Below are 65584 nucleotides of genomic sequence, written 5' to 3' on the forward strand. Positions count from 1 at the left end.
TCAAAATTCCCCCACGTGTGACAGTCCCACCAGAACCATCATCAATTATCATCAAGACCCAGAAACAGAATGTTGGCAGCATTGAAAGGAAGGGGGTTGGCGCTTCATGGAAAAAGTAGGGTAACTTGAGAAAGAGAATTCTCGCGCAGAATCGGTCCAATTTATTTCCATCTGCCAGTTGAAATGAGTTCATTTTCTCCACTCAGAGAACCAGTCTGCAGTATATGCTTCAAATCTCCTTGCCTCCCAGAGTTCAATTGGGGAACCAAATTGTTTGATGTTTAACTGAATAAACAAAATGACACTCGTTTAGAGTATGTTGCAGAAAGTTCAGAATAAAACATCTTGGCACCCAAATAACCCATAGTTCCTTGCATGCTTGTCAAAAGAAGCACATGGGGCCAGCCCGGTGGCGCAGCAGTTAGGTTCGCACGTTCTGCTTCTCGGTAGCCCGGGGTTCACCGGTTCGGATCCTGGGTGTGGACATGGCACCGCTTGGCAAGCCACGCTGTGGTAGGTGTCCCACATATAAAGTAGAGGAAGATGGGCACGGATGTTTGCTCAGGGCCAGGCTTCCTCAGCAAAAAGAGGAGGACTAGCAGTAGTTAGCTCAGGGCTAATCTTCCTCAAAAAAAAGCAGCACATAATCTTCTGGGTAAGAAATCTGGTAGTGAAATTGGAGGCCAACTTGCTTTAACTATACTCGTTAGAGATCTGTTTGCAAAAGTAGTTAGAGAATGCATTACTAAAACCCACCCTGGGGGCCGGCCCGGTGGCGCAGTGGTTATGTTTGCACGTTCTGCTTCTCGGCGGCCCGGGGTTCACCAGTTGGATCCCGGGTGCGGACATGGCACCACTTGGCGAAAGCCATGTTGTGGTAGGCGTCCCACATATAAAGTACAGGAAGATGGGCATGGATGTTAGCTCAGGGCCAGTCTTCCTCAGCAAAAAAGAGGATTGGCTGTAGTTATCTCAGGGCTAATCTTCCTCAAAAAATAAAAAATAAAATAAAAAAATAAAACCCACCCTGTAGATAACATCTCTGACGCTTGAGTCACCATGGTAATGGGTGCTTCAGTTTTTCGGGAGTTGGGAGTCGACTCCTCGTCCATTTCAGGCTGGTTAAGGCCACTGATTCATCAGCTGGGCCTGCGTGGATGACAGAGGTGACCTTCTGACATCAGGGAGCTGAAAACTCCACCCTCAGATCATGCTAAGTCCCCCATTTTGAAATACTTGTCCTATAAAGAGCCGGGAAGCTTGACTACGCTCGTGCAGATCATCAGTTACCTCACTTTGCCTCACCTCCAATCATCTATTCCCACACTTCAGACCACCCTAACCATCTATCTCATAAATATCCCTAATCCCCATTTTTTGGGGAGACAGATTTGGGATTTGTTCTCCCTTCTCCTCACTTGGCAGCCTTGTGAATAAAGCCTTTCTCTGCTGCAAACTCATCTCAGTGATTGGCATAATTGTATGGTGGGCAAAACAAACATGGTTTGGTAACAGTAGGATTTCCATACAAGCGGCAGTATAAAGTGCCCTCTCTCCAACCCCGAGAGAACCCAGAGCTCATCTGATTTTCCATGCCATCCTAGGAAGGGAACACTCCGAGTAGAAAACAGGTGTGTTGAACTTTTCTGCTCTTACGTTCTTGACTGAAGGATGGATGTACCATGATCGTCAGAGGCTTGGGAGAAAGAGGACCGCGTATTTATGAAGCATCTTAGAATTTACCAGGAGCTTCACAGATGTTATCCCATCTGACCCTTGCAGCAAACCTGAGAAGAGGGTGTTATTGAAATAGTGTGCATGAGGTGAGCAACCGGGGTTCAGAGGGAGGGACCAACTGTCTAGCCTCATACAACGTTATGAAAAATCCTATTTGAACTCAGCCGGAAAACAAGGGCAAACCGATCACAATGGGAGGGAAATAGCACCATGATTTCCTAACCATTTGTGATGACCAGAGATGGAGACGGGAGCTTCGAGGAGGAATGGGTAAAACTAACGTCTGTCCGGCTTGGAAAGAAAGTAGGAAGTGTGGTCTGCACTGATCAGGCTGAGGAAGCCTGAGGAAGGGGGGCACGAGCAGTGGGGTGGTGGGTTCAAGGACTAGGAACGGAAGGGAGCCAGCCCCTTCACACCTCCACGGCCCGTGAGCTAAATTGTGTCTGTGCCTGCTCGACCTTTCCTTCTCCTCTCCTTCATCTTCTCGGGAGTGTTCTGTCTTTTCTGGGCTTTTGAGACACCGAATCGGGACAATGAGTAGAGAAAAGCAGGAAACAGGACAGAAAAGGTGAGCAGGGTGAGGCTTCAAAGAGCCCTGTGGGTTGGGGGGGAGCGGTGTTTCGAGGGGGGTGGGTTCTAGAACAGCTGTGCGGATTGGCGAGAATTAGAGAGAGGAGAATCGGAGATTTCTCGAGTTGCCCTGGCTCATGTAACTTGGATCCCCTTTAATGTTATTCGAGAAGTGCCAGCAAAGATTGAACGTGTGTTTTAATGGCTTTAGGTTCCAGGGTGGCGCTTCTTTGAACTGACAACATAGAGACTCTCTACGTGGATCATCCCTGGCTTGTAATTGGGGTGCCCTAGATAGCAAAACATCAAGCCTTTCCCGAACCCCTGAAATGTGCCAGGGGCTGACGATTAGGGTGAGTCAGGGTCTCTCTCCTTACAGGCTCGTGGTTTGGTGCGGTAGACAGGTAAGCAGATATCTGTAACTCAGCGAGGCAGGCCGAGGGGAAGACGGGAGGGGGCATCCATTCTACCCGAGCAGTGCAGGTGGGCGGGGCCCTGGGAAGGAGGCCATCCAGAGACACAGCAGGGTGAGGGCACAGAGGGAGAATGAGCAGCATGCTCCGGAGTGGGAGGGCGGGCAGCTGGAGATTAGGGTGGGAGGACCCAGGACCAGGTCACCTCTGGCCACTGGAAGCCTGGACGTGTCGCTCTAACAGCAAAGTCAGCCAGGGGAAGTTTTCATTTTGATTTCAATATCTTTTTCTGGGTTACAAAATTCCACCTAGAGATAAGCTTTGTTAATATTTTCTTCTTTTTTCTCTGTGTCTGTGCGTCTGTAAAACAAAATTGGGACTATACTGCATGTAATGTTTTTGTAAACAGCTCATTTTCACTAAATGTTTTCATATCACTAAACAGTCCACTAAGACAGGATTTCTAAGGGCTATGTAGCATTTTGTTAGGTGGACATTGTATAATTTATGTACAAACGGTCTTCTGTTGTTTGACATTTGCTGTGGTCTGAATGTGTGTGTCCCACCAAATTCATATGTTGAAATCCTAACCCCTAAGGTGATGGTGTTAGGAGGCGGGGCCTTTGGGAGGTGCTTAGGTCTTGAGGGTGGAGCCCTCATGAATGAGATTAGTGCCCTAATCAGAGAGACCCAGGATCACCCGCCCCCGCCCTTCCCACCACCTAAGGGTACAGCGAGAAGCTGGCCATCTGTGAACCAGGAAGCGAGTTCTCACCAGACACAGAAGCTGACCAAGAGGACGCCCTGATCTCGGACTTCCCGCCTCCAGAGATGTGGGAAATAAATTTTTATTGTTTATAAGTCACCCAGTCTTTGATATTTTGTGTCACCCCAAGCGTACAAAGACAATATTTCGGGTTGTCTCTAATTATTTTTCAGCATTATAAATAACGATGTGATGAACACCTTCGTGCACATCTCTGGTCATCAGAAGGCTTTAGGCAAAGAGCAGATCTCTTTTCGGAAGAGCACCATGGCAGGAATGTCAGGGTGATTCAGGTTGTGGCAAAGACTGCAGGCAGGAAGAAAGTTAGGAGAAGGAATGTCTTACAGTCACCAGGAATGTGAGGCCAACTGTCCAAGACCACGACTGTGGTCAGCTGAGGCAGAGGAGGGTACGAGAAAAAGATGAGGAGAAACCTCCAGGACTTGCCATCAATGGATGTGGGATGGAGGGCAAAGCAGCCGCAGCCGGGAATATAACAGTGATGATGGTGAAGACAGTGGTAATAGAACTCACACTCATCAAGTGCTGCTCTAAGCTTATACTATCTCTTTCAATCCTTACACAACCCTTGGAGGGAGGTACTACGATTCCCATTTTACAGATGGAGAGTGAGGCCCAGACCATTTAAATAACTTGAGCGGGATCATAGAGTTCTTAAGTGACAAAGCTGGGGTCCAAAGGCTGGCAGGGTGATTGCACAGTCTGCAGGCTTAGCTCGGTGCTCACGGTCTCCGCCTGGTCCTGTTGCCTGGACCACAGCATGGTGGTCCTGCTAGCATGAGAGGGCAGGCATGGGAAAGGGGTGGCCCCAAACGGCCATTTTATCCCCCAAATGGCACACAAAGTCTTTGTGGCCCCAAATGGCCCCACAGGATAGCTGTTTGAACTCCCAGGCCACTGCCTAGCCCCTGGCTGTTTGCATAGCAAGGACGAGGTGAAGATTTGTTCAACGAGTGCCTGGCCACCTGACCCAGGAGGGGCTCTGCTCAGCAGCTGGGTGTTGCTGGAGGAAGACAACTTGTGACTGGGGCCAGCTGGGCTGCCTGCTGGGTCTGCAGGGGTCCATGTGTATCTGCAAAGCCACATCCACTGAGCACCGCTGGACCAGAAACATGGGATGCGGCGGTGGGCAGCCGCCAGTCCAGCTGACCCAGGGCCATGGCTTGCGCGGTGATGGAGGCCCGGATGAGATGCTGCAGAGGAAAACGCCATGAGCCAGCACTGACAAGTAACTTCCAGCATCTCCCTGCGTGTTTGCCTTCCTTCCTCGTCCCCACACGCGGCCAGGGATGAGGTCAGCCACGTTTAGGTGAAGTAGGCAGTCAGCGGAAATGCAGTGACCTCAAGGGACACCCAGAAGCCCCCGGCCCCAAATCACCCCCTGCTGCCCTCGTCACTGCTCTGTCTTCATCTCCCATTGGCTTAAATTCTGCTGTTTCTAAATTCACTGCGTCAGCCAGAGGGCCGCTTCCCACAGGCCCTCACCACAGTCCATCCTGGCCATAGCCCCGTGTGTGCTTAACCGTGTTCTTTGCATAAACGCATCCTTTTAAGCCGGATAACTGACTTCTGCATTGTGGTAAGCAGTAGGATCTGTGAAACATCTAACTGGAACAGAGATGGTCCTCGGATCCACGGGAGGCTAGAGCTGGAGGTGCCAGGAGATGCCGGGTACACTGCTCCATCAGCGTCTCCAGAAGGACTTTATTTGATGCAAATGTATTTCCTGTTAAGGGAAGCTTATTAATCCAGTTTTATCCAGTAGCAGGATTCGTAAATGAGTGGATCCTCCCGAAAGAAGTCAGGGTCCAAGGGCCTGGGGTGCTGGAATATCTTTGGTCGGTTGGAATTGGGGGGTGGGGGAAAGTTGGAAGAAGGAGGGGACCTCGGGCACCCTCAGAGGTTCCGTGGTCACCAGCGATCCTAGGAAACCCAGCGGCTGCGAATCCTCCAGTGACCCATGAAGACAGACGATTGGGGGGCGTGCTGGCTGTTGCCTAGAGTAGGCAAACAGTGAGAAGTAGAAATCTAGCACCTTCTAAGGACCTCCCGTGTGCCAGGCCTCCGTCTAATCCTCACAAGAATCATACGAAGGAGAGATGCGGACCCATTTCACAGATGAGGAGACTGAGGCTCGGCAGGTCACCACGGCTAGTAAACAGCGCCAGGGTGCAAACTCACTTCTCTCCAACTCCAGCGCCCTGTGGTCTGCTGGGAAGAGGCGAGGATGGCGGGTGCGTCACGTCACAGCGTCTCAGCACCTTTGTCTTCATCCTCGAGCTGCCCGCCGGCCCAAAGCCCATTTGAGCGTAAGGCCAAGTCCCCAGAATCATACCTTCCTCCCCCAACAGCCCTCTTGACTTAATCATGTCCCCCAGCACTGACCCCTGCCCACTTCACCCAAGGCTGCCATCTGAAGATGAGGATGAGAAAGGGCAGGGCTGCGGGCCTCCCCAGGATCCAGAAGGCAGGTCAGTGGGGCCTGTGGTGGACAAGTCCTGGACTCTGTCCTCTCCCTCATGTCCGCCCCTAGGGGCTTCCCAGCCTCTCGTCCCCCCGAGCCTCTCGTCTCCTCAAGACCCTAGTTCAGACCCCATCATCACTCTTGTTTCAAATAACTTTATTGAAACATAATTTACACATCACAAAATTCACTCATTGTGAGCGTGCAATTCAATGATTTTTAATAAATATATGGAATTGTGCAACCTTCGCCACAATCCAGTTTTAGAACATTTCCGTTACCCCAAAAAGTCTCCTCCAGCTTGTGTGTGTTAATCCCCACTCTCACTGCTTTCTGTGAGCAGATCTGCTTTCTGTTTCTACAGATACGCCAATTTTGGACATCTCGTCTAAAGGAAATCACACAATATGTGGTCTTTTGTGTCCGGCTCCTTTCACTGAGTGTAATGTTTTTGAGCTCATTCGTGCTGTACCAGGGCTCAGTAGTTCATTATGTTTTATTGCTAAATAATATTCCACTGTATGGACATACCACCCTTTGTTTACCCATTCACCACTTGGTGGACATTTGAGCATTTCCAGTTTTGGACAACGATGAATAATGCTGCCCAGGAGCATTAGCCTAGACGTCTTTGGGGAGACCTACACTGTTCTTTCTCTGGGATGGATTCCCAGGGGTGCTGGTGACATCATCTCCCCCTTGAATTGCTGTGAAAGTCTTCTCGAACTGTCTCTCCTGGCTCCAGTCTTGTCTCCCTCCAATTCAGTCCGTACCCTGTGCCCATAGTCATCTCTCTGCAATCTACACCCAGGTATGACTCTTCCCCGAGTACGGCCTTTCAAGAGCTCAGAACAAAGTCCAGGCTCCTGGCCTTGAAATATCCAGTGGCCTTCCCGGTGCAGCCCAGCCCCCCCCTCTCACGCTGGGGATCGGGCCAGGCTGGCCTGTCATCGTATCCTCCATGTTCAAGTCCATGTAGGAGGCACTCAGTCAGTACTGTTGGATGAACGCATGGGAACGGCAGCTCTCTGATCAGGGCTTTTAAAATGCGTGTACCACACCCAGGGATCGACCCGCCAGACCCCGGGACAGCTGCAAAAGGAGGTCCAAAACTAGCGTGAGCCAGGAATCAGGCTGCCTGGGTTACTTTCCAGCATTGATTTTAGAGGTTCAGTGAGCTTTTCCCAAACGTTCATGGCCAAATTTGGAAGCACTTTGTAAGAACTCTGTCCCCTTATGTACACAGTTCCTCTCTCTGGAACATATTTTCCTTACCTCGAACAGATACCCCATCTGCTCAGAGAACTCCTATTCATCCTCCGAAACCTTAGTCAGCCATCACCTCTTCTGTGATATCTTGTCTGATCCCTCTCACCCAGGTAGAATTATGATTCCCTTCCTCTTCTGCACCGTTGAATTTTGCACACACCTTTATCATCATTTGTTTACAAATTATTTTCTTACATACCTGCATACTACATGAAGCCACCAGCCAAGGTATCTGAGAGAACCACATCCATCCCATTTGCCTTTTTATCCCAGTTCCTTGGCATGTGGGAGTTGAATACAGTTTATTTTCTAACTGGACTGAACATCCTTAAGCCCGAAGTTCCCCTATTGTCAAAGGGGGACTTGCCCTGGCTACCTTAGAGAATTTTTAAAACGAGAATAAAATGACAAATAAGTAAAAATGCCTTGATAAAAGGCACTGGAGGCTCCAGGAAGGTCAAGTCCAGAGCAGCTGGTTACTCAGCTGGACATGAAGTGACCTATTTGGTTCAGGAAGTGCTCGAGGCTCTCCTGGGCCTTGGCCCCAGCACTGGGAGCCTGGGTGTGGCTGCGGGTCAGTTCAGGACAGTGGTTAAGAACTCATGACTCTGTCTAAAGCGGCAACCCCCTCAGCCTCCAGCTCCTTCTTGGGCTTTGTTTCTCTTCATTGCGCGTCTCGCTCTGGGATGTCATCCAATATAGCTGTTTGCTTGCTGAAGGTCATTCCGCAGCAAAGGCTGCTGGTTGCCCACCCAGAGCCAATCTCCCTTCCTCCTCCGCCCCAGCCAGATCCCTTCCCCAGCACCTCCTGAAGCTGGATGTGGCCACGGGACTAGATTTTCACTCCCAGAAAGGAAACAGAAATGACAGTTGCCTCTGCCCCCAGGCCTGGGTTTCAGCACACCCTCCACGCTCCTCCCACCTTCCTGACAGCTCGCAGACGTGGCAGCCCAGCTCCACCCGGCAGGTGAGGGCAGTGTCCTAGGTGCTCAGCAGAGCAATGACTTGGAAGGAGCCTGGGTTCTCCCCACAGACCATGAGGAGCAGGGCTGCTCACCAGCCCGGGACACACACCTTGAATTACCACTTGAGAGAGAAACTCAGTTCTTTGTTCTTTCATTTAATTACTGTTGGGGTCTCTTTGTTCTAGCAACCCAATCTTGGTGACATGCTCATGCTTGGTGACAGCTGTGATTTTGTCTTTTTTATTCCCTGCAGTGTTCCCAGTGCCTGGAATACTACCTGGCTCATAGTAGGCATTCAAGCTAATATTTGCTGTGTAAATGAATGGAACCAGACTGCTCGTGTTTGAATCACTGACAAGCCATGCGACCTTGACTCGTGGACCTCAGTTTCTTCACCTGTAAAACGGAGATAGTAATTGGCCCTACTTTTTGGATTATTGAGGTTAAGATAATATATTTACAGCTCATAGAGCAGTGCTTAACACATAGTAAGCAGCCACTAAGTGTTAGATATTGATATTATTATTGCATAAATGTCATGTTTTCTGCAGCCTTCGAGGTCTTCCGTAACATTGAAAACGATTTCCTGTTAAATTAGAAGCTTCAGGGAAAAGGAAGCCATGGCGGCTTGAACAGCAGATGTGTCCTCTTCTGCCATTGGCTGGCATAGACGAAGTGGATTCATCGTTAATTATTTCATGAACTCAGTGTGATGGCTTTGGGAAATGCATGCAAATTTATGCAAATCATATACAAATTCACATAAATATAGCCTCATTGTGCCTTTGCATTTACTACAAAGAATTCTGATGGCTTTATACCAGTCATTTGGCTTGTGTCAGTTTTCCCATCTGTTCTCAGAAAGTCACACCTGCAAGGAGGGAGGTATGCACACGTGGCGGTGTGCATGTGGCAGTGTGCACGTGCGGGTGTGTGCACGTCTGTAGTGTGGTATGGGGGCAGAGCAGAGGAGGCTCGTGAGCACAGCTTAAATACTGCTCTGCAATCAGATGCGTGTGGTTGGTCCAAACTTTAAAATCCCAGGCTCTGAGGCCCTGTGTCCATCAATTAGTCCATCTCATCAGCGGCCATCTCCCCACGCCCCGTTTTTCTGTAACAGCACACTGTAGGCCATAAACCTGCAAAAAGAGTGCAGAGAACTTGTTCCTGGGTTTGAAATGTCAAATATCCTTGGAGCACATCAGCTGTGGAAAGCTGAGTAGTCAGTGAGCCAACTGGGTCTCGGTTTCTGTAAAATGGCCACAGTGACCATGGCCTGCCCACCTGACCAAGGCTTTGCGGATCAGCCGAGGTTATAGGGGTACAGGGACTCTGCAGATGTAGATGGTAAATGAGAGTGCTGGGGATCACCATCGTTGTTATTGTGGGGGAGGTTGTGAGCAAGGAGCAGAAGCCACGGGGCCACCGGGCAGCGTGTAGGATTTGTGGGGTTGAGTAAATAGTTCAGTAGCATAATTACAGAGACCCACACCTCTTGAGCTTTCCAAAGTGACTCGGGCTTCAAATACTTTCTTCAGATATCATCCCATATGGCAGAATCATTTGTTCACATGTGCATACACTGATTCATTCATTCACTCATTCATTCAGCAAAGAGTTTGAGCACCCGCCCTGAGCCCAGCAGGGCTCTATGCTGGGTTCCAACATTTAAAGATAAGGAAGACACAATCTTTGCTCATAAGGACTTTTTCCTGCTGTCCTTGCTCACCAGACCTCTTTCTTCTCAGACTAGAGCTCAGTAATGATCCAGCAGGGGAGACAACATGTCATCAATAAATGCCACACCACATGCAAGGGACAGTAAGCTTGGAGAGCAAGAGATGCAAAAGAGGACATATTTGGCCGCACCTGGGAAGGTCAAGGCCACCTGGAGGAATGCATGATGTCTTGAAGGGTGAGCAGGAGCCTGCCAGGTGGATCGGCAGAGGGAACACAGTGTGCCAGGGTACAGAAGCATGAAGCCACATGGCCATGTGTTCCGAGATCTGATTTGGAAAATATGGTCAATGATGTCAAGATGTGCCTTTCCCAGTCACGCCAGCCCAAGCATCCCTGACTCCTCCAAATGCCTGGGATATTCATGAACCCAGGAGATTTGTTTGGCGATTATCACTCCAGCGAGTCCTTGAATAGTTTGCCATCTCCTGCTGCCGTGTGTCCCTTCTCTTCAAGGAGATGGTGAGTCACCTGAGAACGGAGGCTGTCTTCTCTATCTTTGTCTCCCCAGGACCCAGTTCAATGCCTTTCTCGGGAACATCAAGCAGGCAACAGACGTTTGTTGCAGGAGGTGTCCACACAGAGGACAGTCAGGATGCTATTTACTGAGCACCCCCTCGGACGTTGTTCACATGCTAATTTGCACATTATCTCATTTAGTCCTCATGATAACCCTACCAGGTGGATACCACGAGTCCCCATTTTACAGATGAAGCACCTGAGGCTTAGAGAGATTGCTTCACTTGCAGAAGAGACGCAGCCTAGAAGTGATGGACTAGGATTTGAGAGCAGGCTGACTGGTCCAAGGGCCAATGCTTTCAGCTCTGGCTCCACCCAAATGACTGCTGCTATTTCAGTGCTCTGAATAAAACAGCATGGAGTTTCACAGACCGGCAGGTAAGTTGAGAGCACTAACCAAATTGTGGTTCTTTCTTCTTCCGGCTGTCTCCTAAGCCCTGGGCTCCTTGAGCCTGTGGCTGTGCCTGCTCCACCTTTGGACTCCCACACCTCATATGGCACCATTCTCCTGGGATGGAGAACAAGGGGACTAGGGAATTGTCCAGGGCAATTCTGGAAGGCTTCCTGGAGGAAGCCAAGTTTCCTTGAGCCAAACTTGGAATGTGATGAAAGGCAGGATGGAAAGAGGGCATGTTTGAAGGCTTGAAGGTGGAAAGGATAAAGCCATTTGTCGGGTGCTGCATGCTTTTGATGGAGTGAAGAGGAACTAGAAATGTGTTTGGAAGAGCCCCAAACTCCTGGCCTACTTCAGGGGTATGGCTGCAACATTTTATGCTCCACACAGGAACATCCCTTGGGAGGGATGAAGGTCCTTGCTCCCTGAGTAGAGATGGAGGGGCATCTCCAGGTGAGACGCCACTGGAAGCTGCTGAAAAACTGGCAGCCTAGTTGAGAAGCTGTAGGTAGCAATTAGGTAGGTAGTTAAACATTTCTTGAATGCCTATTATGTTCTGGGGCTGATTCTAGGAACTGGGACAACAAAACGGCTCTCATAGGAGTTCCATTTTAGTGGTGGGAGGTAGAGAAAAGAAGTAAACCAGCCAGCAAGCTAGGTAATGTCAAGTAGTGATAAATACTTGGAAGAAAATAAAACCAGGTGGTGGCATAGAGGGTGAGTGGGGAGAGAGGGAGTCAGTGAAGGCCAGTCTGAGAAGGTGACATTTGGGTTGAGAACACCTGAATGACCAATTGGCACCAACCATGTTAAGAGCTTGGGGAAAAGTATTCCATGCATAGCATGGGCAAACGTCCTGGGGTGGGAAAAAATGTGGTGAATTCGATGTACAAAAGGACCAGAATGGCTGAAGGGTGGTGAACCCAGGGGAGTGGTCCAAAATGGTGTGGGAGAGGCATGAGGGCCAGACTACCCAGGGTCCGGTAGGATTTTATTCCAAGTGCTGTTGTGTTATTAGCTAGCTATTGCTGTGTAACAAATTACCCCAAAATTTAGCAATTTAAAACAAAACACATTTTTTTTCTTTGAGGAAGATTAGCCCTGAGCTAACTACTACCAATCCTCCTCTTTTTGCTGAGGAAGACTGGCCCTGAGCTAACATCCATGCCCACCTTCCTCTACTCTATATGTGGGACGCCTGCCACAGCATGGCTTTTCGCCAAGCAGTGCCACATCCACACCTGGGATCTGAACCGGCGAACTGTGGGCCTCCAAGAAGCGGAATGACAAAACACATTTTTAATCTCATCGTTCCTACGGGTCAGAAATCCTGGCATGCCTTTGCTGGTCTGCTGCTTCAGGGTGTCTCCCAGGCTGCCATCAGCATGTTGGCTGGACTGCAGCCATCTCAAGGTCCAACTGGGAAGGCCCCACTTCAAGCTCATGTGGTCGTTGGCAGGACTCAGTTCCTCATGGGCTGCTGACCCTCGGCCAGCCTCAGTGCCTCCATGTGCAGGCCACTCCAACACGGCAGCCCACCTCCTCAAGACATGCAAGGCAAAGAGGCAACAGAGGGAGTCTGAGAGCAAGACAGAAGTCACCTCCTTTTGTAACCTCAGCACAGAAACAGCAGCTATGACCTTGACCATATTCTTTTCATTAGAAGCAAGTCATACTTCCTGCCCCCACTCAAGGAGTCCCAGGCTGTGCCGATCCCTGGGGGTCTTAGAAGTCTGCTAACCACACATGAGAAGCCATTGGTGGCATCTGAGCAGGGAGGGGACATGGTCTCATGCATGGTCTCAAAGGATCACGTTGGCTGTCTTGAGTCTTGGGAGTGTGCGCGGGGGTTGGGCAGAGCGGAAGCAGGAAGGCCAGTGGGGACTTCTGTAAAAGATGCTGCCAGTTTGGACTAAGGAGGTGACGGTGGAGAGCCAGAGAAGGAGAGCAGAGGGGACCTGCCAATGGACAGGAGGTGGGGCAAGCGAGGAGGAATCGGGGACGACTCCCCACTTGCTGTGACATGTGCGTCCTGCCTGTCGGATGGGGTGCCTCTGATACTCGGGACGTGCGCTCCGTGTTTTCTCCTCCTGGGAGAGACAGGGTGGCACTGTCCGCATCCTCCTCCAGCCCTACCGAGGTCGCACATTTGCCGGATGGCTGGCCAGCATTAGGAGCCCCGGCCGGGAGCAGAGAACAGATGTCTCCTTGTGCTGGGCTGAGGGGCTGACCCCATGCCCTCAGTCTCATTAGTGGGCCCACGCTCAGACCAACCAAGCCAGCGGGATGGGGTAGGGGGGTCGGGGAGGGTGGTGAGGGTAGCTGATCACTTATAACTGCTCACACAATCAGCCAGAGCTGGAGAGGGCTAAGGCATACGTGTGTATGTGTGTGTGCGCGTGTGTCTGTCTGTCCATCTGTCTGTCTCAGGCAGGCTACATTTGGAGTGGGGAGTATGGTTCAGGGCAGGGAGAGTAAAACTGGTCCTAGAACGTCAGGACATTCCTAACAAACAAATTCCAGACAGACACTTAAATTCTTTACCTGAAGAATACCACCTCCACGAAATCTTTACCTGCTACAGGTGAAGAGACAGAGTGATAGGTAATGACGTGGCTGCCACTCACCGTGTCGGTCTCACTGCCAGGCCCTAGATGGACATCTCCTTGCATCCTCAGAAGCTCCCAGCACAGTAGGCACCAGCATCATCTCATTTCACAGACCGAAGACTGAGGCTTAGAAAAGTTAAGTAACTTGCCCAAGGTGACAGCCAGCGAACGGGACAGGGATGTGACCCAGTTCTATCTGACTCTAAACCCACGTTCCCAACCACTGCCACCACCCTGCCTCCATTTAGGCTGGTTGAAGATTCATCTCCTGGTTCCAGGGGTGAAACTAGGGGCGGGAGCTTGTCTTCTAAAAAGTGGGTCCAGGCTTGCCAGCGAGGAGGAAACCAGCCTCAAGTTTCACTGCTGGAGACCCAGCAGGCCAGAGATGGACCCGCTACCCGGATTTAAGGCCTCTGCTCTCATCCATGCCGGTGGCAGATGGTGCCCCCTGGCGGTGGCAGCTGGGAAGGGCAGTGGGTAGGAACATGGAGGAGCTTGGGGTTGGCCAGCTAAGGGGGGGGACGCAGACACAGCAGTGCCCGCGCAGCAGACAGCCTGTTCCAAGTCAAGCTGCCCCAGGCAAAGGGTCAGGTCACGCCTCCTTTCCTGGGGCCTATGGGGTGTCCTCCTGCCTCCTGCCCAGGTCAGCCAGGCGCTCATTGGAGGTGATACACACCAGTAACCCAAATGCCATCACCAACACCAGCTACACTCTTATCATTCAGCCGGAGGGCCTGCGCCTAAACTCACGCTCCTGCACACACCATGCTGGTATCACCCTGTTTACCATTTAGGGCCTGGGATTTTGGCTAACTTAGAGGTCAGTCTGACAACCGAAAGGGAAAACCTCACTACTGGATTGTTTTTGCCAACAGGGACCAGGCCCGCATGGGGGATTTCCTGGCGACTGCCATCCACATAGATCCCCAAGGCCCAACCTCACGGGGAGTCCGACAGGGGCCCCTTATAGACAAGACAGGAAGTGCCCTGTGACTCGGGGAGCACAGAGAAGGGGTAAGGAATTCTGCCCGGCCAATTGGGGAAGGCAAGACATGGGGTTTTGAAAACATCAGAATATGCTGGGCATTTGCCACGCCCCTGTTTTGAGCCTGCTGAATAGGAATCAGGAAGTGTGTTGAGTCTGAGGATGAATACAGAAGCGGAGCTGAGAAGCGGGTCTCTGAGGGTCTCTCCAGTCACCTGTGCTGTCTGCCCTCAGGCTGCAGAGGCCCCCTTCCCAGGAGGGAGCAGGGCGAGCAGAGCGGCCGGGCTCTATTTCCAGCACTATCACTGACTCATGGTGCGACCTTGCCGAGGTCATGGCTCTGCATTCCTCGCTGGGGGAAAATCAGAGGTGGCAAGGCTTGCATTTTCCCAAAGGATGGGAGTCTTGGAATAGGAGGGACCTCCCTGCTCCCCAGGAGCCTCAGCTCTGTCTGGCCCTGAGGATGCTAATGAAAAACTGCTTAATTTGGCTTCAAGGCACTTGGGGGGCACTCAGAGCAAGAAGCAAGGAGTTCCTGCTATAGCAAGACTTACGGCCGTTTTTAACGCAGTCTTTCTCCAAACACTTTGCAGATCACGTTCCACACCGATGTTTCCCCACGTGGCTCCACATTGCTGGTGGAAGAGCAGAGGGAAGGTATTTTCTCTCTCGTTTCAGGAGGAGGTGATCAAGGCCAGGGGTGGTATTTCTCCACATTTTCATACCAGAGGCGCCTTTTATTACTCACTACCACGCGTCCGTGCCCTTTTGCGAGCCCTTGCTAACTGCTCTGCATTTATCCAGTAGACAGTCACCTCTGTTTTCATTACTCAAAGTCACCCATGAGTGCCAGTCTCTGCTCAGCACAAAAGAACTGGGGCTACCACCACGCTCGTGGCCAAGAGTGACTTCCTCATAGGTAAAGGCCCGATTTTCACCAGATTTTTTTGAAATTCTGGAAAGAGTTCATTCTCATGGGGCCCAGGCACCCCAGACTGGGAAGTACTTCACCAGAGAAATTGAGTGGCTCCTGGAAGGTTCTGTAGCTAGTGGTGGGGCCAGGACCAGGTCCAGGGGCATGATTCCCAGGCCAGGGCTCCAGCCAACCAGACCACTCGGCAGGGAGGGCTGGCGCACAGAACACAGGCGCAGGGTGCACGCGTGCAAGACGGCAGGTGTCCCAAAGCAGCACTGCTGAGCTCTCAAACCAGTCATGAATAGGGTCCCCTCGGCACTGGAGCGAGCAGTTGGAACCGAGCCTGAGACTGGAAAGGTGGAGGGTGTCACAGATTGATCCAGGGTGTTCTTGGAGAGCTAGAAGGGTGGGGGACCTTTTTATTCTGCCACCTGCCTGAACTTTGTCTGACACCACAATAACGCATCATTTGTGCCGCCTGGGGCTCTCCCACCCACTCTGAGGATTCAGATTATTCTCCAGCGCCTGCCTCTTCAAGGGGATGAGACCAGAGTGGGGGCTGAGCCTCCGCAGCTGGGATGACAAAAGCAAACTGGGGACCCTGGGAGAGTGGGGATACAGAGAGGGGACTCGGGAGGGCTGGCTTGGTGGCCTGGGATGTAAGGAGAGAAAGAGCTAGAGGACCCCCAGTGCCTCAAAGCACCCCCCGTGTCTCTGACCCTCCCCCCAGGGTCCCTGCACACACTCATCATCTGCTGAGCCACTGGCTCAGTCCCAGAGGCTCAGGGTTTTGATCCATCGGAAGGCATCAAGACTGCGTGTACCTTTGGAAAAGGCTGGGGGCTTAGCTCTGTGCCTTCAGAATCCCAGCCTCCACCAATCGGCATCGGGGCCAGGGCCAGGGCAGGGTCTCTGGGGGCCTGTGCCCAACAGCTGTTCCCTGGGTTATTTTGGTCCACTGGGAGCTTATCAATTCCAGGGTATTTGGACCAAAATAGCCAGCAGCAGGACAATCTCTTGGTGGTTCTGTGGAGACCTCTGCTTAGAAAAGTTTCAAAATGGGGAGGGGGGAGGGAAAGGAGTTTGGCCTGGGGGGTGGCGAAGAGTGGAGTCTCCTGCCACTGTCGGAGCCAAGCTCCCCACCCTTATTGTCCTTCCAGCCTTGACCACTCCCTGATCACCTCCCTTGGGGACCAAAGCTGGGGGTTCGGGGTGGGAGGGAGTAAGAGTCAAGAGGAAAAGATCATTTTTAAACTGTTTCTTGACACCGTGGTCCTCCCCCCAAAACTGGTGTCATACATATTACATTCTCGCATTTTATAGATGGGGTAAACGGGGTCCCGAGACGGGGAGGCGCTGGTACTGAGGCCACACAACTAGGAACGCGGGACACAGTGCGTGTAGGTTGCGCCTCGGCTAGACGAGCAGCAGATCTGCCCAGCGGACGCCAGCTCCCCGGCAAGCTCAGGGCCAGTACGGAAAGTGCTGACTGTCCCTGGCTTTCCTTTGGGCCACAGCGGGGGGCCCTGGCAGCTGCCGGCCTCGCTTACCCCGCTGCCTCACTGAGGTGGGTCAAGTGCGGGTGGGGGGAGAAGGAAGGAAGACCAGCCACCCCGGAGCTCCTTGGAGCCCACTGGAGCCCGGCCCAACCCCAGGTCAGCAGCCCCTGGCACGGTCCCTGAGAGCCCGCCGGGATTGCCCCAGGCACAAAACCACAGTGACCTAGGTCGCGCTTCCTTTGGCAACCGGGGTGGCCCGCGGCGAGCGCGCTTTGGCACCAGGCGGGCGCGGGGGCACGGGGCGCACGCCCTCTGGAAATCGTTGGGGTCGGGAGGCGCTGGGTTACTGAACTTAGTCGTTGAGAGCTCCTAGCCAAGTCCGCGCGACAGGTCTTATCGCCGGGTCCGGGAAATAAGCTGCCTGGGTGGGGCCGCGTTTGGCGACCGCTACTCGGCCACCCCTACTGCTCCCGCCTCTCCCCTGGGATTTTCCAGCGGGTTAATTTCCTGTCGGAGTAAATCCTTCGCGAGTCCCTCGCCCCTCCCTCCCCAGCTCTCCTCGCTCGGTTCGTGCCGCCCCGGGCTCCCCTAGTCCGTCCGCGCCGCGCTCGGTCACCCCCGCGCGCCCGGGCGCACGCCCTCCCCGCCCTCCGGCTCCCAGCGCCCGGCGGCCGGGGCCCCGCGCGCCGCCTCGCGCCAGGCTCGTCCCGAGGGCCGCGTCCGCGTCTCCGCGGCTCGCGCGGGTCCCCCGGCCATGCGCCCCCGCGCCGCCCCTCGCGCCCCCGCCGGCGCCGCCGCCGCGCTCCGGCTCTGCAGCCTCCTGCTGCTGCTCGGGCCCGGGCACGCGTGCCCCGCGGGCTGCACCTGCACCGACCCGCACACTGTGGACTGCCGCGACCGCGGGCTGCCCAGCGTGCCCGACCCCTTTCCCCTGGACGTGCGCAAGCTGCTGGTGGCCGGTAACCGCATCCAACACATCCCCGAGGACTTCTTCATTTTCTACGGCGACCTGGTCTACCTGGACTTCAGGAACAACTCGCTGCGCTCGCTGGAGGAGGGCACGTTCAGCGGCTCGGCCAAGCTCGCCTTCCTCGACCTCAGCTACAACAACCTGACCCACCTGGGCGCCGGCGCCTTCCGCTCCGCCGGGAGGCTGCTCAAGCTGAGCCTGGCCAACAACAACCTGGCGGGCGTGCACGAGGCCGCCTTCGAGACCCTGGAGTCGCTGCAGGTGCTGGAGCTCAACGACAACAACCTGCGCAGCCTCAACGTGGCCGCCCTGGCCGCGCTGCCCGCGCTGCGCACTCTGCGCCTGGATGGGAACCCCTGGCTCTGCGACTGCGACTTCGCCCACCTCTTCTCCTGGATCCAGGAGAATGCGTCCAAGCTGCCCAAAGGTGAGCCAGCGCGGGGCGGCCAGGCTGGGCTGGGGGAGGCGGGGCGGGAGAGACCCCCGCAGCTCAGGAGCCCCCGGGCAGGGCGCCTCTGGGTGAGCCTGGAAGAGGAAGCTCTGGGGCAGCTGCCCTGGATGAGAGTTGCTGCGGGTAAGGTTCCCAGTCTGAACTTGTCCTGGAACTCTCCTAGGGCGGGGGGCTGGGGAGGGACACATCTGGAGTCCTGGCTCCTGATGCCATGCGTCTCCCCCTGTTTCTCCAGCAACTCCCTTTCTGAAGTTGGGTATCTAGCATTTCTGGGTCACCCACCATCAAGATCAAGATGAGCTCAGGGCCTTTGGGTCCCAGCACTGGCAGATGCTGCCTATTACAGGCTCCTCCTAAGCGGAAGACGTCCTACTGTGTGGGAAATGGCTCACCTGCCAGAGAGCGCTCAGCTCCCTGCGCTGAGCATTGAGAGGGAGCGGGTGGTTCTTAGAACTCGCCAGCAGCCTCCAGAGCCTGAGCAGGTTTCAGGTCCTCAGCTCCCAGCTTGCTCTTCTGTCTGAAAGGGGTGAGGAGTGCTCCTGGTGAGGAGTGGCAGCCCAGCAGGAGCCAGCAGGGCAGTAAGGCTTTGCAGGGCCGTGGCTTTTCAGCCCGGATATGAAACAGGGACTGGTGCCCTTTTGCTTTCCTGGCGCACTTTTCAGAGGGGACGTGGACGTGCATACATACATACGCCTGGCAGACGGGAACATGAGAGCACAGCGGCTACGTGGCCCTGTGAAGGCCAGCGGGAAGGAGGCAAAGGCAGAGCTGAGAAGGAGGGAACCCCGGCATCATAGGCATGAGCCCCAGGACAGGGAGCAGGCGGGACGTCCTTGCCCTCAGCGGGTTCCAGCCTCCCACTCACCGGTGAGCATGTGAGCCTGGATCCCAGCGGTGACCTCTCGGAGCCATTCTCTGCCTCCCTCCCACCTTGTCCCCAAGGGTTGGCAGAATGGGAACCAGAGCCCATTAATAAGGTGCGCATTTTAAAAGGTGACATAGATGAGGGTTTAGCTTTTGTACCTTTTTCCATTTACCGAGAATTCAAGGATGCTGCTCCCCTAGGCCCTGAATTCCTGTACTCACTTATTCATTCCACACTTGGCTAAGCACAAACCCCAGGCACGGGGGCAATTGCTCCTCAGCAGACGCAGGCCCCTGAGCTGGCACCTGCAGCCCAGGCTGGCTCTCCCACCTGGCAAGTCCTAAAATGATCTGACTCGTAAGGTGCGGAATCTCCCGACTTTAAACTTTGCCTTCCTTCACCTGCCTGGCTCCCCAGACCCTCCCCCGGAAGCCTGTCCCGGAGACAGGGGTGTCGGGATGAAGCCCTCACTGTGGAGTGGGGTCTGCCTCCGTTCTGATTGCTCCTGCCTTTGCTTCTTGGTGGAGTCGGCCTCATTCAGCCACACTGTTGGTTGAGTTGGTATAATTGGTCCCATTCATCATCTACACGAGGGCGAGGTGTTATGGGGTCAGGAGCCATGGGTTTCTTTCAGTCTCCATTCTGCCATGGATGGCTGTGACCTTGAACAGGCCATGCCTGCTGTCTGGGCCTCAGTTTCCTCATCTCTAAAGTACTCTGGTTGACCTCTGAGATCTCTACAGAGGATTTGGAGTCTGAAGACGGAGGTTTGAGTCCTGGCTTAACAACTGGGTGACTCGGGGCCGGCCCAGTGGCACAGCGGTTAAGTGTGCACGTTCCGCTTGGGTGGCCCGGGGTTCACCGGTTCGGATCTCGGGTGCGGACATGGCACCGCTTGGCAAGCCATGCTGGGGTAGGCGTCCCACATATAAAGTAGAGGAAGATGGGCATGGATGTTAGCTCAGGGCCAGTCTTCCTCAGCAAAAAGAGGAGGATTGGCAGATGTTAACTCAGAGCTAATCTTCCTCAAAAAAAAAAAAAAAACTGGGTGACTCCGTTGGGGGTCACTTGACTTTTTTGAGCCATATCTTCCTCCTGTGTGAGACTAGCACACAGGAATGCTGTGTAGTCCTTCTGACTCGGTGGACGTCAGGATCGAAACCAGATAATGTGGGTGAAAGTAAGAAGGCAAAATGTTATTCCTCCCACTGGCTGTAACAGAGGAAAGAAAAGGAACACCAGGTGGAGGATGCCTGGCTGGGGAAGGATGGCCACGTTCAGGGCAAGGAGCAGTGTGCAGGCCCTGGGGGAGGGCCGGTCTCCATCAGCAGGAGAGGACGGAGGCAGCGAGAGGGCACATGAGGGCTTCCGGCACCTCTCGGGGTGAAGTGCCCAGAGCAGCTTTGCTCCCGCTGCAGGATGCCCGCGTGTATGGCCAGGACAGTGTCCCTCGAAACGTGTCCAGAGGCGGGGTGAGGGGGTGGTCAAGGGACTAGCACAGGCCTTGACGGGGGAGAGCCGAGTTCCAATCCAGACTCAGATTTCTGATCCGAGCAGTGTCCCGCACCCTGTTTGCTGTGAGGTTTGAATGAGCTCAGCCCTCTCAAGGCCACAGTGATGCTGAGCACAGAGTAAGCGCTCCGTGGATGTAATCCCCCCTTCCCTCCCCCTCCTGCGTTTGCGCCCCCTGCATCTTCACCGAGGCAGCAGGGCCAAGGGGCTCAGAGCCCAGCCCCTGGCACCGAGCTGCTTGCTTCCAATCCTGCCTCTGCTTCCTCCTAGCTGTGTGACCTTTTGTACCTCAGTTTCCTCATCTGTAAAGTGTGGATGATACTAGTACCCACCTCATAGGGTTTTGGGGCACTAAAAGGGTATTATGTATAAAGCACGTAGGACAGTGCCTACCCACGGTGAGGACTGTATGGGCCTCAGTGCTGCTGTTGTCATCCTGTTTGAACTAGAAGGCCCGCAGAGGTGATGGCAGTGACTTGCCCGAGATCATAGAGTTAAAAACATCTGGGGGAGGCACCAGGGCCTCCTGGCTCTGGGCCCCCCTGCCAGGCTGACCACCCACTTCCTGCCGAGGAGAATCAGCCTTGGGGCACAAGTTCCAGGGCTCTCTGGGCAGGAGCCCTGCCTCTCCCAGGGGAGGGGGTGCAGAGGGGGCAGTGAAGGGGGTCGCCTCCTCCTTGCCTTGCCCTCACCTCCCCAGCCCCTCCTACCCCAGAGAAGCAGAACGGAGCAGGGCAGGTGACCTTGACTGGCTCTGACAGCTACAAAAATTCTTGTCTGCCAGGCGAGCCTCTCGTGTGGCCGCTGCACTGACGGGAACCCTCGGTCACAGAGCAGATCATGGGGAGGAAAGAACACCGTGGGGGTGACTGGCCCCCTCTGTCCAGGCTCCTTCAGGGCTGGGGTCTCGTCTGGGTCTGAGGACTCAGGAGGAACTGCCCTGCTGGTGCCGGGTCTGCAGGAGGAGGGCGTGGGGGCCAGCTGAATGCCCAACAGCCAACTTAGCAGAAAACCCCAAACAAGCCCCAAACAAGAAAACAAGCAACCCCCAGGATGCCTAATTAACTCTGAATTTCAGATAAACAACAAATAATATCCTAGTATAAGTGTGTCCCATGCAATATTTGGGATATACTGAAACACCAGATTTGTTTTTGTTTTCTGAAATTCAATATTTATTGGGTGTCTTGTATTTTACCTGGCAGCCCTTTGTCATTATAAGCGTCATCTCTTTTCATGGAACAGCTGTGCCTGCCAGGTACCTCTGCCCACGATTTACCCAACAAGAAACAAATGAGGCGGGAAGACGCAAAGCAGTTTGCACCAGGGCACGTAGTGGGTGGCTGAGATGAGCTGGCTCTCGGGGGTGTCCGATCTCCCACCGAATTCTTCCTGATGGGCAGAGAACTGGGGGATATCCCCAACACTGGCCCTCCCCATCTCTGATTCTCCTGGTGACGCTGGCTGACCTTCCAGCCCCAGAGTCTGTACCTGGTCTGGGGGTTCTCCCGGGAGTCAGTGGGTCACCAAGGACACGGTGACCATCCCTCTCTAAGTAGAAGGGGTTCCTACTGGAAGCAAGAGGCCTGGGCAATCGTCTGGGGTTGCGCAGGGGTAGGGGTGGGGGGAGTGGGGAGGCTCTGAGAGGCAGGGACACGCAGAATAACATTCTTCTCAGCCCACAGTGATCCTGAAAACCTCTCCCATCCCTCCCTCACGTGCTCTTCCCTTTCCAGCAGCCCAGTGAGGTGGGCGGGGCCCCTGCATGCAGATCACTGGGGGGCTTGTTTGAAATGCATGTTCCTGGGCCCCGGACCTACTGCATGAGGCTGGGGGATGAGGCCCAGGGCTCTGACCTTTAACAAGTCTGTACCCCCTCAGGGGCTTGCTGGGTCCCCAAAAGCTTGAGAAATGCAGCTGGAGGGGAGGGCTTTTTGCCGCAGCTCTGGAAGCCCAGGTCTCCTCATGGCTCAGTCACTCACGGGCTGTGTGACTTCAGAGGACCTGTCTGCTCTCTCTGTGCCTCAGATTTTTCTTTTGTAAACAAAGGAATGTGGGCAGGAGGATTTTAAGACTCCTTCCAACTCTAAAATTCTATGATTTCAAGGGAAGGGAATACTGTCCTTGTTTTAAAGATTGGGAAGTTGAAGCCTGGGGAGGCCAGGTCCCTCCAAACGTCCCTCTGCTGGAGTCTGGAGGGCTGGAGTCTCTGTGCAGCAGGGAGCGGCAGAGCGCCAGACGACCCTGGGCCCTGGGCTCCCAGGCCTGAGATGCTGTCACAGGGTGGAAGGACTTTCCACACGTGTCCCCAGCCTTGCTCCTGGAACCACAGGAAGGAATGGCCACTGGCATTGAGAATCAATCGCCAGTGGCCATGGTGCTATCTCTGGCTCGGCTTCAGAGGGGCAGAGAGCGAGCAGACTTCCAGGTGCCGCAGCCCACACCACGTCCTGGGGGTGTATGACAGGGCGGGCATGTGCAGGTCAGGAGGCTGAAGAGACCAGGCACCTTCTTGCACCTTCCTTTCCAGCCACGGCCATACGTGGCCTGCAGGTGACAGCCCGTAGTACTAAGGAAGAAAGGTGAGCTGATCTGCGCCCCGAGACCTTGACACAGAGACTGAGGGAGGGAAGGGCTGGGAGGAAGCGAGGACGGGGCAGAATTGAACAGGGCACTTGTTATGCCTTGGGTCTGCTAATCCTGGCCCCCTGGGTGGGGAGAGCTCCTAGAGAAGGTCCATCATGGTCCCTGGAGCATCAGAGCTCTGGGGGACTCAGGCCCTGTGGCACACCCTGCGAGAGTCCCCTCTAGGAAGGGTGTCCTGGCAGACAGGTGCTGGCCAAGTCACGTCACCAACCCTGCCTGCTTACCAGGCGGGACATGGGGCTCAGGGGGGTCTGCCCCCTTCTCCCAGAAACTCGAACCCCCTTTTCTCCTGTCGGACATTCTGAGGGCCTGTTTGGATCAGATGAGTGGGGACTTCTCATTATCCTGACGAAATAAACAGGAGCCCAGCCGGAGGGACAAAAGCTGATGCATGCCTGGAGGCCACATGAGGCCTTTCTCCCTCGTGACTCCAAAGGGACTCTATTTCTTTTTTTAAAAAAATAAAAGCAGTTTTATTTTCCCAAGTATAAAATGACAGGCTCCTCGTAGACTTGGGAAACACACGTAAGTATCCTGAAGAAAATAAAACTACCCAGAACCACGCCACTATTCGTTTCACTGTATTTAGTTGTTTTGTTCTTATGCACGTATATATATTTTAAACAAATTGATATTATACTATACATCTTATTCCTGACTCTTCCTCTTATTGAGTTGTAAGAGATTCCTATCATTACAGTTCTTTGAAAATTTAACTTTAATGGACACGTAATAGGTCATCTTTTAGATCTCACATAAGATCTTATGTAAGATTAATATATATATATTAATTGAACCTGTCCTCTGTTGTTAGAAATGTGGGTTATTTCCTTTTATTTTTATATGTAAACAATGCTGAACTCGACATCCTCATCCACACAGAGTTTGTGGAAAGCTCTGGATTTTTCTGGGGTGAGTTCTTTGAGGTGAGAATGTGGTCAGTGAACGGCTGTGGTCATTTTAAACCTCTACATGCATTTTTGCCTAATTGCCCCCCAGACAGTGGGCACCATTGGACATACAGAATATCTGTCTTGCCACACCTTTCCAGTTTTTTTTAAACATGTTTCCAATCTGACAGGCAACACAACGCCGTCTCCTTATTGCTTTGATTTGCGGTATGTGACCACCGTTTGAGCAGACGTTTTGCGCGTGTTTATCCACCTAAGAGAACCATGTTCCTGCCAGGGGTTGACTGAGGCCTCACTCCCGCCTGCCTTTGACAGGTCTGCACATGTCCCATGTGCCACAGGCTAACGCGTTTTTAACTCATCTCTTAATTAGAGTTGAGTCACCGGGTGTCACCTTTCTCACCATCCCCGGTGTCCAGGGCTGGGTGTCAGTTTTTACGGGCACCCTGGGCTGGAGTTCTGGTGGAGAGTCAGCTGCAGGCATGACCTAGAGCCACCTCGTCCTGTCCTGTCCGCTCCCAGGAGAGTCCCGCGACTCTGTCTCAAACACTGGATCTTTCTGAAAGTGTCGCGTTCATGGTGCCACTCTATCAGTTAACTCAAAGGTCACCCTCATTGCTGGGCAGCGTGGGACAGTGGACCTGCCTTCCTGCCCTTGTAGGTTGGCCCTGGGGGAACGCAGTTGGGGACTTGCTCTGGAGAGGCCAGGACTCCCTTTACTGAAGCTGACGCGTTGCCAGCTGACTCAGACACCCAAAGTGTTAGGCCTTTCAGCCAGTGGCCTCCAAGTCCCGCTATCCCAGAATCTCGGGGTCTCCACTGTAGTTGGGAATGAGATGTCACTTTCGGGCTGCAGGGCAGTGACAGCACAGCAGGACTTCCACGTATGTGCGTTGTCATGAGGACCTGGATCGAATGCATTCACGGTTACATGAGCCAGATCGCACCCTGAACATGGTCTCCGCAGGACCACAGTGGACGGCGTGCCTGCCTCCAGTCCTGGGGAGCACCCAGGCCTCCTGCTCTCAGGTCCTCGTCCAGACTGTCCCGGGTCACGGGTCCTTCCCTCCCTCCATCCTCATTCCCTCCCCATTCCCACCTGTACTTCTCTACCTTTCTGGTTCCTGCATACCCGTCCAGTCCCCACCCCTCCAGCCCCTGAGGCTGGGCTGGGAGCCTGTCCTGTGGGATCTCTTGGATCCTGTACCACCTCTATGACCCTTGCTTGACATTGCGAGTTCACGAGTCTGGCTCATTCTGAGGACATAAGATGTGCCTTTTTTCTCCTTGCATCCCCAGCGCTGGTACCATATAGAGCATGTTTGGAATCCTTCCAGTGGCTTCCACTGCACTGAGAATAACCCAGCTCCCTCCCACGGCCCACAAGGCCCCCCGACCTCTCCTTCTTCCCCACACCCGACTCCCACCCCAGCCACACGGACCTTGTCTGTCCCTGGGACACGCCAAGCTCCAGCATCCAACCAGGGCCTCTGACATTGCTGTTCCCTCTGCCCCATGAGATATTTCCCCTTCAGATGGCTGCATCTTCCTCATTGTCAGTCCCCAGTCCGATGTCCCCTCCCCGAAGAGGCCTTTCCTGACCACCCCACCTAAGCTGTCCCAGCCCCACCCACCCGTGCTTGTCACATCTCCGTGTTGTGTTTACGTCATAGCACTCACTGAGGTCCACGTCGTCTTTTCCACACGTCTTGTCCCTCTGGAAACACAGCTGGGAGATGAGCACACTTGCTGCTGTGTCCCCAGACCTGGAGCCATGCCTGGCACAGACGGGGCTCAGCGGGGCTGTGGGAACGAGTGAGTGGACACTCCCGAGGCCTCTGTCACAAGGGCCATCAGGGGGCAGGCCAAGATCGTTGGCCTTGGCTTTTGTCTTCACCAAATGCCCCTCCTTGACTTGGGTCAGCAAAGGACATCCAGATCGCCTTTCAGTGAAGGCAGAGGACCAGAATGGGACTTCTCTGGGTTTCTTTCCAGATCTGTGGGATGCTAGTCAAATCCCATAGCCGCCCTGAGCCTCCAGGTCTGTGCTGTTCAAAGAAGAATCCAGCCGTCCTGCCCCCTCTGCTCAAGGGGTGCCGGTAAGATGCAGGAGGCATCCTGGAGGCCTGGCTGGCGGCAACTTGCTCTGCTCTGCTGTGCAAGGTGCAGTATGAGCAGCTGGCCAAGGAGGTCAGGACACCGGCCACAAACCTCTCCTCGCTCCCTCTCTCCGTCTCTTGCTCTCTTCAGTGTTTCTCACACTTTTTATTCTCTTCATATACCCATGGGCTTTCTCTACTTTCTCATCCATGTGGCAAAAAAAATATGTATTCCCCGCTGTTCCATTCAAGAGACGAGCTAAGGCCAGGCGAGGCTGTGTTCTCTTGGTCCCAATTCCCAGGTCCCTGGAGGAGGCTCTGTCTGGCTCTGTTCAGGAGCGGTCCCTCTCTTGTCCAGTCAGCCGAGGGGATGGATGGGGTGACATCGTACACGGGGGCTTCCAGGATGTTGCTGGGTGACCACGGGCATGGGGCGGAGTTTGGCAGTGGGGCTGGGCGGGCCACGCGCCAGGCATCCGTCACTGTGGCTGCGCTTCCTTCCAGTCAGCTGTCTGATAGCGGATACATCCCCTCACCCCAGTGTTCCTAGGCTCAGCTTCCCCTCTGTCAAATGCATCTGCCCTTTGACCTCAGGTGATGTTACATGAAGCAGCTCAAAGTGCAGTTTCCTTACCCCCACACATGGAAGCTATTCTCTTTTTCTCTTTATCCAAATCATGGAAATGCAGACAAATGGACGAGACGTGCACCCAGGCTTACAAATCCCACAGGACTTAAGCATCGCCTGTCAGATCCCAAACATCTGGCAATGCACGTCGACGGGCGCTGTCTGTGTTTTCACAGCAAATCTTTGTAGCGGCTCTCAGCCTGACCCCTCCCCTTGAGAGGCTGCTGGTCAGGGAGCCCCTGGGGCCCCATCTCCTCCATCCTCCAGGCTGGTCATGGGATAAATGCCAAGGGCAGGAGTCAGGACCTCGAGGGAGCTGCAGGCCCTTCAGGATTAAGGAGTAGATTCTCAGAGATGAACCCAAACCAAAGAGCCAGGAATCGGGGCCCTTGTCCCGGCTCCATCACCAGCTAGCAGTGGGATCTCTCGTGTCCCCCCTCTCAGTTGCCCTAGATCTTAAGTGGTGACCCCAAATGTCCCCAGGGGCAGCAGGTGGGAGTCATCAGAGAAAGTGGGACAGGAGGCGAACCGAGATGGGCTCATGGGCGAACGGGCTCATGGAAAACAATTTAGGGTGCTGTACTGGCTGAATTCCCCAGAGCACATGGGCGGCTGTCTTCCTCCTGCTGGTCACCAGTTTTAGACCCATGGGCTCAATGACACAAAGGCCCCGTCTAGCTCTGATTTCGACTGACTCTGTGCCTCCTGAGCCAGCCTCCTCCTGGTCATGGGACAAGAGCATCGGGAAGCCCCTCACCCCAGCTCCTAGAGAAGGTCTCCTGGGTGGGTCCCTCGGCACAGGTCCCAACACCCCGCAGCTCTATTTCAAATGCGGAGGTGCAGGGGTATGTTCCTCTCTCTCCCTCTTCAGAGGAAGAGAAGACCCCCGCCCCCAGCATTAGAAAGAATAGCATAGCTGTTTCGAGAGACACCAACGAGATGATCTCTGCTTTTAAACGTAACCGGCACAAATGGTTGTCTGCATCAGAAATCAAAGTTGCACACGGTCATGTTGAGGCGCCAGGAGCTTCAAGCTGAGGGTCGGTACATCCTGCCCCTGCTGCCACCTCCTGGACCTGGGCAGGTGGCCTTTCGTTCCCTTGTCTGTCACCCTGAGGTTTGTTGGGAAGATAGGGAAATTCTGATGTAAAAGGGCTTTAGAAGGAAGTGGAAAGTGTTTGCGAAAGAGCAGGGCCACTGTGAGCCCCGTAACATTACAAGACAGGGATTTACAGACCATCGGCCCCCTTGACAATCACACAAGAACCAGAGACCAGTGATGGGGCAGCCAGCACACTCTACCCAGCTGGTGGGACACAGGAGAGAGGGTGGGCACTCCAGGTCACAGGAATTGCTTGATGATGGCAAAACCACAGCTCTACTGATCATTTATGGGGCGGGAACAAAGGGAGGAAGTAGTGAGGAGATGAAGCATATGCCCAGCTGGTACAGGACAGCCGGGAGGATGGGAAAACAGGTTGGAGGCAGATGTGGGAGCCTTGGAGGCCGGGAGAAAGAACTGAGGCCTGCAGAAAAATGACAGGAAGGATATGCATCCACATGCCCAGGGTGATTTTCTCTGGGTGAAGGGCTGGCTTTGTTTTATTTTATTTTATTCGTAATTAACACTTTATTTTTTGGAGCAGTTTTAGGCTTATGGAAAACTGAGCAGACAGTACTGAGAGTTCCCATATGCCCCTCAACCCCACGCCCCACCCCCATGCCCCTGTTATTAACATCTTCTGTTAGTGTGGTCCACTTGTTACAACTGACGGACCAGAATGGGCACCTTATTATGAACCAAAGTCCCTAGTTGACATTAGGCTCGTTCTGTGATGTCCATCCTGTGTGTTTTGACGGATGGATAATGTCGTGGATCCACCATCACAGCATTGTACGGAAGAGTTTCATGACCCTGAAACGGTCCTGTGCCCGACGTGTTCATTCCTCGTGCCTCCCCTCCCCAACGTAAACACTGATCTTTTTACTGTCTCTATAGTTTGGTCTTTTCCAGAATTGCATATAGGTTTTTTATTATTATTTTATTGAGGTCATATTTGTTTATAACACTGTGTGATTTCAGGTGTACATTATTATATTTCAGTTTCTGTATAGACTGCATCATGCTCACCACCGATTGTCTAGTTTTTATTTGTCACCATACACACGTGCCCCTTATCCCGTCACCCTCCTCCCACCTCCTTCCCCTCTGGTGACCACTAATCTGTTCCCCTTATCCATGTGTTTGTTTATCTCCTACATATGAGTGAAATCATACGGTATTTGTCTTTCTCTGTCTGACTTATTTTGCTTAGTGTAATTTGCTTAAGATCCATCCATGTTGTCACAAATGGCACGATTTTGTCTTTTTTCTGGCTGAGTAGTATTCCATTGTATATATACACCACATCTTCCTTATCCATTCCTCCGTTGATGGGCTCTTGGGTTGCTTCCACGTCTTGGCTATTGTGAATAATGCTGCTGTGAACATAGGGGTGCATAAATCTCTTTGGACTGTTGATTTCAAGTTGTTTGGATAAATACCCAGTAGTGGGATAGCTGGATCTTGTGGTATTTCTATTTTTAATTTTTTGAGAAAACTCCATACTGTTTTCCACAGTGGCTGCACCAGTTTGCATTCCCACCAGCAGTGAATGAGGGTTCCCTTTTCTCCACAACCTCTCCAACACTTGTTATTTCTTGTCTTGTTAATTATAGCCACAGAATGGCATAGAGTATTTAATGTCTTCTTTTTGCTTCTGGGTGCTTTCCTGCGCTGACACATGGCCAAGTATTTTGTGTCCCCCGCCCCTTAACTTTATTTCAGTGCAACACGTAGACAGACAGGCACACACACCCACTGTTAGCAACTCCTAATGGGTCCTGTGGGGGCTGTGAAGGCCACAGCTCTGTCTTGCTGCCCCTCTCCAGGGTGAGATAACTGCTACTCGCTTTGTCCTTTCAGGTTCGGGTGGTAAGGCTCACCCCCAATGCTGGTAGAGGCCTACAGACTGCCCTGTGTCCCTCGTCGACTCCTAAGGCCAGCCCATACCTCTGTAAACAGCCCCTTTGATAGACTCACTTCAAATAACCCCATTGGCGGTGGGGGGCATGGTTTCCTGCTGGGGTCCCCGACTCAAGGAGCTTCTGCAGATTCCTGAGCAGGCAATGATGAAGGGGGTTTTTGTGGGTTGAATTGTGTCCCCCAAAATTCATATGTGGAGTCCCTGACCCCCAGTAGCTCAGATTATGACCTTATTTGAAAATAAGGTGGTTTCAAAGGTACCCAGGATTTGTTTCATCAGTTTGGTAAGACAGGCCAACACGGAAATGACTGTCAGGAAGGAAGAAGATTCACACTCATAGATCTCCAGAAACAGGAGGTGGGGAGCCCACGCAGGGCCACATGGGGAAGCAGCAGGGACGGCCAGGAGGCAGAGGGAGTGACAGCAAAGAGCAGGCACCAGTCCTCATTGTGGTTTCCACAGGCAGGGGTGGGTGAGGGGGTAAGCGGCCTGGGCAGGGTCAGGGCTGGCTGATTTGAATAATTTCTGCAGGCTCTGGGCTACAGGGCGGGCCCTAGTTGTCCAGTATCTGCCCTGGGGTGACTTAGGGTCCAGGACTGCAGGAGCCTGATAAAAGGCGGTGGGTGGGGGCATGGACTGGCCTTGGTTGGTTTGCATGTCATGTCACAGGTGTGCACTCAGGCGAGTGTTTCCTGTCTCTAGGATGGCTAACCCTGGGAAGGGCAGACCCTCCTTGGGTCGCAAAGCCCCAAGCTGTCAAAGCATCATAAATACACAAAGTGAAAACCATAATTAATACAAGAGTCACTGCAGAGGTAATCGGGATGAGGCCATTAGGGTGGGGCCTGGTCCAGTATGACTGTTGCCCTTAACAAAAGAGGAAATTTGAACACCCAGATGCGCACAGAGGGAGAATGCCATGTGAAGATGAAGGCAAAGTTCAGAGGGATGCTACAAGCCAGGGAGTGCCAGAGATTGCCTGCAAAGCACCAGAGTCCGGGAAAGAGGCCACAGACCCTTGCTCACACCCTCAGAAGGTATCAGCCCTGCTGACACCTTGATCTCGGCCCTCTGGACTCCAGAACTGGGAGACAAGAAATTTCTGTTGTTTAAGGCCCTAGTCTGTGGTCCTTTGTCACTGCAGCCCCGGAAACTACTCCAGAGGATGTTGATAACCTCCCTCCTGGCCAGACGAGGAGGCTTGGATGAGAGAGCCTCCAAAATGGCGTCCAGCCCTTGCGATTTTGTGATGTCAACACAAATTGCTTCACTTTGTGTGCACGTGGGGAGATAAGCACCGAGGTACGAATGGGGCTCTTGTTTCTTTGCTTGGGGTTCGTCCCTGCTTCCTGCCCCGAGCGGGCTGCTCCCACTGGCTTCGCTTATTGCATCTCCGCCGTGTTCCAGACATGTAGCTGAGCACGTCAGGGCAGCTCGCCCAAGAGAAATGGAATGCGAGCCACGTGTATAATTTCAAATTTTCTAGTAGCCGCATTTAAAAAGATCAAATGAGCAGGTGAAATGAATTTTAATATTTGACCCAGCATATCCAAAGTATTATTCTTTCAACTTGTAATCAGAAGAAAAATCATTCATGAGGTATTCTTCCTTTCTTTTTTTCATACAAAGTCTTCAAACTCTGGGCTGGATTTTATACTCACTGCGTATCTCAGTCCAGACTGGCAACATATCAAGTTCTCAGCATGTGGCTGGGGCTGCTGTCCTGGACGGCGTGGCTCTGAGTCTGTTAGTGTCTTCCAAAGAGGTCAGTGCCGGCAAGGACCTCCCCACTTCACAGGTGAGAAAGCCAAGGCATGGACAGGTCAAGGTAACTTGGCCAAGGTCACGCCAGCCAAGAAGTGGCAGAACGGAGGAATGACCCCGAGGGACTGGCTCTGGGATCTTTGTCACTAACCGTTGTACGGCTTCCTGAATCTCATTGCAGAAATGAGGGTCCCTTAGCCGCAAGCCCACCCTCTGGGTCTCTAGCCCCTGCCTCAGGCTCGGAACCACACTTGGTGGGTGAGTCCTCCCAGCTCAGACCCTTGACTTGGACGGAATCAAAGGTGACTCGAACACCTTAGTGGAAGCCAGAATAGACGCAACACCTGTGAAAGCGAGTTCAGCTCCTCCTTTCTGCTCTTATGGGAGCTTCATCTGGAGCAGTGACCCCCTCCTGCTTATCACACCGATGTCAAGTCACGTCCTTCCTCTGCTCAGAACTCTCCAGTGACTCCCACATCATCAAGAGTAGAAGCCACAGTCATTCCAGGGGCTTACGAGGTCCCGTGAACTGACTCCCTCTTCCCTTCTTTCTGACCTAATTTCTTGCCACTCTCCCCTCCATTCGCTCTGCTGCGGGTACCCCAGACTCCCTGTTCCTCCTCAGACACACCAGGCGCCTTCCAACCTCAGGGCCTTTGCACTTGCTCCCTCTACCTGCAACGCCCTGCCCCTGGATGTCCACATGACTTGCCCGCTCACTCCTTTCAGCACCTAGCTCATGTGCCCCTTCTCACTGAGCCTTCCCTCCCAGCCCCACTGAACCCCATGACATGCTGCCTCCAGCTCTCCTCCCTCCCCTCCTTGCTCCTCTGTTCTCCATAGCAGCTGTCGCCATGTGCCACGTCATTCAATTTACTGATTTACTCATAGTCTATCTGTCTCCCATCACTAGATTATAGCCATGAGAGTGGGGACTTGTCTGTTCGTTCACTGTTATCGCCCCAGTACCAGAGCTGCTCTGGTCTATAACAGGTGCTCAATAGATGTTTGTTGAGTGAATGAATGACTCAGTGACGCCAAGACAGGGCAGAGGGAAGAAGAGTGGAGCAGAGGAGGCCTCCAGAAGCTCCCCCTTGCTTGGAGAAACCAATTTAGTAAACTCATTCTCATCAAAGTATGAGTGAGTTGAGGAGTAACCTGGAACAAATACAAGAAGGGACCCCTGCTCATCGCTGAGCCACTGATCTGAGTAGCATTTCAGACATGGTGACACTTGGATGGGGCAGGTCAGGGGAGAAGGTTGGGGCCCCCGGTCTTCTTTGAATCACAACCTATAAGCAGTTACCCGAGCTTCCTTTGTATTTGGAGAGCAAGACCATGTTGATATGGGAAAAATGGATGTTTAACTGTCAAAAGTAGGGACTCAGAAGGACATGGCCCTGTCTCCAGATGGCTGGGGGGCTGTCACTGAATACGGGAGACCTGTTCTGGCCTCAGAAGATAGATAAATGGTTAGGACTACAAGGAAACTGATTCTGATGCACTATAAGGAGGAACAGCTAGCAATTAGGGCTCCGAAAATGGGCTGCCTAGGGAGGTAGTGAGGTTGCTGTCATTGGAGGCATTCAAGCAGAGACCATATGACCACTTGTCAGTGGTATTGGAGGGAGCATCAAGTGTTGGGGGGGATTTCTGCCCATGATGCTTCTGTCCCCTGATTCTGATTCTCTGGGGTTCCTTTCATTTTGTCCTGGTTCCACTGGCCAAGGAAACATGTCTTGAGGGAGGGTCCAGTGTGCTTGAAATCCAGTGGCTGTCCCTACCTTGATGCCCGGAGCCATCGCTCCAGCTCCCTTCCCTGCCCCTTCTCACCCCTGCTTCTTCCTGAACCGAAACGGACGGAGCTCTTCAGCTGTGCAGCCGAGAAAGACAGAAGAAGCCCTGAGCCTCTTGTCCCCTCGGGTCCCACTCTGCTCACGCCGAGTCATCGTCGGAAACCAGACCATTTGCCGGCAGCCAGAACTGGCTTCTCAAATGTGTCATGTATGTGCTGCTGGCGTCCAGCTCCCCTTCAGCCAGGACCCTGACCTCCTGCGGCTGTCCCCGTGAGCCTATGGGACCTGGGCCTCCAGACACATCAGGGCTGTCATTCATTTCTCCATGAATATTTGTCGTGCTTCTGTCCACGCTCCGCAGAGACTGGCTCCCAGATCTTTGTCACTAACCATTGCACAGCTTCTCAAATCTCATATCAGGAGCTAGGGTCCCTTAACTGCAACCTCACCCTCTTGGGTCCAGAGCCCCTGCTTTAGGCTCAGAACTAGACTTAGTCAGTGCACGTCCCTGGGTCAGAGCCTGGCCTTGGCGTGGTGTAAACCGAAGACGACTTGGCCATCTTAGTGGGAACCAGAGCAGACTGTGCTCTGTGAAAGCAAATTCAACTCCAGGTGCCGAGCACGTTGCCATGGACCTGGCAAAGCCTCTGCCTTTGTGGAGTGAACATTCCAGAAGGCTCAGAAAAGCTTAGATTTGAGGATTATCCAGTCTACTCTTTTTCATTTTCAGATGGGAAACCATGGCTCAGGGAGACCAGGTGACTTGCCCAAAGCCACACAGCAAACTAGTGAAAAGCCAAGCAAAGAGCCCAGGCCCCGATTCCCTGGCCAGTGCGCTTCCCTCATATCGCACGGCCGTCCCTAGAGGAAGACGTCGCACAGCGGCTGAGAGCACAGGCTTCGGATTAGACCCACCGTGGTTTGAACCCTGCTCCTTTATGCACTAGCTGTGTGAGCCTGGGCAGATTGCTTGACCTCTCTGTGTTTCAGTTTTCTCATGTGTAAAATATGAACAATAATATCCCTAAGTCCATCGTGAGGGTCTAAGAGGTCACCCCTGTAATGTGTTCAGCAGAGTGCCCGGTGCACAGAAAGCCCGTGACAAATGCCAGCTGTTGTCAACACCTGTGTCGCCGCCCCAAGGACCCAGTTCCAGAGGCTCGCACTTTGCCACAGATGTGTCTCAACGTGGTGTCACTGCAGGCGCTTGGGACTGAGGGTGGGGGCCACTGGCTCCTCGGCTCCACTCTGCCACTGATGTGCTGTGTGATCTGGGGGGATGCGTTAGTCTCCTGTTGCTGCTGTAACAAATCACCACCAAATTCGTGGCTTAAAATGACACAGATCTAGTTCTTACAGTTCTGGAGGTCAGAAGTCCAAAACGGGCTGAAATCAGGATGCCTGGTTTCCTTTGGCCTCTTCCGCCTTCTAGAGGCTGCCCACATTCCTTGGCTCGTGGCCCCCTGTCACTCTGACCTCCATTTCCATTGTCACATTTCCTCTCTGACTCTGACCCACCTGCCTCCCTCTTGTAAGGACCCTGTGACCACATTGGGCCCGTCTGGATAATCCAGGATAATCTCCCCTTCTTAAGACCCTTGACTTAATCACATCTTCAAAGTCCCTTTGCTCTATAAGGTGACACACGCACAGGGTCCGGGGCTTCGGATGTGGACGTCTCGGGGGCATTGTTCCGTCTACCACAGGGAAGTCACTTCACTTCTCTGGGCCTGTTTCCCCACCTGTGAAAGCAGAGGGTCAGATAAAGGGGAAGTCTTCTCCGCCTGCACAGGTCGTTTCTAATGAGCCCCCCCATTCCCCACAATGCCTCACCCTGTGGTCACTTCCCAACAACCCAGAGCTCTGACCCTAGCGATGGCAGTTGCCACGGCGCCAGGACCCACTGCCAGGTGAAGGCGTCTGCTGCCGGGGGCCTGGGTCCACCCTTAGCCCTCACTGTCCAAAGAAGCATCAATATAACAAAAAAACAGCCTGGCTCCTGACTTCCCACGACGACGAATTGCTTCGTGGGTAAATGATTTGGGAGCTGTTTGGGGCATAGAGAGAACTTTATGGGCGGACGGGGAAAAAGGCCAGCACTCGTGGGGAGATGTCCTGGGGCGATTGTCACAAGCAGCACAGATGGGGGAGCCCACCAGGGACTCTAGAGAGAGGCGGGTCTCACATGGTAAGAGGGAAAGACAGACGTGGTCCAGAGGAAAGAGGAAAGGTGGCACCGCTGAGCAGAGACGAGGGAATGGGGACACATAAAGTCCAGTTTCATTGTCCACCGAGGAGAGGCCAAGTCAAGTTCTACAAATGGCCGGTCAATACTGAGGGCACCCGGTATCATGGAGAGAGGGTGGGCTCTGGGGACAGCGGGCCTGCCTTTTCCTCCAGACCTTCACAGATGAGTGGCATGACTTTGGGCCAGTTGCACAGCTTCTCTGAGCCCTGGTCTCTGCAGCTAAAAAATCCCCCACATCTGCACAGCTGTGTTCATAGCAGCGTTATTCAGTAGCCAAAAGGGGGAAGCAACTCAAGTATCCATTGATGGATGATGGATAAACAAAATGTGGTCCATCCACACAATGGGGTATTATTCAGCCTTGAAAGGAAGGAAGTTCTGCCACCCGCTACAACATGGATGAAACTTGAGGCCATTATGCTAAGTGAGATAAGCCAGTCACGAAAGGACAAAATACTGTATGATCCCACTTATCTGAGGCCCCTTAGAGGAGCCAAATTCATAGAGACAGAGGACGATGGTGTGGCAGGGGCTGGAGGGAGGGCGGGTGGGATGGAGGGTTAGTGTTTAATGGGGACAGAGTCTCAGTTTTGCAGGATGCAAAGAGTTCTGGAGCTGGAGGGGGAGATGGCTGCACAACAACGTCAATGTGCTTAATGCCACCGAACTGGACACTTGGGAATGGTTAGGATGGTCAATTTTATGGTATGTGTATTTTACCAGAATTAAAAGTTTTTTTAAAAAAATGAGACCAGGAAAAAAATACCCCAAAGCAGAGCATCTCGGACTCGGCACCGTTGACGTTAGGAGCTGGCTAATTCTTTGCCCTGGGGGCTGTCCTGTGCACTGTAGCATGGCGAGCAGCGTCCCTGTCTTCCTCCCATGAGATGCCGGTGGCACCTCACCCAGCTGTGACAACCAAAAGTATCTGCAGACATCACCAAGTGCCCGCTGAGGGACAAAGTCACCTCCAGTCGAGAACCACTGCTCTAAAGGGCTATTGTGAAAGAGGATCAATGACATGATGATGGCAAAGTACTTGCCATAGTTCCTGGTAAATACTAGTAGTTTCAGTAAATGTTACGTCCCTGTAGAATGTCATCTCAACAGTGTAATTGGGGACGGCCCTCTTAACATGCACGCCCCTCATCACCCCCGAGACACTCAACATATGGCTTCTTCCAGCTGGCCAGTGAGCCCCCATTAGAGATTAACTTGGGACAGTGGGTGCTCAGGAGGGCGGGTCAAGGCGGGGAGCCACAGTGGGTGTCTCTGAGCACTCCAAGGCAGCAGGGAGCACTGATCGCCGGGAGCACTGATCGCCGTGAGCACCCGGAGGGACCAGACTCACAGGGGCGGTCTTAGACTTCCTCACACAGGCCTGGCCAGAAGGTTCCCTCTAACCAGATCATCAATAATAACTAGATGCAGGTTGGTATCCCCAGCACTCGGCCCAGGGCCCAACTCAGAGCAAATGTCTGTTACTGATGATTGAGGTGGCACCAGTGGCGGTGGTAGAAATGGTGGAGGTGGGCATCATGGTGGAGATGGTGGACATGCGGGAGGTGGACATCATGATGGAGGTGGTGGACATGCGGGAGGTGGACGTCATGATGGAGGTGGTGGACATGCGGGAGGTGGACGTCATGGTGGAGGTGGTGGACATGCGGGAGGTGGACATCATGATGGAGGTGGTGGACATGGGAGAGGTGGACATCACAGTGGAGGTGGTGGACATGGGGGAGATGGACTTCACAGTGGAGGTGGTAGACAAGGCGGAGGTGGTGGAAGTAGCAATGGAGTGATGGTTGAGATGATGGCAGTGATGGTGATGGTGGGGGTGGCAATGGAAATGCATGCATGCCTCCTAGAAGATAAAAGTTTCAGCCCTCAGGGATCATCTCTGCTCATTTCTTACCGGAGGGAGGACAGGTTGGGAAAATTGCATCACGGGTCAGTCGATTTTCCATTCTTATGCGTGGGACTGATGTCAGCGTCCTGAGGTTCAGGGGTGGGAGTCAGGCTGAAGTGTGGGCGAGCAGACACGAGTCGCAGCTCTGGTGCGGGACCCACTCTTCTGCGCCGCTCCTTCTCTAGGACGCGCTCTGTGGCACCAGGGCCAAGCAGGAGCCCTGGACCCGAGGCTCTGATGCGTCTTTCTCTGGTGGCATCAGCTGAGCGCTTAACTGGAAGATCTGCCGTGAGCCACGGAGGACAGCTGGGAGTTTGCCCCTGTGAGGCAGGGACGGGGGAACAAAAGTCAGCAGCGTAGGAAACCGGAGTCTGTGTTCCCCGGCAGCCTGCCCCCAAGAAGCAGGAGCAAGCCTTGCAGCGCCATCCTCAACGCCCCCTCGGATGCCCCTCGTGGGTCTTCTTTGCAGCACCGAGCAGCTGCAGCAGTGGCCATGGTACCCGCATCTTCTCCAGGTGCTGATAGTGAACTAAGAACCCGGTGCCTGGAAAGTGCACTAAACAGGGAGTCCAGAGACCTGGATTCCCTCCAGACTCTGTGTGACCTTAGACAAGCTGCCTAACGTCTCTGGGCCTCCCGTCTGTAAAATAAAGGGGAGAGATGGCTGGGAGAGTGACTAACAGATGTCAGAGGGATCAACCACCCTCTCTCTCCGGTGCTCCTTGTCACTAGGACCTTCTCACACCTTGATAAGACTTGCAAAGCTCTTGGCACAGGTCTCAGGCAGGCAGTTCACAAAAGAACAACTCCAAATGGCCAATGAGCACACCATACAATGTTCATGTCTGCTGGCAATCGGAGAAATGGAAATTAAATCAACAATACGCTCTTTGATGGCTTGTCAGGTTGGCAAAGCTAAAAAGTGACAAAATCCATCGTGGGCACGAGTTCCAGGATTCTCACACGGTCCTCACCTTCTGGGAATGTGTCTTGGGGAAATAATTAAGAATGTGTACACGGGGGCTGGCCCCGTGGCCGAGTGGTTAAGTTCGCGCGCTCCGCTGCAGGCGGCCCAGTGTTTCGTTGGTTCGAATCCTGGGCGCGGACATGGCACAGCTCATCAAACCACGCTGAGGCAGCATCCCACGTGCCACAACTAGAAGGACCCACAACAAAGAATATACAACTGTGTACTGGGGGGCTTTGGGGAGAAAAAGGAAAAAATAAAATCTTTAAAAAAAAAAAACAAAGCGCCAAATGATTTAAAAAAAAAAAAAAACGTGTACACTGACGCTCATAGCAACTTTGCTTCTAATGAGAAAAAAACTGGAAACCTCCTGGGATTGGACAAGTAAATCGCTGCTCATTTACATAATAAAGTATCCTCCCTTACAAGTGATATCTGATTGGCTAGAAAGATGTTCCCAGTATGGTGATCCAATGGAGTGGCAGAGTATATTTCTGCTTAGAGGATTTATATACACGTACACGCAGAAAAATCCAGAAAGGTGTAAGCCAACGTGTTAAACATGCATTTATGGGCTCTTTTATCCTCCTCCTTTTTGTTTATTTCTATTGTTTCACTGCGTACACAGGCTTTGTATAATAAGTGGAGTTAGGTAAACAAAAATAGAGTTTTAATGACAAAGAGTGCTTAGGAGAGCCTGTCGCTGATCTGGGTTGGGCAGTTCCTGGGAGGCCAGATCAGGGGAAAGGCCCCAAGAGATCCTCTGGCTGCAGGCCTGTTTGCTGGCAAGGGGTGAGAGATTAATCTCAATCTACCATCCGCTGTGTCACCATCTATTTCGGGAGAATGGCAGCCCTTCACCCTCTCCAGCTCAGGTGTCAGCTGCTGGGGAGAAGTCATCAGTCAAGGAGAGAGAGCCTGGAAGGGTGGCAGCAGGCCGGGAGCTGAGCCGCCCTGCACAAGGAAGGAGGCCCGTCTCTGCTCCATGTGCCCTGTGGAGAAGGAAGAGGTGTTGTAAAGGGAAGGAGCAGTGGTCCATTCTCCCTAAGCCAGAATGGAACCCACTTTGGTGGAAGGTGAATATGGGATGGAGGAAGATCCAGAACAGGACAGAAGGAAGGAGCCCAGCTTCCCATCAGGTGTGCCCGTTCACGGAGTTGTCTCCCTAAGAGGGGAGGTGAGCTGTCCTAAATCCCTCCCACTCCCTTAAGCCCCTGGAACCGCCAGGCACATTTGTAGGACATCTGGGCAGAGTGAGATGGCCTGTGGCTGTGGGACAGGCAGACAGGACAAGTGTGCAGCTCGTCCTTGAACTGCTTTCCTATAATCCGTGGTCCTCTTGAGTGTAAATGACAGAAGCCAGCCCTGGCCAAGGGAAGCGAGGAAGGGACCACTGCAGGGAGGTCAGGGAATCTGCAGAACTGAAGAGAAGGCTGAGGGCAGCAGGCTCCGGCAAGAATGAGGCCGCTCTGGGAGTCTAGAAAGCGGAAACCAATCAATGGGGCGATTTGTCCAGGGTGGGGTGCTGGACTGAGTTGGCTTCAGCCATCTTTTTGGTCCATCCCCTCAAGATCCAGTATATTGGGCCAGAGAGACTGGCCCAGGGTGGGTCATATGCTGAGCCCCAGCCAGAGAAGGGTCATGCATTTTAAGAAAGTCGCACCAAGACAGAGGTACCCCAGGGGTGAGAGGTGATTGCCCAAAGAGAAGTCTGAGAGTTGCCTCCAAAGAGGAGAGATGGAGGGGGAAGCCACAGGGCAGCGAATGACTGTTACCCCGGAGACACCTGTAGGGGGTCAAATGGGTCCTCCAAAAGGATGTGTCCAGGTCCCAACCCCTGGAACCTGTGAATGTGACCTTATCTGGAAAAAGAGGCTTTGCAGACGTAATTAGGGATCTAGAAATGAGATCATCCTGGATTTAGGATGGGCCCTGAATCCAAAATGACAAGAGAAAGACAGAGGGAGATTTGAAAGAGATGCAGAGCAGGAGGCCGTGTGAAGACAGAGGCAGAGACTGGAGCGATGCTGCCACAAGCCAAGGAACGCCAGGAGCCGCCAGAACTGGAAGAGGCCAGGAAGGGCTCTCCCCTGGAGCCTTGAGAAGGAGCCCGGCCCTGCTGGCACTTTCGTTTCAGACTTCTGGCCTCCGGAACTGTGAGCGAATACATTTGTCTTAAGTTGCGCAGTCTGTGGTCATTTGTCACGGCAGCCCTGGGAAACCAATAAACACCCACACCCTACAGCGTGACCTTCTGTGTTCTTTCCACTGAGTACTCTGGGCTTGGGCCACCGCTGGAGGTCTCATGGGTTCCAAACCGGGTTTACACATTTACTGTGCAGCTTTGGCGTAATTCTAGGACCTGCTGGGTCTTCATTGCCCCCACAATAACCTCTGCAAGCGTTTTTAAGGCAACAGGGTGATGGCTAACAGCACAGGGCCTGGAGTCAGAGTGCCTGGTTCCACGTCCTGGGTCCACCACTTCTTAGCTGGATAACCTTAAGCAGGTATCCTAACTGTTCAGTTTCCTATCTGCGAACCAGGGTCATCCCAGTACCAGCCGGAGAGTCTGCTCTGTGGAGTGAAGGAGTGTAGGCGATGCCCGGGAGGATTCCTGGCCCGTGGTAAGGCTACGAGGCGGGTTAGCCAATTTGCTAACATTCACTCAAAAATATTGTTTGAAAGTTCTCGGTACTGGAAGTAGAGCAGGAAACAAAACAGAAAGTCTGACCTTTGGGGAGGGGCAGGGAAGCAGGAAAGAAACAGATAAATACATGCATAATGAGTGACTTGGTGCTGAGTGTTATAGAGAAGAATAAAGCCAGCGGGGGATGGAGAATGATGAGGGCATGGGGAGGCCTCTCAGATAAAGTGACATGTGAGCACAGACCTTAAGAAACGGAAGAATAGAGCCAGGCAGAGGGAACAGGTGCAAAGGTCCTGAGGTAGGCCCGTGCTCCGGGTATTTGAGAAAGCAAGCAAAGTGGAGGGGAGGGGTTCTCAGGGAAGATAGCAAGGATTGTGGGTTTCACTTTGAGAAAAACAAGCAACCTTGGCAGGGAGGGGTGTTGAGCAGAGGAATGATGGGATGTAAGTTTTTCTGTAAAAGCCTCATTCTGTCTGCTGTAGGGAGAATTGGGCCGTCTGTGGGGTAGAAATGAGGCTCCGGCAGTTTTCTCAGTAACGAAGCTGACACTCTAACCTCTGTCCTCTGACTCCCATGCCTCCCCATCTTTCAGTCTAGACCCGGGCGGGAACCGTGTTATCTGTTGAACCCACCAGCTATTACTCTTGTGATTTCAGAAATCATCTGTAATAAATAGGAAGAGTTCTTCACATCTGGGGTGCACTTCGCTGAAGAAGGGAGAGAAATCACAAAAATTGACAGCTCCCAACATTGTTGCCACTAAGAATCTGTTGCATTCATGTTTACGGACCCCGAGTGTGAAAGATTTTGTCTACTCAACAGATTGCATGTTGAGTGGATGCCCTGTAGCTCATCGCAAATGGGGAGCGGTTTCTGATGGGCTTTTGACAAGCCAGTCCTGGCTTACAGACCCGCAGCCCACCTGAGGACCCGGCAGGAACTGCACGCAGGAGCCTTCTCACCTGGACACTCCTGACTTGTTCTGGATTTTCTCGGTTTTTGCGATGTTCGTGTTCTGAGTGCCAGGCTCTGAGCTGGGAGCTGTGGGTGCAGACGTGGGAGACCCAGGCCCCCCTGTGGAAGAGCTGACCTTGTTGGAAGAGGTGGGGGGAGGCCAGGAAGGAGAGGCTCCACTCAGGGGCAGGGAAAACACAGGAAGCATTCAGGGCAGGCTTCCCAGAGGAGGCGTTTCCTGAGTCGCTTTGAGCAGCAGGTGGCAGACTTCCTGTAAAGGGCCAGATAGTGACTATTTTAGGCCTGGTGCATCATGTAATCCTTTGCAACTACTCAAACCTGCCATTGCAGCACAGAAGCAGCCCTAGATAATGCGTCACTGATGGGCCTGGCTGTGTTCCAATAAGACTTCACTTACGCAGACGAGCGGGAAGGGGAGGAAAGGGGGAGTCGGCCCTGGAGCTGTTGTTTTCCGACCTCTAGTCTTGAAGAATAAGGAAGCCCCGGGCACTTGTTGCCATGGGAGGGAGCGTAGGGATGCAGATGGTACTCGCTCGTTTTGCCCAGGCACGCACAGGCCCGTCATGAAATGAGAGCAATGAGGGCTTTGCGGTAAGTTTTCTGAAGGCCAAATGTATTTACCGCTATTTAATCATATCGTGCCCTTCTTAGTTTTAATGGTGGACAAATGTTCTCTCTTTTATAAAACGATGATGGGATGTGTGTGTGTGTGCTCGCGCTTAACGTCCTAACGGGGCAGAATTATAAACTGCAGTCCTATGTCCGTCTCCTCTATTTCTTTTTTTAAAATTTTTTTATTAAGATTATGTAAAATTCAAAAGCCTGAGGACCACAGCTCCAGACTCCAGGCTCCCGAGAGATCTTCCACGTCCCGGCTGCCTCCAGGACACAGGACAGGCGGAAGCACACTGCCCCGGGGGACGCACACTCAAATGCTTGGGGCCGGCCAGGTGACACGGATGAGTGAGCAGACCCACAGCAGGTGTCCTGTCTCATTACAGCAGCCTGACGATGGTCTCCATGTGACAGTGCTGCCCTCTCTCCTGAGTTAAATGTCTTTTCAGATTCTTAAAATAAAAGACCACCACCGCTGCCTTCACACGCAAAAACACATTGCAGCCTGAGTGTGGCTCGTGGCTGCCACTTTTGATCTCTTAATCCAAATTCTCCATTCCTGGCAGTGATTCTCCGGCTACTCACGGAGGGCGTCCCTTCTCGTCTGCATTTCAGAGCATCCACGGAGCCCTTCTCCTGACACGGGCGTCCAGAGGCTGTGCTGGCAGCGGGACCTTCCGAGTCTGTCCAGCTCAGGGCCTGGGGACCAGGAGGGTAGCTGGAGGGTTCTACGGCATCTCTTTAAAAGACACTGCGCCTGGAAGGAACTTGTCCTGAGGCGCGGAGTCGGGGGGTGGGGGGGCCAGGGCAGCCTCGGGTCTCCCTGCCTGGGAGACTGGATGGAACAGTGGAGTGGCTGGGGTCAGTCTCAGCTCCATCATTTCCTGACTGTGCAGCCTTGGGCAAGTCATTTGGCATCTCTGTGCCTCAGTCTGATCCTCTGTAAAATGGGATAATTATAGTAGGCTCCTCATAGGGTTGGCCTGAGGATTAAACGGGCTAATACGTGTGAAGCCCTAAGAGTGGCGCCCGCCGGCACACACAAAGAGCCGCGTAATTCCTGGCTTTCGTTGGCTATTCTTAACTCAGACAGCTGGGGAGATGGGGCTCAGGAAAGAAGGGAGAAGATTCCAGTCAAGTAGGGACATCACGGGCGCCCCGTCCTCACCTCCCCGTGCCCATCCTTCCTCCCCCTGCCACCGCCGGCCCGCTCCTGGGTTCCTCCTCTCTCCTCTCAGCTCCCCTGGGCTTTCTCTGGACTTTTCTTATGCAACTTCTCACTTCTTAAAATATCGTTGTTTGTGTGTGTGTCCTGATGCTGCTCCTCTTGGGCCTAAGTTCCTCGAGGCCAGGACTGCGTCTTTCTCTCCCTTTTTCTCTTGCTTCCTTCCTTCCTTCCTTTTCTCTCTCTCTCTTTTTGTCTCTACCATAAAGCCCTTCCTCCGTTTTGTTTAACGCATGAGTCAAAAAGAGCTGTTTCACAACTAGAAGTCTGTTCAGAAACTACGAGCAGCCCTGCCTTCGAAGGTACCTACCCAGGCAAGTGTTCTAGTCTGAAGCCGTGGTTCTCAACCGGGGGCTCTGTCTCCTTCCCTGCCCCGCCTCCCGGGACCTGTGGCACTGTCTGGAGACATTTCTGATGTCACACTGGGTGGGGGTCCTGCCGGCATCTCGTGGGTAAAGGCAGGGATGCTGATCAACAGCCAGCTGTGCACAGGACAGCCCCCACATCAAGCAGTTATCTGACCCCAAATGTCAACAGTGCCGAGGTTGAGAAACTATGATCTAAAGGAAGATGCTGCAGGAGAGAAGAGGGGACCCCAAAGTCAGAGGACCCCAACTCCAGGATTCTGCTGTTGGCCTTGTGTGTATCTTTAGAGCGCTCTGGTCGCAATGCCCTGCCTCCCTCTGCTGGCCCTCTCCCTGGCTGACTCTCTTTGTCCAGCTCTTCTTATTTCTCTGCCCTTTGTGAGCAACGAAAACCCATTAAGTCAGCGCGTCTTATCGTGATAGCTCCATCGAGCATGGTTCCAGAGTCGCCCACCCCTGGTGGGCTGGTGTGTGGCTTTTTTCAAAAAAGCCCGTTTCCTCTAGCCACAGAGAAATGTGAGATGACATTTTCTAAAAGCGTCACTTTGTAAAAATGCCAAGCCTAATCTCAAGGCACAAAGAGCATTGTAGAAATCAGAATCGACTCAAGGAGCCACGGCCAGCAAAGGTTGGGTTTGAACGGCAGGCCCTGTAGGCTTGTGTCGTTTTATTGTGGTTGTTTCCAGTTAGTACAGCTCACCGAGGAAAAAGACTTCTAGGAAGTTTCTCTAGGTCCTGATGGCCTGTTATGGGTTGGAGGATTGCAAATATTATCTGGGATTTAGGAACTGCCTGTCCTTCATGTAGTGCGTTGGTGTCCGTCCTGTTTATTTTCATAACATCTGTGGCTGGTGGGGGGAAGGATGTTAAAGACAGGCAGGTCAACTGATTTTTCCACTTTTCCATTGAAGAAAACACAGTGTCTGCAAGGGAACCAGAATATAAGTCTATCTTAAAGTTCTCCTGTTCTGTTGAAATGCATTTAAAATGCTCAGAAGTAAGCAGAAGTTTGGCTTCTTTAAGAAAAAGAAAGTCAAAAACCATAGTCAAGTGTAAACCGGGGAAACCTGCAGAGCAGTGGTCCAGCTGATTCCTTGGGTCTGTAAGTGGGTACTGACTTAGGGACGGCGGAATGTGAGTCTGGTTGCTAGGCAACGGTTCCCATGAGGAGGAGAGCATCAGTGGGTTGGCTGTAGACTATATAAAGGATGGGCCAGGACAGAAGGAAGGAGGAAGCTTCTGGTTCTGAGCTGGAGAAGGAAATATAGACAAAGGCGCAAGGGGTGGTGGCCCAAAGGGTGGTGGCAGGGTTGCACAGCAACCTCCTAGCAGGACTGCTCTTTGCGGGATAGAAGCCACTGATCAGCAAAGTGTGAAGAAATCCTCCTGGGTTTCAGATAATTCTGGAGGTGGGTTGAGGGCCAGCTTTTTGAAATCATTAAAGCACTAAAAAAGAACAATTGAAGGTTTTGCTGAGAGTTGGAAGGAAGCCAAAGGCAAGCAGAGATTGAAGGCTATTGAGCTTAATGTCAAAATGGTGTCTTTACAGCTTTGTGAAGCTGTGTTGCCAAAGTCAAGCTGCATGGACTCTCTGTGCTTCAGCTTTCTCCGCCACAAATGGGCAAAATAATAGCACTAATAGTAATAATCGTAATAGTACCTGCCTCAGAAGGCTGTTGTGGGAATTGAGTTAACATGTGCGTAGCTCTTAGAGCAGTGTTTGCACATACGTAGTAAGTGCAACAAGAGTGTTAGTCACTACTGTTTTGTTTTTCTCTCTTCTTCCAGATCAGAAGCAGATCTGAGCTCTTTATGCATTTGAATATCATGCATTTTCTTGTGTCTGAAGTTTGTAAAATCGAGGCAGTAACTTGATTTGGTCTATCGTTCGTATTGTGTGTCAGTCAGGATGTGTAGATTATGCTTGGTAATAAACGGTCTTTTGTGGGTTAACACTAACACAAGCCTACAACTTGTTCATGTCCAACGAGGGTTTGTATTAGTCAGCTCAGGCTGCCATAAAAAAATACCACAGGCTGGATGGCTGAACAGCAGACGTTTATTTCTCACAGTCTGGAGGCTGGAAGGTCCAAGATCAAGGGCTGGGAGGGTTGGCTTCTGGTGAGACCTCTTCCCAGCTTGCAGACAGCCACCTTCTCTCTGTGTCCCCACAGGGCCTTTCCCCTGTGCACCCACTCCTGGTGTCTCCTCCTCTTCTTATAAGGATACCAGTCCTATCAGATCAGGGTCCCACCCTCTGACCCCATCTAACCTTAGTCACGTCCCTCAAGACCCTGTCTTCCAGCACGGTCATAGTGGACGTTGGGCTTCAACACCGATTTGGGCGTCTGCATGGGGACACAACCGAGTCCATAACAGGGTTGGTGGTGGAGGTGGGGCCTCTCTTCATGATGGGCACTCGGAGCCCCTGGCTGTCAGGCGCTGCCTCTCCCCATGTGCCCATCTCTCCACCTTGGCTGGTCCTAAATTCCCCTTGGCTCTCGCTGCTGCCCTGGCTACGCCGTGTCCCCAAACGCTGAGCTCTTTCCAACTCTCTATCTTCTCTGCCTGGACTGCTCGTCCGCGGCTGCTTCCAGCTCAGCCCTTCAGATCCGAGCTGAAGCCATACCTCCTGACCACCCCGGACGCTCCATCATTTCACCCTGACGTTTCGTCTTCAACATTCTACGTATTTCTTGATCCGCTCATTTATCGTCTAAAAAGTACGCTGCACTGGGGCAAGGCCTTGCTTTGTTCGTGCTGTATCCCCAGGGCCGCAGATAGTAGATACTCATCAAACATCTGTTGAATGCGCGAATGAGGGTCTGTCTCTCCAACTGGAATTTGCACTCACCGTGGGTGGGGCCTTTTTGCTTTGCTCCTCACCGGTCCCTTGACCCAGGCTAAGTACTCAGTAAATGCGTGTTGAATGAATGAGTGAGTGCATGGAGAGCCATCCTCAAGTTGCTCAGTTTCTCTTGCCTCGGGCTCACTAAGTCAATGGAGGGTGTAGAGCTCGCCCATCTGCAGTGCTTGCAGCCGCCCCTTGCTTCACCGAGTGGCAGATGGGGCACCCCGGAGGAACCGCGTTCCGATAAGGGAGCGGTCATCTGGTCTCTCTAAAATGTTATAAACCCATCACACTAGGAACGTGTCCCTCACCACCAGGTGACTGACAGCTTCTGTCACTGCCACCACTCCACTTGGTGGCAGCCACAGGAAGATGGCGTCACTTCCTGTGTCCCTGGCTCTACTCTTCCTGGCTTTCCTCCCAGCCTCACATACCCTTGGCTACAGGCCAGGCCTCTGGAGCCGGATTGCTGCAGTTGGAGTCCAGACTCAGCCACTTACTGGCTGTGCAGCTTTGGGCAAGTTACTTCACCTCTCTGAGTCTGTGTCCTCATCTGTGAAATGGGGATGACATTAGGACCTCATGGAATTGTTATGAGGACTAAATGAATTGTTATGTGTGAAGTGCTTAGAACAGTGCCTGGCCTACGGTAGGTTCTGGATAGCATTTATTATTGTCATAAAGCACTTTCTCAACATGTACTCGGATGTGACAGTTTTCTAGACAAAAAGATTTGACACTTCTTTTTAAATTAGCCAAACACTCTTCCAGTGAAATCTTAAAGAGAACTCCAATATACAAAACCAAGTTTACGAGGGCACCTTTGGTCATAGCAGGGGTGAGCGTTCCAGAAGCTCTCAGCCCTCAGACAACCAGAAGATAATGCTCCTCAGGTGTGCCTCCTGGAGCAATAGCACCAGAGTCACCTGGTTATTAAAAATGCTTTTTAAAAATGCAGAGTTTGGGGTCCCCCCCAAGACCTGCTGAATCTGAGTCTCCAGGGGTGGTGCCTGGGAATCTGCATTTTCATACAGTCTGCGGGTGGTTCTGAAGCACCCGGGGGCTCCATGTGAGCTTCGGTGACTACCGTTTGAGGGCCACCTTCAGACAGAGCCTTATTCTCCCCGCTCCTGTCAAGGGAAGGCCCTTCGAGGGGAGTGGAGTTTCCACAAGGCTGCTGATCCTCTGGACGGCGTCGTCCTGAGGGCGATGAGGAGGAGGATGGTGTCCAAGTTAGGAAACAGTGTGAGCAACTGCAGGGCCATCCATTGGCACTGCCCCATCCCGCTGCATCTCCCCCGCGCCCCCCCTCAAGGCTGGGTCTTCCCCAGGCCTGGATTAAGGTCCACCAAGCTTCCAAACCCAAAAAAAGATCATGCTCCCCTTCTGTCACCACCCTGAGCAATTCAAAATCAGAGTACTGTGCCTTAAAGTCAATCAAGGGAGACCAGCATTCTGAATTCTCCCGTGGGGATGACTCTGAGACTTTAAATCAACTGTTTTCCCGTTTGGGGGCTGCTCCCCCTCCGCTGTGCGTCAGCACTTGCCTTGCGAGCTTGTGGGCCACCTGTGCGGCAGCCTAACCCTCTCTCTCGCCCTGCCCGCCTTCTCCGCAGGCCTCGACGAGATCCAGTGCTCCCTGCCCGTGGAGAACAGGAGGGTGTTCCTGCACGAGCTGTCGGAGGCCAGCTTCAGCGAGTGCAAGTTCAGCCTCTCACTCACAGACCTGTTTATCATCATCTTCTCCGGCGTGGCCGTGTCCATCGCTGCCATCATCTCCAGCTTCTTTCTGGCCACCGTGGTGCAATGCTTCCAGAGGTGCACCCCCAACAAAGACCCCGAGGATGAAGAGGACGACGAGGATGACTGAGCCGCCCCCTCCCATTCCTCACTTTCCAGAACCCAAGCCATCGGCTCCCCTCCAAGAAGAGAGGGACGTGCTGAGAGGGGAGAAGAACCGGCCACCCACAGTGCCCAGAGCACAGAGCCGCACCTGCTCCGTGCCCTGCACCCCGGGCGCGCCTGCTGGGAGCTCCGCTCTCAGAGTTTGGAATCCAGAGTGGAGCGGCCCAGGAAGGATCCCTGGAGGAGAGCCGGCTCTCGGCGGGAGGGGTGTGTGGGGAGAAGATGGCTGAGTCCCGCTTCCTAGTCGACAGGTGAAAACCAGCCCAGGGCACATGCAGACCTCAGCTCGCCCACAAAGATGATTTTGTGCCGTCCGTTCTCTGACCTGTTCTGGGAGACCTGGCAGCATCTCCTTCCTGCCAAGTGGCAGCAGCTCAGACAGCGGGGACTCAAGTGTGGGTCCCCCTCCCTGGAAGCAGGACTTCTGCTCCTCTGGAACAGGCTTCCGCAACCTTGGGATGTTACGCAAAGAACAAACCCACGTCTGGCTAAAACGGCGCCGAGGAAGAAGCTAAGAAGTGGCCGAAGGACGTTTGCTGTTACATGTTGGTGACAGAGTTGGGAAAACTTCCGTTGACAGAACTCAAACCCTGATCCTTCTCCTAATGCTGGCAACTCGTGGAGGAAGGAGGGGCGTTCTGTACAATCCCGATGCCGTCTGCTCTTCCCTCTGAGGGACAACCAAGTCACTTCCCCTCCCGTCCCGCAGCCCCTCACCTCCCACCCGTTCGGAGTCCCTCCTCATCCACATGAGGCCTGCTGTTCCCTGTGCTGGCACCGTTCCAGACGTGTCGTCTCCAGAACTTGCAGGAAACTTTCCTGGAGGCCAGGATTCCAAAAAGCAGGTTGCGTCAGCCCACCAAAATGTTAAAAAAAAGAAAACATACGAACTAGGACTTGGCCTCAGAGAACCCTCCATCGGCGGCCTTGGGGGCTATGTGACATTTCTTTGGCGCACAGGCTGTGACAGGCAGTGTTTTCCAGGCTGTGGAACGCAGCTCTTTGGTTCAGAGACAATGTGAGACAAACAGCGTCATGCGCCCAGCGGGTTAATGCAAGATGGCAGGAGTTAGCCGCGTTGGACCTCGCTGGGGACTGATGCCCAGACCAGCGGCTTGGGGGAGGCTCCTGGGATATTTCCGGGAATCAACTCTCCATCATTTCTCGTAATACATCCCTTATGTTTCCTTCCTTCTTTGCTCCCTTCCATCTTTGCTTCCAGAAGGGTTATCTGAGTGCTTGCTAAGTGTCAGGCACTGGTCCAGACGCTGCAGATATGCACTGAATAAGACAGGCAGGGCCTCTGCTCGCCTGGGGCTCGTCTTCTTATGGGGGGAACATAAAACAGACAAGTGAACAAATCCCATCACAGGTAGTGATAAGCACCATGAAGGAAATAAATGAGGTCCTGTGACCCAGAGTAACTGGTCGGAGCCACTCCAGAGTGGGTAGTTGGGTGTATTGGCCAGAGTTCTCTAGAGAAACAAAACCAGTAGGAGATATGTATATTCTAGAGAGGGAGGGAGGGAGAGGGAGAGAGAAAGAGAAAGAGAGGGAGAGAGAGAGCGAGAGCTTATAAGAAATTGGTTCACATGATCATGGCAGCTGAGAGGTCCCGTGATCTGCGGTTGGCCGGCTGGAGACCCAAGGAAAGCAGGTAATATAGTCCCACTCTGAGTCCGAAGGCCTGAGAACTGGGAGAGCCAATGGTTAAGTTCCAGTTTGAGGACAGAAGACCCAGATCCAGCAGTCGGGCAGAGAGAAAGTGAATTCCCCCTCCCCCCATCTTTTCGTTCTGTTCGGGCCTCCAGCAGGTTGGATGGTGCCCACCCAGGTGGCTCTCCTCGATCTACAGATTCGAATGCTAATCTCATCCAGAAGCACCCTCACAGACACACCCAGAAATAATGTTTAACCAGCCATTTGGGCACCCCGTGACCCAGTCAAGTTGACGCAGAAAATCAGCCATCACCTCGGGGAAGGGCTCTGATTGGCCAGCTTCAAACTGCATCCTGCCTCCTGCTCTCACCTCCCTGCCACCTCCTTCCCTCCCTCCTTTCCTCCTCTTCCACTCTCTTTCTCTCCTTACCCTCTGTCCTTGAGGAGACTCTCCGTCACCCCTTCTAGCCCCCAGCCTTGTGGGCTCCAGTGGCGGAGACCTCGGGCTCAGAGGGGCTGACCTCTCACGGAGTCACCAGGCAGGTGGAGAAGCGGGCAGCGTCTTCCCAGACTCCATGGCAACCTCAGCACCCAAGGGGCCACCTCCGTGGGCTCCACCTTCAGTGCAGATAACGCTTCCCTTGAGGCAACAATAGGGGCAAATGGAAATTGCTCGTCATGACCCGCTAGATGCTGCTCGAACTCCTGTCTGAAGTTCCAGCCATTATTTGCACCTTATTATGAATGAAGATATTCAGTCAGGCGAGAACTTCCCTGACATGGGGCCACAGGAGGGAAGATAGAAAAGATCACGGAGGAGGGCCAAGGGCTCAGAGGCTGGAGTTTGCGACACAAAACAGTCTAAGGCCAGCACCTGCCCAGCCTGGCCACAGACTGCACTGAGCCTTGTATAGGGTGGGAAGTGCTGCCTGTTGTCAGTCTCCCATCCCCACTCCCAGGACCATCCTACTGGGGACACAATTAAAGCCCTGGATCCAGCTGGGCCCCGCCAAAGTCACAATGCGTTTCTCTGAGAATCTCGGGGAGATGGTGCCCCAGGCTGTGGAAATAGCGCCAGATCCTTGTCCTAGTGGGTTCCGGGGAATGCATTCCCTCTTAATGAGTTTATTTTATTCCTTCCGTCCATCTCAAGTGATTCAATCTGGCCAGTGGGCTCAGCTGTTTGCTCAGAAGGCACAAGCCCTGCACAGTGTAGGGGCCAGTGGTCATTTACGGAATGAACGAGTGAGTGGGGGAGGGGGTGACCCAGGGCTTGCTGGGTGCCAGTCAACCATCATTTCTGTCGGCCGCACCCCAGAGTTTGGGAACAAGCACGATTCTGGGGAAGAAGAGCTTTAAAACAGTGCCAGTTGAAATAGTCACTGCCTGGATATAAAGTCCCAGTGAAACACTGGGGACGTTGAGGACGTGAGGGACATCTGCCATCAAGCCCGAGAAAACACACTGACCAGGAGCCACAGCTCAGCCGGGCAAATGCCCTTTGAGAAGTGGCATCGCACAAACAGTAGGCGATGATTTAGTGCTCCCTGCTTGCCATAGGGTCTCCAGCGATTATTAACAACAAGGACAATGCCGCATGCCAGTTGAGGGCCTGCTCTGCACCAGAATCTCCACTGTGTCATTTGGTGTCATTTGTCACGCCCCCAGAGTCACTCTCATCACACTGTCCCATGTTATTTTCTGCACAGTACGTGCCACGGTGTGAAATCATCCCGCTTGTTGTTCACGTGGTTATCGGCCACCTCTCTGGGCTCGCACGCGAGTTCCCCAAGGGCAGGAACCCAACCGTTTGTGTCCCTGGTGTTTGGAGCAGTACCTGGCACACAGGAGTGGCACAGCCAATATGCATATTTGTTGAAAGAGCAAACCAGTGAATTCCAGGCACCGTACCAGAAACTCTACAGACCCGAGCTCTGCTGAAGCATCCCCACGACTCCAGGCGAGAGCCGCTCTATCCCAGTTTTGTAGAGGAGGAAACCAAGGCTCAGAGAGGGTGAGTAGATGACAGGATGCAGCACAGCCAGAACAGGCTCGCGGCTGTTGGAACAGATTCCAAAGCCTGTCCTCCCAGTTATGATAATAGCTCATGTGTGTCGAGGGCACTCTCTGTGCTAGACGCTGAACCACGCCCATTATGCAACTCCTGAACCCTGGAAGGCAGTGTAGGTGTCAGGGTTCTCCAGAGAAATATACATATAAACTGTAGAAAGAGATTTATTTTGAGGAATTGGCTCATGTGATTGTGGAGGCTCAGAAGTCCAAAATCTGCGGGGTGGGCTGGCAGACTGGAGAGCCAGGGAAGCGCTGATGTTGCAGCTCACATCTGGAGGCCGTCTGCCGCACAGTTTCCTCCTGCTTGGGGGAGCTCAGTCTTTTGGTCCATTAAGGCCTTCAACTGATTGGATGAGGCCCACCCACATTAGGGAGGGCAGTCTGCTTTACTCAAAGTCCACTTGTTTAAATGTTAATCTCATCTAAAAACATCCTCATAGAAACATCCAGAATAAGGTTTGACCATACATCTGGGCACCATGGCCAAGCCAACTTGACACATAAACCATCACAGGCAGGTACCGTTATCACTTCCGCTTTATGGATCCATCACTTCCACGTGGCCGATGAGAGAACTGGTTTGGCCCTGGGAGTGACGTGCCCAGGAGGGGCACAGCTGGTAAGTGATGGAGTGGGATTTGGCTACAGATGCTCTGACCACTGCCCACCCTCTCTCTACCCAACTGCATTTCCTTCTCAGGCCAGCAGGAGCAGGCCTGGCAGCGACAGCGTGGAGTGGCACATTTCTTCAGGCTATGTGCTGGGCTCCAGGAAGAGCAGCCTGCACCTGCTGGCTGCATCCAGGATGAGTTTATTTTAAGCCTCAAATCCAACATCTTAGACCCCTTCGGAAGAGTCAAAACCACTAAAATATCTTGTCTCTCTGCCTTGCTCTCCCTAAGATCTGATGACCAGAGGATTCTGGCAGCATCACAAATGAATTCATCTTATTGTGATGACAACGGGTGCCACGGGTATAGCCCTGGGACCTGGGCAGGGGGCCCTTCTCTTGGGTCTAGCGCTTAAGAGGGCCTTGTTCTGGTCCTCCTCCAGCTGCACTCTTCCCCCTGGGGTAAAGAATCTGTGGGGCCATGGGCACACACCTACCCAGAACCAGCGCTCTCTTCTAGAATGTTCTCTGGGTACTCAGGACCACAGAATTCCCTGCACAACAGACCCCAAGCTCGGGGGTTGGCCTCTTCCCAGCATCCCTCCTCTGAGACACTGAGTGGCCAGGTAGTGGATGTTGGTGGCGGATGTGAATAGAGGTCAGACGTGTAGTCTGGGTGTCCATGTAGGTGTGCGCAAGACCCCTAGAGGCGCAGGCTGAAGCCAGGGCTGGGAAGAGAAAGGGGGAGTCTTTGATGGCTCAGCTTTCTCGACATGGCCATATTCTGGTGCAGATTTCCAAGAATTCAAGAATCATCGTTTAAACTTGGTCTTGCAAGACCTTAAGAAGGTATTGCTGTCAAGGTAGCTGGGTGGCACATTTAGCAGTTTATCTTCATTTATGACTTGTGAATGTTTAGATACGGGTGTGTGGAGAGTATTTGTACTCTTCTCCTGGTTTCCTAGATGTTACAGATAGGCTTGGGTACCACAGCAGGGTCCGAAGGGCAGCCACACACCCCGGCTCTGGCCTTAGGACTGGATACTGCTGCTGCCCTGTGGGGCTGGTCCACAGGGGCCTGTATACAGAAAAGCTGAAAGATGCACCCACACCATCGCTTCCCCCCACGATAGAGAAGGGTCTGCCTTGAACCTCCATGCCTCCCCCGCCTCCTCCTCTTCCCTCTCCTCCTCCTCCTGCCCCCACACCGTCCCTCCAGGCTCAGATGGCCCAAGTCACAGGTGCAGTCAGCGTCTGGGGGCCATGGTTTTTCCAACACTGTTAAATTTAACTGAACCCTGGAGCACATCACGGCTCTGAGTGTCCTTCACGTCGCGCCACCACCAGCTGAGCCAGCCGCCAGCCTTGAGCCTTGGCCATAAAGTCCTTTTTAGTGGCCTCTAGTGGCCTTGAGCATTAAGTAATTTATTATTTGCAAAGTGGTCTATTCAGCCTTGTATGGCGAAACCTCCCCAAAGCAGATCCCTGTGGGTTTCATTTGCCTGCAACCAACAAGGTGGCTGTGTTCTTCAAGACCCCAGGCTAATAAACCCATGTCCTCGCTTTAAATTGTTTTTCCACGGAAAAGATTTTTGAAAAACGAAAAAGAACACTGTTCTCTGCTGTTTGCAAATGCGATCCATTTTTTAAAAACACACCTTTTCAGGGTGTAAGTGAGTTATTATATTTTGGCCTTGCAAGAAATACAATGAGCTCTTCTGGTAAAACCTCACCGCCGTGTTCAGGACCGTTAGTCGTGAACTCGATTGCCCTGTGGGGTTCCGCTGGTACCCGAGCTGGGTGTCGGTTTTCCAAGAATCGTTCTTTCAGGCTTTGCCTCTCAGGACAGAGCCGCCATCCCCATCTGAGCCTCTGACTGCGAATAATGGGAGCGAAGCAACCGTGTGTCAACCGGTCTCAAAAGGAGCCCTCGAGGGTGGAGGGACAGCCTCTAGTGGAGCGTCCACTGTGTCCTCATAGCCAAGTGCCCTCAGCTGTGCCATGGACCCTCTCGGAACCGCCAGCCCTCCCCCGTGAACAGAGTAACACCGACTTCTTGGCAGAGTTGACAAGAGCACAATAAAATAATGGGAGGGAACGCCCACTCAGTGCCTGGCACAGGGGCACGCCCCGCAAACCTGGTCCCTTCCCTCATCCGTCAGAGTCCTAGCGGTGCCTCCCCGAGCACGCACAGCTGCACAGAGAGGGCGTCATCTCAAGAGAACTGTGGAATCAGAGCTTGACTCCCAGCACCAGATGACGGGAGCCGGAAGCCAGCGGTCCAAAGACCTCTGGCATGGAATGAAGGAGCTCAGTTCTCATCCTGCCATTATGTAATCGGGCCCCAGCCCCACTGCTAGTGGCCTGTCTGACCCAGCTGGCTTTGGGTGCTCAGGAGTCTGCATACACGTCAGAGGCCGCCTTTACACGTGTAACCCGCACGTCCCTGGGCTCCTCTCACCAGGAATACAAATGAGGCCACATGAATACACAAGTTATGTTGTCCTGGTGGAGCCCACCTGCCTGACCGCAAGTGAGTAAAAGTGCCTCTCTGCCCATCCCCCAACCCACCGGCAGCAGGTACGTGTGGGCATGGGGAGTCTCTCTCAGGCTTAAAACCCAGTCTGAACTGGCCTCCGCTGAGCGTCCATCGTGTCTGCTGAGGGTTCTCCCTTGCCCTGGGCAGTGGGTCCTCCACCCACCTGGCTGTGGCTCCTTGGGAGACCCCGTGCCTGCCCTGCCAGGTGTTGAATCCCAGACCACCTTCCCTGAGGTGCTCCCACAGGTGACCTGCCTTCAGCCCCACACGCCCAGCAGAGCCACAGTGAGCTTCTCATGGGAATGGGGACAACGCCACCTCTGTGAGGTCAGACTAGTCCCTAGGCCAGGCCCAGAATCTGACCCCTCACACCCTCCCAGTTTCCCCATCTCTTGGGCTTCTTCCCTGAACACCAAGGCCTCTCTTTGCCGGGCCTCCTTCCACTCGGGTCTGTCAGTGTGAGCAGACGGATTCCTGGACGGGCCTGCCAGCACCTGCAGCCACGGCAGCCGAGCCAGGGGCGGCTCCGGCGGGGTGGGACGTGGACGTCGATGCCGTTCAGCACCTCTGTCCCCTCCGGCTTGATGGGGGAGGCTGCAGGGTTCTGCTGAGACTGGGGGAAGCTGTGGGCTCCACATAGTCTTACGAGCTGCCTGGAAAGGAGAGAAATGCAGGAGTGGGACGTCCCCAATGTGGGGCTCTGAGAGGCACCGTGGACATCTCCCCCTGCCCCACCCCACGGAATCCTTTGTCCCCAGAGATGCCCTCTAGACTATAAGCTCCATGAGGTCGGAGCCATCACTAAACACCAACCCCTGCCCAGGCCTGGCAGACAGGAGCCCCCAGTTGTCACATCAGTGGAGGAACACGTCTGAAGAGGGCCTTCCTTAAGGGATGGGGTCCAAGGGAGCCAGGAGGCAGGGCAGAGTCCAGGCGGGGCGCCACGCCAGCTTACTGCACTTGACCCACGACCCCTGAAATGGTTCTAACAGAGTATCTGGGAGCTGTATTTCTGGAGTATTAAAATAGCAGAGTAATAAACCATTCAAGCAGAATACCAGAGTATCCACATTCTACCTGAGTATTTGGGGGGCGGCTGAGCGGGGCCTGCTGCTCACCCGGCTGGCCCTGAGGCTGGTCATGCTGCTGTGAGCGGTCCCGAGCTTTACCTCCCTGCTTCGGCCCCATCCCCATCATGCACACCCTTCAGCCCCTCAGCACTCCTTCAGCTCCCCACACAGGCCTCGCTTGGTCCAGCCCGAGGGCCCTTGCGGCTGGCTGTCCCCTCTGCCTGGGCTGCGCTTCCCTAGATCTTTGCTCCTTCTTGTCATTCAGGTCTCAGCTCAAAGGTCACCTTCCCAAAGAGGCCTTCCTGCCCATCCCAGCTAAAGAACCCTTCCCCACCCTCTGAGCATCATCCCCCTGTTCCATTCTCTTCACGTTGCACATCTCTGTGTGTGCTTCTTGGGCTTTGTTTGCTTGCTTGTGTCCCTTCCCCTCCAGATAGTAAGCTGTAAGAGCAAGGTCCATGCCTGTCTTTACCCTGTATGCCCAGAGCCGAGACCTGTTGTGGGCTTGGCAGGAGCCTGATAAATATTTGTGAAGTGGATAGATGAGGTGGGTGGGTGGGTGGATGGGTGGATGGATGGATAGGTGGGTGGATAGGTGCATGGATGCATGGGTGGATGCATGGGTGGATGCACAGATGGATGGATAGGTGGGTGGATGGGTAAATAGATGGATGGGTGGGCAGATGGATAGATGGATGGATGGAAAATTTTATACCCTTTCCAAGGACTTGAAAGCCACACGTAACGTGTGAGGAATACAACCAAGGAAGGATTTACAACTCATACTGAGTACGTTAAAGGAAAATGCCTCTTCACCTTGCAGAGGTCACAGTTCTGAGCCCAGGGCCACAGCCGTGTCAGGAAACATTTGTAGCGGTGTCTTCCTTATCAGCTGCCCATCTTTGCTGTAGTGCAGGAGCCTTCCCTGCTGCGGGGTGTGGCTGTGGGTTACAGATGCAAACCCCCAGACTTCGCACCTTGCCTTTCGTCTGAGAGCCCAGGAGGACAAGCCCCTGTCAGATCGCCATGTCCTGTTAGGCACTAGTGGCCACATCCTCTCCTCTGAGCCTCCCCTCCCCCTGCTCTCCTCTCCATGGCACCGCCAGCCTTGGCATCGGCCGCTGCGTACTGAGCGATTTCCATTCCGACCATCTGACCCCTAATTACTTCTGTTAATTACTTGGACAGGCTTTCCCTGCAAAAAGGGCTTAAACCCGGGGTGGGGGGTGGCGAGAAGGGGATGTTCTTCACCTGTCCTTGTCCGCCACCTGCCTCTGGAGGGAGGAGACTGTGCACCATCCAGGTTATTGAATTTTCCAAAGATTTGCTCTCAACGGGAGGTCAGTCTGTCACTTTGATGAGTTCTCTCTAAGAGCTTATTCTTTCGCTAATCTTGAATTTTCTAAAGTGCCTGATTGCTTGTTGGGAGAAACAAGTGGCATAGCAGGAGAGGGAGGGGCGAGCGCCCCTTCATCAGTGCAATGTGGAATTAACCGCCTCAATGCTTTCTGGTCCCCTGCTGACTCCCACATCCAAGAAAAGGCCAGCACGGAGCCGCCCAGCCCAGTACGGAAGTCCAAGTGGGCCACAAATGCCTGCAGCTCCCATGCCCCTCAAGTCGTCATCTCATGGATCACAACACCCCTCCCAGTTCTAAGGCGAGTGAAACAGCCTCACAGGTTCTCTGGGTTTGAGCTTTCCCCTCATTTCCCCCATCTGTTCTGCCTAAATCCTCCTTGTCCTGGACGCTTCTGACTTTGGACTCAGTCACTCCTTCACTCATTCAGTATTTGTTAGGAATTCACCCTTGCCTGGCCCTGGTCACACTGCAGCACACGACAAACACAGACTCCAGCCACAAGCAGTTTTCCACCAGAGAAACAAGGAGAACAAGTGATCACAACGATGTGATGAGTTAGGAGATGCCTGGGGAGCCCAGAGTGGGGCCAGCTCCGCGTGAGGGCCAGAGAAAGGGTCCCTATGAGACCCAGCGACCCTGTGCAAACCCCGGCACCGGGAGACGAGCAGACTCCGGCAGGGCTGCTAGCAGGGGACCCCAGCCCCCCATGAAATGCCTGTCTGCGAACGCTCAACGCCGCCAGGAGAATTTACTGTTTGCTCCAGCGGGTACCTGACAAGAGGCCGGTCCCAACCACCCTTTCTTAGAGATTCACTAAGAGGGGCTCACAGGTGGGAATCCCTCCTCTGGCCCTTTGAGGTGCGTATGTCTGTCTGACAGCTCAGGAGGGCCTTTCTCAAGGGCCTGAAAGCCACTCCTTTGAAATGTAATCTCAGCAGGTGGGACCCCAGTCTCCAGTCTCTGTGGAAAGAAGCTGAGCTTCCAGGATCACCAGCCGGCAAGCACGGCGGGCCTAACCACTGTGCACTGACCAGCTGACCACTGACCAACACGGCGTCATTCTTCGCTTCCCTGACTCTGTTGAGGCCCCACCTTCCCCCGCCCCATTCTCCCTGTGAAACACCTAGTCACCGCCACACAGTGGGAATGGAGCTCTGCTCTTTTCCTACTGTCAATAGTTGCTGTGTAAAATCTGTTTTCACCGCTTGAACTAAGGGCTGTGCCTATCTTTCACTCTGTGGAAGTGACTGGAATCTGAAGCTGGAAAGGTGCACAGTAGTTACCAGGCTGAGTGGGTGGGGATGGGGCAAGCGGGTGGGGGGAGAATGTTCTAGGCAGAGAATAGGGGAGAAATCAAAGAGGCTTAGAGGGGCTGCTGATGGAAAAGGGGATGAGGGCTTGTCCGTCCTAACCCTTGGTAGGCACAGCCTGTCCCTCTGTCTCCAGGGAGGGGCTCCGGTGCTAACCGAAGTTTCTCCTGCACCCATCCAGCCTGCTTCCCTCCCCCTGGTCACCCTGCCCAGCTGGCGCTCAGCCTGCCCTGCCACCTCCCTGCTGGGCCGGTTCGGGCTGCCCAGCCCTCTCTGGAGATCAAGAGGATGCTGCTGGCCTATGGCTTCTTTTCTCCCATTTAAAAAGGTGGAGGGGCTGGCCCCGTGGCCGAGTGGTTGAGTTCATGAGCTCCGCTGCAGGCGGCCCAGTGTTTCGTTGGTTCGAATCCTGGGCGCGGACATGGCACTGCTCATCAAACCACGCTGAGGCAGCGTCCCACATGCCACAACTAGAAGGACACACAACAAAGAATATACAACTATGTACTGGGGGGCTTTGGGGAGAAAAAGGAAAAAAATTTTAAAAATCTTTGAAAAAAATTAAAAAAATAAAAATAAAAAGGTGGAGATATAATTCACATACCATAAAGTTCAGCCTTTTAAAGAGCAACAGTGGTCACAGTATATTCACAAGGTTGTGCAACCATCACTACTATCTAATTCCGGAACATTTCATCATCACAAAAAGAAACTCCATTCCTCTTAGTGGCCACTCCCTGTTCCCCCTTCCACCAGCCCCTGCAGCCACTAATCTGCTTTCTGTGTCTATGGATTTGCCTATTCTGGACATTTCGGCTAAGTGGAACCATGCAATATGTGGCCTTTGGTGTCTGGCTTATTCTACTCAGCGTAATGCTTTCAAGGTTCATCCATGTTGTAGCCTAGATCAATATCAGTATTTGTTTTTTATGGCTGGAAAATATTCCATTACTTTGGAGTAATGGATACTCCACGTTTGCCCATTCGTCAATTGATGGACACTTGGATTGTTTCCACTCTTTGGCTACTATGAATGATGCTGCTATGAAAGTTCGTGTACATATGTTTTTTATGAACATATATTTTCAGTTCTTTTGGATGTATACATGGAAGTGGAATGGCTGGGTCATATGGTGACCCTGTTTGACTTTTTGAGGAACTGCCAAACTGTTTGCAAAGTGACTGTACCATTTTCCATCCTACCAGCAACGTACAAGGGTTCCAGTCTCTCCATATCCTCACCAACACTTGTTATTGTCTGTCTTTTTTATTTTAGCTGTCCCTGTGGGTGTGAAGTGGTGCATGGCTTCTCATCCCATCTTTCCACTCACCCCTTCTCCGATTCTGGCCTTGACTATATGAGTGGTACCGCTCTCCTTTCTAGTTGCTCTTGGGGTCTGGTAAGAAACCCTCATGAGTTGATGAGAACACCTCAAACCCAGGATTTGTAACTGCTGCTCTTTTCTGTGTCACCTGGAGAAACCCCTTTGCCAAGGCAGACAGCCGAGAGTGGCCTGTGTCCATGTGCGAGGATGTGAGCCCGGGTTCTTTCACATAAAATGTGCTCAGTGAGGCTGAGCTCCAGAACCTTCCAGCTGCAGCATTTCCCATCCTAACTGTCACAAGCTGTCTTTGGAAATGGAGTCCACACTCCGGAAGACAGGTGCGTGCCTGCGGAAGGGAGGGACAAGTTCTCAGAAGACCTGCTTTGACTCAGCGTGTGAAGGGCGTTGTTTTCAGGAGGGCCGGGCTTGGGGCAACGAGCAGCCTGGTCCCGGCCAGGAGTCCTGTCCAGAACCTTCAGGGCTCTTCCTCCCCCATAGCTCTCCCCTCTCACCGGATGGCAGACCCTCTTGCTGGAAGGAAGCTCCAACGGCAGGAGCTGGAGCAAATGATGGCTCTCATTCACCATCCCCGCTAGAAAGGTGTTCACTTGCCTCCTGTAAGGGCAGCCGTGTTGCCTGGTAAAAGGAGGTTCTCGTCACTGAAATGGCTGGAGTGGAGGCACACACTGGGCCAGGTGCCTGGAGGCCTGAGCGGGGGGATGCGGTTTCCAGTTGAGCTTTGTCCATCCCCCACTCCTGGGGGCTGGTCCAACAGCCACCGCTGTAGCCGGCTCTGGCGGGCAGCTGAAGCCACCTCCTGGGAGTTATACTGCTCTCCCGACGGTGGTGTGTTAGGACAATGGCTTACCAAAAAATGTCCCTGATTTGTAGCATTTGTCAATTTCCATAGTGTAAATATTTCCCTCCTTGGCCAATTTCAAGCCACCAACATAATGTCACTGAACGCAGACTGGGAAGAGATGTGCACCATCGGGCTCACCAGCTGAGCCCTCCTCCCATGGTCCCCCAGGCCAACAGCCAGTGATGGATGGGGGCGGCTACTCAGGGGGACCAAAGCCCCCTTCCTTTGCCTCAAGGTAGGACAGGCCCTGGGGGACAATTCCAGGGCTCTCTGTAGGATGGTGCTAAAGCTGGACTCCTCCTGAAACCACAGTCTTACGTTCTTCCTTCCACCTCCCTCACTCCCTTACTGTTTCTTCCAAGGGCTCGCGCTCAATACACCACATGCCCACAGATCCCAGTCTCAGGCTCGGCTTCGAGGGGACCTGAACCCAGACAGGCCTCTCTGCCAAACAGTGGCCCCCAGCAGGCTCTGTCCTCAGTCAGCCAGTGGGTCTCCCCACCCACATGTGGGTTTCCTGCCAGTGGCGGGGAGGGAAGGCATGACCATCCTTCTGACATTTTTGGGGTCAACAGAACAGCCCTGTGCTAGGAAGCAGGAATCTGGCCTGGGGTCCTCACTCCACCTCTGACCCTGGACAAGGCCCGTCTGCTCGGTCTTCCCAACTCTCACAAGGAGAAGGACGGGTGCAGACTCCATCAGCTCTAGAAGCTTTGCAATTCTTGGTGAGGCCCTCTCCTGGAAACTGGGATTCATTATGCCTGGTTTGGGGTGCTTCCTGTTTAACAAATGCCTCGGGAGAGCCTGTTGATGAGGTGAGTGTGGAAACCGTGGTTCTAGGCAGGTTTCTCAGCCTCAGCACCGTGGGCATTTGGGCTGGATCATTCTTTGTCACGGGGACTGTCCTGCACATTGTAGGATGTTGAGCAGCATTCCTGGCCTCTACCTGCTAGATGCCACTAGGACCTCCCCAGTTGTGACAACCAAAAATGTCTCCAGACTCTGCCAAATGTCCCCAGGGGGCAAAATGGCCCCCCTCCCCACACCCTCGCTCAAGATCCATGTGAACCTTGAAATGTCATGGCCACACATCAAACTATGGTAAAGAGACCATACGGATTAGGGCCCCGCAAACCTCTTTATACTTTAAAAAATCTGTTTACATTATATTTTCCAAATATATTTGCATAGGAGTGTGCAAATATACTTCCTTGTATTTTTCTTAAATGTATCATTATTATTACTTTTATTATGATAGTAAGCGGGGGATAGGAAAACTACACCCAATTCCATCTCTGGGGACACATTAATTTTCCTCTTCCTCCCTCCCCTTCCAGTGTCCCTTCTTAACCACTGTCCTTAGACAGAGGCAGTTCCCTTTGAGTCCCTCTGTTTGTCCTCATGGCTGTTAGCTGAAGCTCCTGGAAGATCGAGGGAGACTCGAGGACTCAGGAGAGAGCTAGAGGTGGGAAAACACGCAGGAGGAGCAGAAATGTTGGGGGAGAAGGCAACCCACGGCCCCTGGGGGAGGAGCTCACAGCCAAACCAAATCAGGGCCACAGCACGTTCATCAGGTCCTAGCGAGTGGTGGGGTGCAAAGGTCCTTCGCATTCGGAGAGTGGGTGGAATCCCAGAGCTGAGTGCCCCGCAACCTTCGACAGACATTGTTATAAGCAGTCGCTTTCATCCCGATAGCGTCCTTGAAAGCCAGACAGAGGAGTTTGGACTCACTGTTACGTTATGCACTAGAGAGCCATGGAAAGTTCTTGAGCAAGGGCCTGGTGACACCAGTAACATTCTAAAAAGCAGGAAGGATGCTGACATCTGCTGAACTTACATGCTTTCTGATGCTGGTCCAGCTTACAGCAAGCTGCCTGACAATAACCGATGGGTAACTGGAGGAGATGCCGGGCTGCCTGTCAATGAGACAGAAGTCGTCGTGTAGCTGGTTGCTGGGAATTCCCTGGATGTCACGATCATATTGCAGAGTCCATCCCCGTCCAGGACACGCAGGGTTCAGGGGAGCAGGGTGCTCTTGGCAATGGGGTGCTAAGGGAGCAGGCAGCTTGTTACAGTTGGCAGGGCCGATGGGCGCTCCTGGTCAGTGTCTGTCTGGGCTGTGGCAGGTTGGCCGGTCCTCACTGTGGACAACGCCAGCTTTGTAACCTTGGCCCTGACATCCCAACCAGCACCTTCCAAGCGCTTGGATATACGGATGGGGCCCAGGGATTTTCTCCCATGTAAGGGAAGAATTTTCTCAGATTAACCAAAAACAGTAAGGCACAGATGGTGCTCCGGACAAGGCTTTGGAAGGAAATTCCGGCCTCCCCAGATGTATTCTCAATTCTGCTGAATCCTCTTGAGAGTCAGGAACAGGTTTCTTCAAACTGTCTTGGGGCAAAAGAATATTGTGGTGTAATCATAAGCCCCACCCCTGCCCCTTTTCTTCCTCCTTTCTTTCCTCATAATCTGCATTTCTTTTTTTTTTTTTTTTGAGGAAGATTAGCCATGAGCTAACTGCTGCCAATCTTCCTCTTTTTGCTGAGGAAGACTGGCCCTGAGCTAACATCTGTGCCCATCTTCCTCTATGTTATATGTCGGACGCCTGCCACAGCATGGCTTGATGAGTGATGTGTAGGTCCACACCCAGGATCCGAACCTGTGAACTCCAGGCCGCTGAAGCAGGGCAACTTAACTTAACCACTTGGCCACGGGGCAGCCCCTGCTTATTTCTTATTGGTCTGAACTTGGGCACCAGGCCACAACTACTTTAGGGGTGTCTGGAAAATTAAGTCATTTAGCCGGGGAGTCATGTGACCAATTAAAACGCCGTCGTTTTATTCACAAGCAAGAAAGGGAGAATGAGTATTGATAGACAGTTAGAGGGCTCACATAAATATGTCATCCGGGAAGTTCCATGCCCCACTCCAACTCCCCAATCTGTCTCAGGTGTGACCAGCGACTGGGGCTCTGAGCCGGGAACACACAAATTCGGCCAATCGTCTGTATTTTCTAATTTGGCCTACTCGCTAAAATTTATTTGTAACCCCAAACCAATACTCAAGACACTCCTGCGGTAATTCACAGACGCGCCCATGCTCGGAGCGTGAACAGTTGGAGTTGCCGGAGCGCGCACGTTCCCAGCTGGGGTCGAACAGGCGGCGCCCCGCCCTCAGGTCTCGGCCCTTGGGCCCCAAGCAAGGGTTCAAGGTCGGGTTAGTGCCACGGTTTTTGCATTTTCGCGCATTGTTGGTGAGTTCTCTGTTTAAAACGGCCCCTACGGCCTGCGCGCGGAGGCTGCGGTGAGCTCGACGGGGACGCTGCGGTCCCCGGGCTCCGCCAGCGGCCATGCTGCCGGCCGGGAGCTCACTGCTGGTCAGTCAAGGACACACGTCAAACGACGCGTCCAAGATCAGAAATGTACGTTAAACAAGGTTTTGTACTCATCAGTTGACAAAAATGTGGTGAGCAGAGGCGCGAGGAGCCTAACCCTGCATGTCCCCCAGGGAACAAGGGTTCAGAATTCACCAGTTC

At 53.2% G+C, this 65584-nt stretch overlaps 1 protein-coding gene across 3 annotated transcripts; it reads left to right on the forward strand.

The window, feature by feature from the left end:
- Window positions 1-16986: 16986 nt before the first annotated feature.
- Window positions 16987-50427, forward strand: LRRC38 (leucine rich repeat containing 38). 3 transcript variants are annotated; one of them, XR_006888778.1, is made up of 3 exons: window positions 42769-42872; window positions 43084-43231; window positions 48954-49088. XR_006888778.1 is itself a non-coding variant. In XM_046662818.1 (2 exons), exons 1-2 carry the CDS (start codon window positions 17619-17621, stop codon window positions 49205-49207), a joined length of 897 nt encoding a protein of 298 aa, XP_046518774.1. In that variant the 5' UTR covers window positions 16987-17618; the 3' UTR covers window positions 49208-50427. The 3 variants fall into 3 exon arrangements, 1 of the variants encoding a protein (XP_046518774.1); XM_046662818.1 differs by lacking the exons at window positions 42769-42872; window positions 43084-43231 and adding an exon at window positions 16987-18261 and having other exon boundaries at window positions 48954-50427; XR_006888779.1 differs by lacking the exon at window positions 43084-43231 and having other exon boundaries at window positions 42799-42872; window positions 48954-49083.
- The last annotated feature ends 15157 nt before the right edge of the window (window positions 50428-65584 follow it).

This window comes from Equus quagga, chromosome 5 (genome assembly GCF_021613505.1).
Source record: "Equus quagga isolate Etosha38 chromosome 5, UCLA_HA_Equagga_1.0, whole genome shotgun sequence".
In the NCBI taxonomy this organism is placed as follows: Eukaryota; Metazoa; Chordata; class Mammalia; order Perissodactyla; family Equidae; genus Equus; species Equus quagga.

Excerpts from the sequence above, each read along its gene's own strand:
- LRRC38 (XM_046662818.1), top strand. The coding sequence starts at position 17,619 with ATGCGCCCCCGCGCCGCCCCTCGCGCCCCCGCCGGCGCCGCCGCCGCG. Across the intron at positions 18,262-48,953 it reads TGCGTCCAAGCTGCCCAAAG|GCCTCGACGAGATCCAGTGC; the intron begins GTGAGCCAGCGC and ends CCTTCTCCGCAG.